Source organism: Rhinoraja longicauda, chromosome 21 (genome assembly GCF_053455715.1).
Source record: "Rhinoraja longicauda isolate Sanriku21f chromosome 21, sRhiLon1.1, whole genome shotgun sequence".
Classification (NCBI taxonomy): domain Eukaryota; kingdom Metazoa; phylum Chordata; class Chondrichthyes; order Rajiformes; family Arhynchobatidae; genus Rhinoraja; species Rhinoraja longicauda.
This window is the reverse complement of record NC_135973.1, coordinates 12434617-12506705: the sequence shown is the minus strand read 5'-3', so window position 1 is coordinate 12506705 and position 72089 is coordinate 12434617. Positions and strand designations below refer to the sequence as shown.

The 72089-nt window shown below is 44.8% G+C and overlaps 2 protein-coding genes across 9 annotated transcripts in view; one reads left to right on the top strand and one right to left on the bottom strand.

Moving 5' to 3' along the window:
* Window positions 1-31848: 31848 nt before the first annotated feature.
* kdm8 (lysine (K)-specific demethylase 8) lies at window positions 31849-63172 on the top strand. Of its 5 annotated transcripts, XM_078418477.1 has the most exons (10): window positions 31906-31978; window positions 33728-33803; window positions 35529-35640; window positions 49914-50673; window positions 54083-54255; window positions 54827-54959; window positions 57414-57464; window positions 60280-60429; window positions 61697-61789; window positions 62500-63172. In XM_078418477.1, the coding sequence occupies exons 4-10, from the start codon at window positions 50218-50220 to the stop codon at window positions 62662-62664; spliced, it is 1221 nt and encodes a 406-aa protein (XP_078274603.1). In that variant the 5' UTR covers window positions 31906-31978; window positions 33728-33803; window positions 35529-35640; window positions 49914-50217; the 3' UTR covers window positions 62665-63172. The 5 variants fall into 5 exon arrangements, with proteins under 5 accessions (XP_078274601.1, XP_078274603.1, XP_078274606.1 ...); XM_078418480.1 differs by lacking the exon at window positions 35529-35640; XM_078418476.1 differs by lacking the exon at window positions 33728-33803 and having other exon boundaries at window positions 31926-31978.
* A 4438-nt stretch (window positions 63173-67610) lies between these two features.
* The window catches only part of nsmce1 (NSE1 component of SMC5/6 complex), a 15297-nt gene continuing 10818 nt past the window's right edge, over window positions 67611-72089 (bottom strand). For all 4 annotated transcript variants that reach the window (XM_078418472.1, XM_078418473.1, XM_078418471.1 and 1 more), the window contains exons 5-8: window positions 70230-70376; window positions 69680-69796; window positions 68715-68835; window positions 67611-68055 (exon numbers count right to left, since the gene is read on the bottom strand). In XM_078418472.1, coding sequence (XP_078274598.1) covers window positions 67982-68055; window positions 68715-68835; window positions 69680-69796; window positions 70230-70376 — 459 coding nt within the window. In that variant the 3' untranslated portion in view covers window positions 67611-67981. The remainder of the gene's footprint in view (window positions 68056-68714; window positions 68836-69679; window positions 69797-70229; window positions 70377-72089) is intronic.

Genomic DNA, 72089 nt, shown 5'->3' with positions numbered 1-72089 from the left:
GGGTGTTCCTCTCCTCCTGAAGTCCACCGCTAACTCCTTAGTCTTGTCGGTGTTGAGCTGCAGGTGATTCAGCCCACACCGCTCAACAAAGTCGTTAACTCCCCTGTGTGGCCCCTGTGTCGCTCACTACCATGTCCGAGACATCGTTCTGCAGCCTGATGTAGAAGGAAGGAGGTAAAACATTGCAGATGCCCCATTTAGAATTTTGCAGTCTTCCCCGTTCAGAGATCATCCTATGAATCGGACAATTCTGCACATCAGGGTTCAGTTACGACGCGAGGTCAGAAAGACTGGGGGCCTGAGGAACTGCAGGTGCTGGAATCTTCAGCAAAACACAAAGTGCTGAAGGAACTCAATGGGTCAAGCAGCGTCTGTGGTGGGAATGGATGGGTTAGTCACAGCGTTGACAAAATTCAAAAAGAGTTTCAATCCAACGAACAGTTAGTGAACTGGCAAAAAAAGCTAAGGAGTTAAAATTAAGGACATTAAGTCTGAATGCACAAAGCATTTGTAGCAAAAAAGGGCACAAATATGGATAAATAGTTCTGGCCTCCCAGGTTACAGTCAAAACTATACATCAACCAGCGTTGAGGATCACATTTCCAAGGTGTTTGATGTGCAGAAAGAACAGACATTATGGAAATACAGTGGTGATGTGGTGAAGAGGGGTTGGATTGGAGGAGATAGATCTGATCTATTTCCAGGCTTCCAAGATGGCGTCCAACCCAGGCGACTTATTTGCATGCTAGCCACAAATGCAGATCCACAATCATATATTACAGTCGTCCCACACTCTTATCATGTACCTTATCATGGTTCCAGGTACCTTATCATGTACCAATACACCGTAAATATCATATCATCATCATATCATATCATATATATACAGCCGGAAATAGGCCTTTTCGGCCCTCCAAGTCCATGCCGCCCAGTGATCCCCGTACATTAACACTATCCTACACCCACTAGGGACAATTTTTACATTTTACCCAGCCAATTAACCTACATATAGACAATAGACAATAGACAATAGGTGCAGGAGTAGGCCATTCAGCCCTTCGAGCCAGCACCGCCATTCAATGCGATCATGGCTGATCACTATCAATCAGTACCCCGTTCCTGCCTTCTCCCCATACCCCCTCACTCCGCTATCCTTAAGAGCTCTATCCAGCTCTCTCTTGGCTCGGTTGTAACCATGTATTTATTGTCTTTGTGCTGAATGGAAAGCTTTTCACCGTACCTCGGTACACGTGACAAATAAACAAAACTGAAAAGCCACTGAGCTGAACTGATCAAAAAGGCTGAGTTAAGAGCAGCAGTGAGGAATGGTCCGGGGTTCAGATAAATAAGACGGTGGAGTATGGTGGAGATAGGGATTACACAACCGTACAAGGGGCACACAACACTGCCAGGAGTGATCTGCCAATCCCTGACATCAACAACACCGCTCGAGCGAGTGAGAGCGAGAGAGAGAGAGAACTAATCAAGAAATGAAAAGAACTTGTGAGGAAAAAAATAATACCATAATCCTGCGAGACTTTAATCTCCGTATGAACTTGGCAAGTCAAATTAGCAAAAGTAGTTTGGAGCATGAGTTCATAAAATGCGCTTGGGACAGCTTTCCGTGAGCAATATGTCAAGGTACCAACTAAGGAACAGATTATCTTAGAATTTACCTTGTATAATGAGGGAGAGGTAATTAGCATTCTCCAAATAAGGAGTCTTCCAGAGAATACAGATCACAGATGAAACATTTGTATTCATTTCAGTAAAGGCACACGGTTGCTTCTTAATATCCAAGGTGGAGGGTCAGGTTTGTTCTTTAGTCAGTTTAATTTTTGCAGAGTGAACGCATGGGACTATTAACATTGTCCCATTGAGATTTAACCAAGATGGCCTCTGTCAATGATCAAAGCACTGATACAAGCTCCCAAATCACATTGCCTCCTGCAGGCCTGGAGAACAACTCCAACTATAAACGTTCAATTTTACAACAAAAAATATATATATCAGTAAAGGCTCCCAACCCAAAACACAATCGGTCTGACGAAGGGTCCCGACCTGAAACACAATCGGTCTGACGAAGGGTCCCGACCTGAAACACAATCTGTCTGAAGAAGGGTCCCAAACCGAAATATTATCTATCAAGGTTCTCCAGAGATGCTGCCTGACCCGTTGAGTTTTCCTTTACTTTAGGCTTTAGAGATACAGCGCAAAATCAGGCCCTTCAGCCCATCGAGTCCGCGCCGACCAGCGATCACCCCATACACTAACACTACCCTACACACTAGGGACAATTTTTCAAATTTCACCGAAGCCAATTGACCTGCAAACTTGCACGTCTTTGGAATGTGGGAGGAAACCGGAGCACCCGGGGAAAGCCCACGTGGTCACAGGAAGAGCGTACCAACGCTGTGCAGACAGCACCCGTAGTCAGGATCGAACCTGGGTCTCTGGCGCTGTAAGGCAGCAACATTAGCGCTCCACCATTGTGCCGCCCCAGCACTCCAGCACTTTGCACCTTTTTCTATATATCAGTACATTTCCATGCATCTGCCCCGAAGGCAATTCAAAGTTTTTTAACAAAACCTTCCCCATGCGTAGATTTCCTCTCTGGTCAAGCACTTGAGGTGGTGCAGCATCTTGTGCTGTCTACTATCTGAGATACAAGGTACGACAGGTAAAATGTCCAGAAGATCTATCGCAAGTACCTTGCCCCTGTATTCCTTTATCTGCAGACATCTCTGGCACTGTCAACTGAAAGTACCTACAGTGTATCCTTAGTGTAAGAAAATAACTGCAGATGCTGGTACAAATCGAAGGTATTTATTCACAAAATGCTGGAGTAACTCAGCAGGTCAGGCAGCATCTCAGGAGAGAAGGAATGGGTGACGTTTCCGGGTCGAGACCCTTCTTCAGACTGATGTCAGGGGGGGGCGGGACAAAGGAAGGATATAGGTGGAGACAGGAAGACAGTGGGAGATCTGGGAAGGGGGAGGGGAAGAGAGGGACAGAGGAACTATCTAAAGTTAGAGAAGTCAATGTTCATACAGCTGGGCTGCAAGCTGCCCAGGCGAAATATGAGGTGCTGTTCCTCCAATTTCCGGTGGGCCTCACTGTGGCACTGGAGGAGGCCCATGACAGAAAGGTCAGACTGGGAGTGGGAGGGGGAGTTGAAGTGGTCAGTATCCTTGGTGTTTCCCGCCTTTGAAAATCACAGTAAATGCCCACGTTCTCAACGTCAAATCTCACCTTTGAACTGGCATAGTCTTTCCACTGACACCATTCTGTGGAAAAGGGCAATCAGGGTTTGGGGGGTCAACGAAGATGGAGAAGTAACATCCATAAATATGCTTATGAAAACACTGCACTCCAAACACGACGGCTAAACTTAATATAGACAATAGGTGCAGGAGTAGGCCATTCAGCCCTTCGAGCCAGCACCGCCATTCAATGCGATCATGGCTGATCATTCTCAATCAGTACCCCGTTCCTGCCTTCTCCTCATACCCCCTCACTCCGCTATCCTGAAGAGCTCTATCCAGCTCTCTCTTGAAAGCATCCAACGAACTGGCCTCCACTGCCTTCTGAGGCAGAGAATTCCACACCTTCACCACTCTCTGACTGAAATATCAGTACATTTTCCCTGCAGCTGGAGCTGTTCTGAAGGTGCATCTTATCAGCTTTTCAGAACCAGCATCCATTTGAAGGGATAACATGCCGAAGAACGGTGCATCACAAGATAAAATTAAATCCGCCACATCAGCAAACTCTAGCAATTCTGTGGAACGCAGGCAAAATTACAAACACGTTTTCTACTCTACTCCAAAGACGTACAGGTATGTAGGTTAATTGGCTGGGTAAATGTAAAAATTGTCCCTAGTGGGTGTAGGATAGTGTTAATGTGCGGGGATCGCTGGGCGGCACGGACTTGGAGGGCCGAAAAGGCCTGTTTCCGACTGTATATATATGATATGATATGATATGAAAGGGATCCTGTTCTCGGGATGTGACTCAGTTGGTAGATAACGTAGTTTGATTAGTACGGGTGTCAGAGGTTAGGGGGACAAGGCAGGAGAATGGGGTTGAGAGGTAAAGATAGAGCAGCCGTCATTGAGTGGCGGAGTAGACTCGATGGCCTAATTCTGCTCCTTTAACCTGTGAGCCTATACAAATCCTGATGGATCCATTGTGCGGTAATGGCCCCTGCCCATTCAGAGTACTTTACCTGTTCAGCTATTTTCTCTTTGGGTAGCTTGTCCATTCCTGCTTCCAATTTCAGATACATCGCATGTGGTACTGACCTTGTCTTCAATAAAGGTGGTGAACTGCTGCGATCGACATGAGTTTTGGTCGCGTGCCCTTCAAGAGGGCAGCACAGTGGCGCAGCGGTAGAGAAGCTGCCCTACACTGCCAGAGACCCAGGTACGTCCCTGACTATGGGTGCTGCCTGTACGGAGTTTGCACGTTCTCCGTGTGGGTTTTCTCCGGATACTCCAGTTTCCTCTCACATTCCAAACATGAGCAAGTTTGTAGGTTAATTGGCTTCTGTAAATTGTCCCTAGTATGTGTAAGATAGTGCTAGTTTAGGGGGGATCGCTGGTCGACGTGGACTCAGTGGGCCGAAGAGCCTGTTTCCACTGTGGCGGCGCCCGGGGGCTAGGCCACTCCCTTGGTCATTCCACTCGGCACTCAGTGGACGGGGGGGGGATTAGGTCACTTCCTGGGTCAGTTCCCTTGGGTCAGGTGGTCTGGGGCTATAAAGGGTTTTGGGTGTGTCGACTCACGAGTTTTAGTGCGGTGTATGTGTCCGTTGCGGAATAAAGTATTGCTACTACTTACCTGGTATTGCACTACACCACGCTGTTTCTCAAAACTAAATTAAACTAAACCGCCCGGCACACCTTTGAAAACCTCTACACATCTCCCTGGCATCTCCTAAAACATTCCAGCCTCACCCATCTTAACATGAGGAGTGCTCCTCCAAAGCAGGCCAATTTCTTTCAGATCTTCCCAACCCAACAGGTTTCTCATGCCGGTAATGTTTTAAGCTGCCTTTGGCCTGGCACTGGCATATTGTTTCTCCAGTTATTTTAATATATATGCTTCTATAGTTTGTGTAGGATTGAACTGGTTTACACCGAAGTTAGACACAAAAAGCTGGAGTGACTCAGCCGGTCAGGCAGCATCTCTGGAGAAAAAATAATGGGTGACGTTTCGGGTCGAGATCCTTCTTCAGACTGCGTGGGCCTACCTCGATAGTTTGCAGATTTGACTGTGACTGCATCGTGCTCTTCAACCAACCGACTGTTTCTCCAGTGTAACACTGTACCCAGTGCCAAGTGCTGTTCCTTCATGTTCACTACAACTCATGTCTTTTCAAGTCACAACCTCTTCACGATGAAACGTGATGAACCACGCCACCTCAGCGTTGCAGCCTTGACTTCTTCCCCTCGTGCTGCGGTGCTGTGGGACGGGCAGAAGGAAGGTTTGGCTCGCCTTCCATTGATTTCTTGCTCTAACGTTGTTTGGTCAACTGTCTCTTGCAAATGCGGCTTTTAAAAACACATGAATGACACTTGTCCTGCCTGGGCCAACAGTCAAAATGGACAGGTTTCCCTCCCACAGCTGAACTGTCTTCATTGACCTTTTCAAAGTGACGTTCGACTTGATTCCCATGTTTGCTGCTTGTTCCCCATGTACAGTGTGACATGGAATGGTCGGACTCGCTTGCATGCCCTGAATGTGTTTGCCTGCTGATAACACTGTTCGGACAATATTCTGTGAGCTACCGGAGGTCAGATTCACCTCTGAGAACATCCAACTCTTAAAGACGAAGGGTCTCGACCTGAAATGTCACCTATTTCCTTTCTCTAGAGATGCTGCCTGACCCACTGAGTCTAATTTACTTTACACAAGAACACAAGAAAATAGGAGCAGGAGTAGACCAACCGGCCCCTCGAGCCCGCTCCGTCATTCAATACGATCGTGGCTGATCCCACCCCAATCCCCTTCCCACTATCGCCCTTCTTCCCACCCAAAAGAACCGTGTGATCTCCTGGGAGTGGCGAAAAACCGGATTAAAACCCAGGCCAATTTGGGAAACAAATCCGGGAAATTCCTCTCCGACCCCAAGCTAGGCGATCGAAACTTGTCCAGGAGATTACTCAGGTCTTACTATACTAACAATAGCTCATGTCCACTTCCCTGCCCACTCCCCGTAACCCCTAATTCCCTTGTCTATTAAAAAACAATCTACTTCTGTTTTAAATTTATTTAACGTTCCTGCATCCACAGCTCCCTGAGGCAGCGAATTCCACAGACTAACCATCCTCTGAGTGAAGAAGTTTCTCCTCATCTCAGTTTAGTTTGGAGATACAGCGTGGAAACAAGCCCTTTGGCCCGCTGAGTCCGCACCGACCAGCGATCCCTGCACATCAACACTGCCCCGCACAGACTAGGAACAATTTTACATTTATACCAAGCTAATTAACCTACAAACGTCTACGACTTTGGAGTGTGGGAGGAAAGCGAAGGTCTCAGAGAAAACCCACGCAGGTCACGGGGAGAACGTACAAACTCCATACAGTCAGCACCCGTAGTCAGGATCGAACCTGGGTCTCTGGAGCTGTAAGGCAACAACTCTACCGCTACGCCACCTAATCCGGCTTTTATTGTCTATCCAACTCTTAAACTTGGTCAACATTAATTCCTCACACCAACCTCTGCCTTGGCATTTGAAAGAGTTTGTTACCATAATTACAATCTTGTAATAACTCCCTGAAATCAGCCACAAACTCAGCGCCTGTTTTTGTTGAGTTTCCTTAACTGTGAAACAAAAAATAATCCTTTGCACGTTCTTGGTGTAGCTTTGGGTTAAAATAATTCTACAAAAGAATCCATCACTTCCTTCTTCTTTTTTTACTGGGTTTCCACAAACTCAGCAGCTTTCTCATTAAAACCACACATCAGGGCTCCCACAACACTAATTAGGACAAATCTGTGTTTGTTTTCATCGTTGATATAATTTGCAGCAAAGAAATGCAATAGTATCTCACAACATTGCTCCCTTTTGCCTGGGATTTGGAGGCAAATTTTGCAATTGAGTCAATTGTCGTGGCCATTTTCCTTCAGTCATTCTCCTTTTATTAAATAAAATGGCTATTAGTCTTTCCTTCTCCACCCCCAGTTTTTCTCTCTTGTGAGGAACAGTTTTTCCTCAGTCATAGAGCTATACAGGCTCTTCAGACCACCTTGTCCATGGAGACAGTTGGCCTACTGGGCCACAGCCCTCCAGATCTTTACTATCCATGTATTTAAATTAGTTTAGTTTAGAGATAGAGCGCGGAAACAGCCCCTTCGGCGCCAGCCAGCGATCCCCGCACACTAACACACACACTACACACACTAGGGACAATTTACACATACATCAAGCCGATTAACCGACATACGTGTACATCTTTGGAGTGTGGGGGGAAACCGAAGATCCCGGAGAAAACCCACGCAGGTCACGGGGAGAACGTGCAAACTCCGTACAGACGGCACCCCGCAGTCGGGATCGGACCCGGGTCTCTGGCGCTGCAAGCCCTGTAAGGCAGCAACTCTAACGCTGCGCCACCGTGCCTATCTATCCAAATATCTATCCAATATCTATCCGATATCTATCCAAACCCTTTCAGTCATAATTGTATCTGCTGTTGCTTCCTCTGGCAGCTCATTTGAGATATGGGTGAGATACTCCCTCTGTGGAAATGTTGCCCTGACGTCCCTATTAAATCTCTTTCCTCTCCTTTAAGCCTCCATATTTACTAGCCACGTTAACTAGGCTGTCATCCAAGCCGACAAACAGCAGTGGATTCTGGACCCAGCACTCCGTGACATTCCACTGGTCACAGGCCTCCAATCAGAAAAATACCCCTCCACAACTGTTCTTAGTCCCCAGTGTGCAGAGAACGCTGGTCGGCCCGGACCCGGTGGCCGAAGGAACTGCTGCCCCACTGTATCTCTAAACTAAACTCAACTAAAATTTCCATCGCCCCACTGGATTCAGTGAGGTGCCACACATGGACTGTGGCTAGTACTCCACTGAATGTGGCTAGTACTCTACCGTAAGGAAGGCACTGCTGCTGTCGTTAATTAGGGTCAATCAGGAAGTGTATAAGATCATGAGAGGAACAGATGGAGTAAATGCACAGTCTTGTACCCAGAGAAAGGGAACTGAGAACCAGAGGACTTGGGTTTAAGGTGAGGGAGAAAAGATTTAATAGGAACCTGAGGGGCAACTTTTTTTACACAAAGGGCGGTTGGTGTATGGAACGAGCTGCCGGAGGAGGTAGTTGTGGCAGGTACTATCACAACGTTTAAGGAACATTGGACAGGTACATGGATAGGATAGGTTGAGAGGGATATGGGCCAAACGCAGGATGGGACTTGGGTAGAAGGGACATGTTGGTCGGTGTGGGCAAGTTGGCCTGTTTGCACGCTGTATGACTCTGTGATACTATGAACTCCATTCGGTTTTATTGTTTCAAACTTAAATAAAGGAATGCATGGAGTGGGGATTAACAGCGCAAAGAAAATTAAAAGGTTTGCCAGTGGATAAATAATAGCCAATATTTAAATTAATATTTCATAACTTTCAATGAACGCTCGGAGAAATAGAAGCTCCGTGGGAAAAGTAATCCATGGCTCACTAAAATAGACAAAGGTTTCTATTAATTTAAGAGGTTCATGTGTTGCTAAGAAATGCATTAGTTTGAGGAATGGACGGTTCTAGGAATGAGATGACCGAGGCATAAATTTGGCAACCAATTTAGCAAGAAGTGTTAAAAGAAAAAAGATTGCAGGAGTTTCCACAAGCCGGTGGAAAGGAGGATAGGGAAAATAAATGCAGTGTACCTGCGAGACAAAATGACCTCCATAACACAACAGACTTAATGAGGAGCTATGTGTTTAATGACAGTGAGCGACTTAATGCAATTAATATCACTAAAGAGTAAATACAGGAGCAATTTAGAAACGTGAACGCTGATAAATCCTTTGGGCCTGTGGTCCGCATTAGGCGTTTCGAAATAGGTGGCTTCGGAAATAGCGGTGATCTTTGCAAATGTCTGAGTTCTGGAACTGTTCCAGTAGACAATAGACAATAGACAATAGGTGCAGGAGGAGGCCATTCGGCCCTTCGAGCCAGCACCGCCATTCAATGTGATCATGGCTGATCATTCTCAATCAGTACCCCGTTCCTGCCTTCTCCCCATACCCCCTGACTCCGCTATCCTTAAGAGCTCTATCTAGCTCTCTCTTGAATGCATTCAGAGAATTGGCCTCCACTGCCTTCTGAGGCAGAGAATTCCACAGATTCACAACTCTCTGACTGGAAAGGTTTTTCCTCATCTCAGTTTTAAATGGCCTACCCCTTATTCTTAAACTGTGGCCCCTTGTTCTGGATTCCCCCAACATTGGGAACAAGTTTCCTGCCTCTAACGTGTCCAACCCCTTAATAATCTTATACGTTTCGATAAGATCCCCTCTCATCCTTCTAAATTCCAGTGTATACAAACCTAGTCGCTCCAGTCTTTCAACAAATGCATCTGCGACAACCTAGCAAACCTGGGGACAGCATGCGACAGCGCCCGCAATAAGCTACGATACCTGGCGACAAGCCAGCTGTCGCCGAGAAATAGGCTGGAAGGTACAAAATATTCCATCACCCCATCCAAGAAAAGAGAGAGATATTGTAGAACCAATTAGCCCTAATATCAGTGTTTGGGAAAATGTTAGAGCCCATTGTTAAAGATAATAATAATAATAATAATGCATTACATTTATATAGCGCTTTTCAAACACTCAAAGACGCTTTACAGGGATTTCTAGAACATAGAGAAGTGAATAAATAGATAAATAAGTAAACGTACAGAAAAAGGAGACAGAAGGTGAGGTGACCTTCAGTGGTTGAAGGCAGTGCTGAACAGGTGAGACTTCAGTGATGTTTTGAATGTGGTGAGTGAGGAGGAGTCTCTGACGGTTTGGGGTAGTGAGTTCCAGAGGGTGGGAGCAGCGATGGAGAAAGCCCTGTCCCCCCAGGATCTGAGTTTGGTCCGGATGGGGGGGGACAGGAGATTGGCAGCAGCAGAGCGGAGGGTGCAGGTGGGAGTGTGCCTGTGGAGGAGGTCAGTCAGGTAGGATGGGGCCAGGTTATGGAGGGCTTTGTAGGTCATGAGGAGGATTTTGTACTGGATTCTCTGGGGGATGGGGAGCCAGTGGAGTTTGTAAAGGACGGGGGTGATATGTAGTAGCAGGACACACAGAAGGTCAGGGTGAGGTTCAGCAGGGTAACGACTTAACAACGGAGAAATAGCATCCAAGTAATGTAATCATGAACAAACCAACCGAGCAGGGTCGACCCAGGGGAACCAGTGGATTTCAAATATCTGGATTTCCGAGGGACATTCAAAAGGTTACATCGCAAAAGGTTTTGGGGCAGAACAAAGGACTCAGGTTCAGGTGCCATCACTGAGATGAGGTTGCGTGAAGAACTCAAGATAAGAATAGATGTGTCTACCTTCGGTTTCATACCAACATCTGCAGTTCCTTTCTCCACATAAGAATAAATGTGTCTTTCAAGTCCGCGGGTGGAAGGCCATTGAGATCAACACCCGACACCTCAGCTTTTCCAAGATCACCGCTGTTTCTGAAGCCACTTTCACGGCAGTGGTTTGGAAAAAGGGGGGAGAGTGCGTGGGGTACATGCAGGAAGATGGGGAGATCCATGCATGAACATCCCAGTGCAATGGACAATGAACAAATCTGCCACCAGGACGGAGATGGGGGATTAAGAGACAGAGGAGGAATGCCCAGCAGCCAGAGGACAAGGGACGGGATTAGGGTATCTGGAGACGCCTTCACTGAGAATTGGTGGTAGGAGTCAGAGAGACCTGCGCAGAGAAGTGAGACCAGGGATCAGGGCAACGGTCATATTAGTGTCTGGGTGAGGAGGTGGCAGAGATAGAATCCACTTTCATGGACCTCAGGGATACACGAGTCAGAGGTGAATCTGTGGAAATCATTGCCACAAAGGCTGTGGGGGGGGCAAGTCAATTAACATTTTTAAGGTGGAGACTTGATTCTTGATTATCAAGTCTTGATTATCACGGGTGTTAGGGCCCATGGGGAGAAGGCAGGAGAATGGGGTTGAGAGGGAAAGATGGGTCAGCATGATTGAATGGCGGAGTAGACTTGATGGGCCGACTGGCCTCATTCTGTTCCTATAATTTATGAAAGGGTTCCCGGCCATGGAAGGTTGAGGCATCAAAGGGTCTTTGGAGGCTCAGGGGAATTGGGGCATCGGGAGCCGAGACCATTGGGGAATTGAGGAGGGTCACAAAATAGGAGCTGGGAACAAAATCAGAGGGTTGTAGGTCCATCAGTGCCAGGTGGGAGAGAGCAGGTAGGTGAATCAGAATAAGTAAGAGATTTGCTTTGCAAGAGTCACAATCCATATTGAGTGACCTAAATACCACCTAAGTTGCTTACTTGTGCAATGGTATCAATCCAAGCACAGGGAATGAGGAGTTAGCATCAGTCAGATCTCAAACAAGAAAGTACAGGGTCAAATTTCTAAGAGTAGCCCAAAGCAACTCAAATGCAATCATTTTTCTGAAGGGCAAACAGCAATTGTCCATGGCTTTGATGAGAGCAGATGCTGAAGTGCAATTGATCACCATTATCGGGGACTCTGCTCCTTGCAGTCAATGCAGAAGTGACTGCCGGTGTGGTGATTCCCATGATGAGGGGCGAGATCAATGAGGAAAGAGAGATAAGGGCTGACTCATTGATGTCTGGAAGAATGAGAGGGGATGTATTTCAAGACTCTACAAGATTCACAAGAGAGATGTCGTGAGCTGTTTCCTCAGCTTGGAGAGTCCAGAAGAAGGACTGGGAAGAGGAGAAATATGGGAATTGCCGAGCTGACGAGGGCTCGGAGCTGTGTGGGGTGTCGGGCCAGTGGACAAGGTGGTTCAAAAGCCATGTATTACAGACCAAGGAACAGAACATAGGAGTAGGGAAGGGACGCTTGAAGTGTAGAAAGCACCGATAAGACCACAGCTAAAATACTCACTGCGATGCTGCGCTGTTGTGTTCGCACAAGAGATGATGTTAACCAGCATGTTGCCAGCACTGGGAAGATTGCCTGGACTGGAGTTGTTTGCTTTGGGAAAGATGAGGATGTGGGGAGATTTAATTGAGATGTGATGCATTAATAGCGGCGTCAGCAGAGGGGATCGAAGAGAGTTGTTTGCCTGAGCAGAGAGGCCCATAATTAGGAAGAAAAGTTGAAGGCAATTGATAGATGGGTGCATGGCTGATTTTTCACCCAAAATGTAACGGGGACCTAAAATTCACTGTTGAGGTGGAAGAAGCAGAAACAATCAGTGTATTTAAAACTCCCTCAATAGTTGTTTGCCTAAAGGAGCAATAGGTTCATAAGCTCAAAAGTTGTAGGACCAGAATTAGGCCATTCAGCCCATCAAGTCTATGTCATTCAATCATGGCTCATCGAACATTCCCTCTCTACCCCATTCTCCGGCCTTCTCCCCTTAACCCCTGACACTAAGGTGGAATGTGAGAATGGGCTGGAATGGGCTGAAGACCTAGTATTACTGTTATTCATTTATTGCAGTGTTGATTATTATATATTTCTAGGTGCGTATTGCATTAATGGGCCTGTTAAAGCTGAAGCAAGTAAGAACATCATTGTTCTGTTACCGCTGCAGATGGCAATTAAACACTCTAGACTCTCCCGTTCTACTTTGCCACAAACCTCTAGGCATCTGCATGCTTCCTTGCCACTCCAGTGTTTGTCAGAAGATACATTGTCCTGCCCAACATCCCACGTAACCGTATCATTCACCAGATGAGGTTGGGCTGAGGTTGGCTGATCGGCGCGGGTGTCAGGGGTTATGGGGAGAAGGCATGAGAATGGGGTTAGGAGGGAGAGATAGATCAGCCACGATTGAATGGCGGTGCAGACTTGATGGGCCAAATGGCCTAATTCTGCTCCTATTACTTATGACCTTCTGACCTTATGATCTTATGAGCTGAATGGTGATGTTTATGCGCTGTTAATTCGCATTCTCACTTCCTCTTCTACTCCCTCTTCTTCCTCACAGTGTCCTCATTCATCCACTCCTCTGCATTCTCTCTCTTTATTTCCCTCCATCTCTCTCTCTCTCTCCCCTCCCCTTTTCGCTTGCCCTCCTTACTTCACCCTTCTCCTTACCTTGTTTTTCTCTTCATTCTTTCCGCCCCCCCCCCCCCCCTTTACTTTTTCTTGCTTTGCCGTGCTCTTGCTTTTCTCCCTCTCTACATCCCTCTTTATCTCAGTCACTCTCCCTGCCAATCCCTCCCTCCTTCTCGCCCACCCTTGGCTTTCCACTCTGTCACTGATGGCCACAGGTAGACATGCAATGATGAAGCATTCCTGGTTATGTGTGTCACTGCTGCCACCTTCTGGTTGCTTATCAGCTCTCCTCCATAAACGCACGCAGATTGGAGCGGACCAGGCCATTCGGCCCTTTGAAACGGCCCCACCTACCACCAAGATTACAGCTACTTTCTCATAGAATGCCCATAGAGGGCACAGCAATAGAGTTGCTGCCTTACAGCGCCAGAGACCCGGGTTCGATCCTGACTACGGGTGCTGTCTGTACGGAGTTTGTACGTTCTCCCCGTTACAAGCTTGGGTTTTATCCGGGTGCTCCGGTTTCCTCCCACACTCCAAAGGCGTACAGGTTTGTAGGCTAATTGGCTTGGCATATCTGTACATTGTCGCTCGTGTGTAGGATAGAGCTAGTGTACTGGGATCGCTGGTCGGCACGGACTCAGTGGGACGAAGGGCCTGTTTCTCGTCCTGTTCAGTCTTCAATCTTTTAGTGACAGTTCCGTAGTTTCTATGTTTTGGTATTTATGGTGTGTTCAGTTTTTCATTAAGTTCTGTGGATATCATAATGCTTTGCTCTGATGCCTGACAACCGCTGTGCTTGAATGAAAGTTTTAAAATTCTGCTACTGGACTCGGCAAATCACACTGAGTACTGATTGTGAATGATCAGCCATGATCACATTGAATGGCGGTGCTGGCTCGAAGGGCCGAATGGCCTCCTCCTGCACCTATTGTCCATTGTCTATTGGCAAATCACTGAGAATTCAGTGTGATCCTACACGAGCAATTCTTCACAGCAGTCTGACGTACAGTGCCAGGAGATCCTTTGGACCCTTTTACAGATGAGTGCCTCCATTTTCTCCAGTGGAGGAAGGAGGCGTTCTTGCAGGATGAGGTTCCTTGCTGCGTCTCATCGCGGTGTGCCGACCAGGCTGAGAGAGTGTAGGTGGACGAGCCACTCAGTGTGCGTGAACTGTTGGTCAAAAGCTGATGAAGGTAGTGGTGTAGATAGGATAGATGAGAGAAGAGTACGGGTGCTTCACCCTGTTTCAAACCAGTAAAAGCTGCATTAAATCTCCAGCTCCATTATCCACATGAACCTATAGATTTGTCATGCATAATCTTCCATGGTACTTCTCCTTGTCCAACATTGCCTTAGTCACTCCTCTGATTTATTTGCTTGCTTCTGTGCCTGGTGCTGGCGAAAGAGATACTCTCTTGTTTTATGTTCTCGTTTCAAACTGTCGGCCTCCCTTCAGTTTAAAGAGCGTTCAGAATTTAAAATCATCAATTTTCCCGAAATTCAGACGCAGAGCAACAAGCAGCATAAATCTGAGGTCCCAGAGGACGCACGCACTGCACCTGTTTGCTACAGAGAGGGTGACTGTCGCATCCTCTGGCTGCATCCATCCATCAACTATTCGGGCGGCGCAGTGACTCAGCGGTAGAGTTGCTGCCTTGCAGCGCCAGACACCAGGGTTCGATCCTAACTGCAGGTGCCGTCTGTATGGAGCTTGTACCTTCTTCTCCCCCGTGACCTGCGTGGGCTTTCTCCGAGTTCTCCGGTGTCCTCCCACATCCCAAAAACGTACAGGTTCGTAGGCTAATTGGCTTGGTAAAATGGTAAATTGTCCCTAGTGAGTGTGTGGGATAGTGTTGGTGTAGGGCGATGGCTGGTCGCCGCGGGCTCGGTGGGCTGAAGGGCCTGTTTCCACGCTGTATTTCGAAACTAAACCGAACTAAACCAAGTAATGAGAGGATAGAAGTCAGCCATGGCTTACAACGGAGCCATCAGAGTACATGCCCTGTCCTTCGCCACGGAGCGATCCCATCAACGGTGCTTTTCTTGGGTAGGGCCGAAGATGTCCTGGTTGGGTTGCTCCTGGGCCTGGCCAAGCTGGCCATTCTCGATTCACGGCGCCAGGTGGAAGAGGGCTCTGCCCGAGCCAGCTGCCTGCCTCTTTTCCAGGGTTACGTCCGCGCCCGGGTGGTACTGGTGAGGGACTGGGCGCTGTCCACGAGCGCACTGGGGGATTTCCGGGACCGCTGGGCACCGCGGGGGATTGGATGCATCCTGGATAGGGATTGTAATACAGTTGTTTAATAGTTTCATTCGGTATATTTGTTTGTATTGTATTCTGGTGGTGGGTTCTGTTTTGTTTTATTGCATTGTAAATATTGTTTTTAAATAATTGAATACATTTTTTGATTAAAAAAAAAACGGTGCTTTTCTTGTTAGTCGTCCATGGGTTGTAGGCTGGGCTGACATTGCATGTATTTGACCACCGGTTGTGTAGTCCTGGGTGCCGCAGCCAAGGAACCGGGAACCCGCCCAGAGGACCCGGAGGACCCGGAGGCTCGGCGGACCCGGAGGACCCGGCGGACCCGGAGGACCCGGAGGCTCGGCGGACCCGGAGGACCCGGCGGACCCGGAGGACCCGGCGGACCCGGAGGACCCGGCGGACCCGTAGGCTCGGCGGACCGCTGCCTGTCGAGGGAAGCCGCCGGGCCTGGACCCTGCCCGTCCCCCGAGGACCAGAGAACCGACGAGGAGGGAGCAACTGGAGACGAGGAGCGAGGGCCTGTAGGAGGCTGAACCATGGGTAATGCCTCCAGCGCCTTCAAGATCGCCTGCAGAAGCCCCCCCCCCCCCATCACGGGACACAAAGATGGCCGGGCGAGGAGAAGGACGTTGATTTGTGGACCGATCCAATAAAAGGAAGGCCTTGCAGGAGCCTGGGGCTTACCTGGATCGGCTCCAGTAGACCGAGTGCGTGGGTGGACCGGTCTTTGGAAATGGTGTCAAAACATGGCTTCTCCCCCCTCTGCAAACACTCTGAAGAAGCATTACAACCCAAAACATCACCTATCCAGAACCATGCTATCCATGGTTCCAGTTATACTCTTCCCTGTAGCTGATGGACCACATGTCCCCATAGTCTCCTGAGACTCCCCAGACCATTCCCCCATTGGATAACTGCAAGTCATAACCTTGTTACTAAGCTTTGGGTCTGCAATACAAACTATTGCTTTATAATACAAGACATGCCATAGCAGAGCCTGATAATTAGCAACCCACATTATGACTACTGCATTGCTCACTTGTAAGTAATTTGTATCTGCGTCAACTACACTAATGCACAGTAGACAAGCCTGTGGGCCGATTTACAACCTGCCTCGGACTCATGACTCCACCATATATTCACTGGGAAATTATATTTATATTTTCACCAACCTGCAAGAAACCTTTCTGTTCCTCCACATTTTCCAGCTTTACGGTCCGTTATTCCCAACTGTGAGTGAGTGCCAACTTGGTCCCATCTCAACATCTCCTCTTCTAACTAAAAATCAGAAAGGATGGATAGCAAAGGCAGAAGCCCTTCGAGATAAATCTACTCTAGCTCATCGAGTCCATCAGGTAGTTCCAATACCATGTGCGTCGCAAGACCAAGTCTATCTATAAGAAAATAACTGCAGGTGCTGGTACAAATCGAAGGTATTTATTCACAAAATGCTGGAGTAACTCAGCAGGTCAGGCAGCATCTCGGGGGAGAAGGAATGGGTGACGTTTCGGGTCGAGACCCTTCTTCAGACTGATGTCAGGGGGGCGGGACAAAGGAAGGATATGGGTGGAGACAGGAAGATAGAGGGAGATCTGGGAAGGAGGAGGGGAAGAGAGGGACAGAGGAACTATCTAAAGTTGGAGAAGTCGACGTTCATACCACTGGGCTGCAAGCTGCCCAGGCGAAATATGAGGTGCTGTTCCTCCAATTTCCGGTGGGCCTCACTATGGCACTGGAGGAGGCCCATGACAGAAAGGTCAGACTGGGAGTGTGGGCCAAGTCTACTGACACCATCGAAACTTTGCTAACCACTGGAAAAGACTCACAAACTAATACAGTTCCAGGTTGCTTTGAGAGATAAAGTCTGGGAGATTTCTTCCTGGGCCTTTAGGGAATTGAAGTTACTCCAGGAGATCAGTATAATGTTGCGTTTGCGTTTGTGTCTTCTCATGGGGGCAATTTCATTCCCCACTAGTTCACCCTGTGACCATTTCTCCCAAACTCCCATCAACTCCTCCCAGATTCCACCCCTGACCTGTACACAAGGGGCAAATTACAGTGATCAATTTACCTACCAATCTGCACGTCTTGGGGATGAGGGAGGAAACTGGGGTACCTGGAGGAGATCTACACGCTCACAGGGAGGATGTGCAAAGTCCACACAGAGGGTGCTGGAAATCAGGGGAGGTCTAGCTGTGCACCAAACTCAAGTTTTATCTATCCTTAGCTTATGAAAGATTGTGGTGAGAGGTCATTGAAATGAATTGACGGGCCAGAGTTAGACAGGCTCATCACCCATGCGGCCCACGCTCCATCGCACGATGATCGTCCATGGGCAACGAAACCTCCTTCAATCCATGGATGTGATAATCCGAGTTCTTTACCTTCAGTCTGAATAATCACACGCAATACTGGATGAGCACATCAGATTTATTCCACAGTGGGGTTCTTACCGTGAGGATCTCCAGACACAATACTAGCGTCTGAAAAGATCTCAACTCAGGAGAGGGGAAGAACAACTTTTCCACGATTGTTTACTTTTTTTTATACGGAAAGGAAAAAGGGGCGTAACAGATAAAATTAAGGACCAATTACAATTCTTTGCAGGGGAAAGTATCTTTTATACACGAGCAATCTCACAGCTGCACGACCTTACTCTACTGTTTAGGACACAGGCTCACACTATCAGGTGAAGGGAGTCGTTTAAGAACAAAGGATCCCTATACTTCTCTGTCTACTCCCTATCACTCCTAAAGGGACAAACACATTCCATTCCCAATGATAACATTTCTACCACAAGCATCCATCTTACTGCTTTCTACTGCATATAAGCATCCATTTTATATTAGCTAATAGGATAGATTCTCAGATGGTCGACGCAGAGACCTGCATCTCCCAGCTGTGTCCCTTTTTTGGAATTGGATGTCATGGAGTCATACAGTGATACCGTGTGGAAACAGGCCCTTCGGCCCAACTTGCCCACACCGGCCAACATGTCCCAGCTACACTAGTCCCACCTGCCCGCTCTTGGTCCATATAGCCCCCACACTTGTCCTGTCCATGTACCCGTCTAACTGTTTCTTGAACGTAGGGGAGAAACATTGTGCTGTTATCTTCAACCCACCTCAGCCCAAACACAAACACAGATGACAAATGGCACCTGGATTTCCATATGGACCACATGGGATGAAGTGGAAAGAAAAATTGTTTCGTTCAGTTTAGTTTATTGTCACAGTGAAAAGCTTTGGTTGCGTGCTAGCCAGTCAGCAGAGAGACAATACATGATTACAATCGATCCATTTACAGTGTATAGATACATGATAAGAGTTTAAAATATTAGACATAAAAATAAATATATATAATTATTAATTATATTAACTAAATCTATTAATTCCAAATTCCATCTATTTTTTGCCACTAACGCCTCCAGCTTGTTGGTTGGCACTTTTGGTAAATAATTATATGAATGCACATTGTTCAGAGAATTCGCTGTTCCCGCCTACCATGAGTGCCAGTACTGTCTCACCTGCTCAATGGATGTGGATGATAAGAGGTCTGGGAGACATTTTACTTAAGAGAAAGAATGGGTGACGATTCGGGTCAAGACCCTTCTTCAGGCTGAAGAAGGTCAGAAGAAGGGTCTCGAAACGAAACGTCACCCATTCCTTCTCTCCAGAGATGCTGCCTGTCCCGCCGAGTTACTCCAGCATTTTGTGCCCATCTTCAGTTTAAACCAGCATCTGCAGTTCCTTCCTGGGCATTTTACTTGTCTCACTTCAATCAGAATCCATAAATTAATGACCCATGTCCTGCATGTTGTCAGTCGGATGTCTGCTTGTGAAAGCGAGATATTCTTTGAACTGTCGTTCATCACAGGAGGTGCGATGGTCTTTGACTGTGACATTAAAGCAATCGTTTACCCTTTTCCACATAATCTCTCCCTAGGGAAAATGATTAGATCTGACCCAGAAGGGATTCTTTCAGATCCTTATGTTTTACTTCAGCAATAAAAGTGCCTGGTGTAATTACACGCTTTGTACAGCTCAGATACCCTCGGGCTTTGAGTAGGGTGTGTAGTGAGAGTGGTGATCACAGGGCCCTAATTTCCAACAAAACTATCTCTATGGTAATAATGAAGGTAAATTAAGGCTATTATGTTCTAGCCCTGGAGCTTCCGTCTCTCCCATTCCTCTCAGTTCTTTTAGTTTAGTTTAGTTTTAGTGTAGTTTAGAGACACAGCGCGGAAATAAGCCCTTCAGCCCGCCAAGTCCGCACCGACCAGCAAACCCACACACTAACACTATCCTACACACACTCGGGACAATTTTCATTTATACCGAGCCAATTAACCTACAAACCTATATGCCTCTGGGGTGTGGGAGGAAACCGAAGATCTCTGAGAAAACTCATGCGGTCACAGAGAAAATGTACAAACTCCATACAGACGGCACCCGTAGTCAGGATCGAATCTGGGTCTCTGGGGCTGTAAATGCTGTAAGGCAGCAACTCTACCACTGCGCCGCAGAGCTGCCCATATGACTTTTAGGAGCTCTTCTTTAGACTCTCACTCCTTGTATCCCTTGAGTTTAGTTTATTGTCATAAAAAATGAAACGCTTTTGTTGCGTGCTAATCAGTCAGCCTAAAGACAATACATGATTACAATGAGCCATCCACAGTACAGATAGATAATAAAGGGAGTAAAGTACATTTAGTGCAAGATAAAGTCCCCAATAAAGTCCGATCAAAGATAGTCCGAGAGTCTCCAATGCTCTCTAGTTGTTGATAGATGGTTAACTTGCATGATAACAGCTGGGAAGAAACAGTCCCTGAATATGGAGGTGTGCGTTTTTTTCACACTTCTATTCCTTTTGCCCAATGGGAGAGGGGAGAAGAGGGAGTGGCCAGGGTGCGACTCGTCCTTGATTATGTTGCTGGCCTTGCCGAGGCAGCGTGAGGTGTAAATGGAGTCAATGGCTATCTCCGTACACCAGCGCTATCCTACACATTAAGGACAATTTACAATTTACAGAAGCCAATTCACCACCAAACCTGCACGTCTTTGGAGTGTGGGAGAAAACCGGCGCACCAGGAGAAAAACCACGCGGTCACAGGGAGAACGTACAAACTCCATACAGACTGCACCCGTAGTCGGGATCGAACCCAGGTCTCTGCCGCAAGGCAGCATCTCCACTGCTCCGCCACTGTACCTTCTGGTTCCAGATACAGATTGCACCCATTAGCCCTAATGTGCCCCACATTTTATCCTGGTTATTCTTATGACCTTACTTAAAATACTTAAAGAATTACCGTGGATTTACATGGATGCTCTCTATCACTGATTTCTTCTGACCCTCCATTTTTTTCACTGCCTCCCAACAGTTTTTATGCTCATGACTTGCCCACACCGGCCAACATGTCCCAGCTACACTAGTCCCACCTGCCTGCGTTTGGTCCATATCCTTCCAAACCTGACCTACCCATGTACCTGTCTAACTGTTTCCTAAATGTTTGGATAGTCCCTGCCTCAACTACCTCGTTCCATACCCCCACCACCCTTTGTGTGAAAAAGCTGCCCCTCAGATTCCTATCGAATCTTTTCCCATTCACCTCAAACCTGTTTCCTCTGGTCCTCGATTCATCTACTCTGGGCAAGAGACTCTGTGCATCTACCAGATCTATTCCGCTCAGGATTTTATATACCTCTAAAAGATCACCCCTCATCCTCCTCCGCTCCAAGGAAGGAGTCCCAGCCTACTCAACCTCCCCCTACCTGGAGGTAGACACAAAATGCTGGAGTAACTCAGCGGGTCAGGCAGCATCTCAGGAGAGAAGGAATGGGTGACGTTTCGGGTCGCGACCCTTCTTCAGACTTCAGTCTGGATACACCTCTGAAATTCTACCCCCTTTGAGTGTTTAACTCCAAGGCAATCCCGGTTAAAATTTAGGAAACCGTAATTCCCCAGTACGACAAGCCTATTTTTATTGCGTCTCTCTGATATTTACCAGTTATTTTAAGGGAGGCCTTCTATAAACCATCAGTAAACCAATGGCATTCATTTTTACAAATGACAAACGGCGATGGGCCCAGCTCCAAATCCTGAGGCACACCACTAGTCTCAGGTCTCCAGTCTCACAAACAACCATCCATCATCACCCTCTGCTTCCTTCCATGAAGCCAACTTTCTGTCCAATCTGCTATCTCTTTGGATCCCATGCGATCTAATCTTCCAGAGCAGCCTACCATGCGGAACCTTGTCAAATGCCTTGTGTACAAAATCATGAGAGGAATAGATCAGGTAGACGCACGGAGTCTTTTGCTCAGAGTTGGGGAATCGAGAACCAGAAGATGGGTCTCGACCCGAAACATCGTCCATTCTTTCTCTCCAGAGATGCTACCTGTCCTGCTGAGTTACTCCAGCATTTAATGTCTATCTTCGACTTAAACCAGCATCTGCAGTTCTTTCCTAGACAGGGGGAAATATTTAATAGGAACCTGTGAGGGGTAATGTTTTTACACAAAGAGTGGTGGGTGTATAGAAGCAGCTGCCGGAGGACGTAGTTGAGACAGGGACTATCGCAACGTTTAAGAAACATTTGGACAGGTACACGGATAGGATAGGTTTAAAGGGATATGAGCCAAACGCAGCCACGTGGGACACGTGTAGATGGGGTATGTTGGTCGGTGTGGGCAAGTTGGGTCAAGCTGTACACTGTATGACTATGAATCCATGACTCTTCGATAACTGCTCCTCGGGATGAATAAATTACCAACATTGACTGAATGGATTATTTAAGTGAAGTAGACAATGATAGATTTTGTCATATTCACCTCAAGGTTAAATGTAACTTAAGTTCCTTGCTAGTATTGAAGAGTCTGAGTCTGAAGAAGGGTCTGAAGAAGGGTCTCGACCCAAAACGTCACCCATTCCTGAAGAAGACTAGTCTGAAAAAGGGTCTCGACCTGAAAAGCGGCACGGTGGCGCAGCGGTAGAGTTGCTGCCTTACAGCAAATGCAGTGCCGGAGACCTGGGTTCGATCCCGATTACGGGTGCCGTCTGTATGGAGTTTGTACGTTCTCCCCGTGACCTGCGTGGGTTTTCTCCGAGATCTTCGGTTTCCTCCCACACTCCAAAGACGTACAGGTTTGTAAGTTAATTGGCTTGGTAAATGTAAAAATTGTCCCTAGTGGGTATAGGATAGTGTTAATGTGCGGGGATCGCTGGGCGGTGCGGACCAGGTCGGCCGAAAGGGCCTGTTTCCGCGCTGTATCTCTAAACTAAACTAAATTAAACGTCACCCATTCCTTCTCTCCAAAGATGCTGCCTGACCCGCTGAGTTACTCCAGCATTTTGTGATACCTTCGATTTGTACCAACATCTGCAGTTATTTTCCTACACTACATTCTTTGCTAGTACTGTAGAAAGTAATCAAACATCTGTCGATCAAGCTCCCTTCGTTTGGTTCACCACAGGCAAACTGGAAGGAATCCCAGCAGTGCAAGGTTCACCCCATTATAAGTGAAGTCATGTGGCAGGCAAAGCCTGGGTAGACACAAAATGCTGGAGTAACTCAGCAGGACAGGCAGCATCTCTGGTGAGAAGGAATGGATGACTTTTCGGGTTGAGAGTTTAGTTTAGTTTAATTTAGTTTCGAGATACAGCACGGAAACAGGCCCTTCGGCCCACTGGGCCCTTGCTGACCAGTGATCCCCGCGACACACACCAGGGACAATTTTTACATTTACCGAGCCAGTGAACCTACAAACCTGTACGTCTTTGGAGTGTGGGAGGACACCGAAGATCTCGGAGGAAACCGACGCTGCAAGTGTTGTAAGACAGCAACTCTACCGCTGCGCCACCGTGCCACCCTTCTTCAGACCCGACCTGAAAACGTCACCCATTCCTTCTCTCCAGAGATGCTGCCTGTCCTGCCGAGTTACTCCAGCATTTTGTGTCTATCTTCAGTGTAAACCAACATCTGCAGTTCCTTTCTGGGCAAAGCATGGATGTTGCCATGGCATTAGTCTTGGCTCATGCATTCCCCCACTCTGCTTCAGCAAGTCGTGGGTTCAAGACCCACTCCTTGATCACACAAACCAACAGGGTGAGACTGAAGTGCAATACCAAGAGAGTGCTACATCGTCAAAGACCAGAGTCTGTGCCAGCAATCGAGGATGCAGTGGGAATCCAAATAAAAACATCAGATGCTGGAAATCTAAAATAACAGCAGAAAATTCTGGAAATGCTCAGTAGGTCAGGCTGCATCCGTGGGTAGAGAAACAGAGTCAATATTTCAGATCAAAGATCCTTTGTCAGGGTTGGGAAGTGGGCAAAAAAGCTGCAGGAAAAGTGGGGTGGGGGGTGTCTTTAATAGGGTGAAACTGGGAATCAGCTGTAAATGGGATTAACTGGTAAGTGAATGAATAAGAACAGGCTGCAGGTGAGAAGATGGATAGAAGGTCGTAGACAGAAGAATGTAGTGTTGTGCGCTGTTTAGCAGAAAGACGTGCCTTGGCAGATTAGACTGAGCATGTCCTCCACTCCCAGTGAGAATGAAAAACAAGCTGAGCCAATGTCACACATGGACGACTGATACAGACAGAAATAAAGCTACCTGAAGGTGGAGAAGTCAATATTGAATGCAGGTGGCTGCAAAGTGCCCGGACGGAAGATGAGATGCTCTTCCTCAGGCTTGCGTTGGACCTCAATGTAATGATGCAGGAGGCCACAGACTGGCATTTCAGGGTGGCAATAGGGTGGACAATTAACATGGCAGACAACAGGAAACTCAGTGTCACTCTTGTATACTGAAAGGTCCAGAGAGGATTGAGTCCATCATATTGAGGGGCCCTGTACTGGAGGGAATTGCAGTGTTATACAGGGTATGAAGAAGACACTCATGCCATTGGGCGTACATGTCCTTCCCAAGCTGAGTCTGAGAGACACCAGGAAGTTTGGAGCTCATAGACACAGTTGTAGCTCTATCACTGTAGCGATTGGTAAATGCAAAATTCTATGGCTACAGTACAAGGAATAGGTAACGTTTCAGGTCGAGACCCTTCTTCAGATGACCCAAAACATCACCTCTTCCTTTTCTCCAGGGATGCTGCCTGACCCGCTGAGTTACTCCAGCATTTTGTGTCTACCTTCTGTGCAGTTCCTTCCTATACATTTTGGCTACAGCACAATACCTGAGAAGGTGAGCAAAGGTATAACGTGGTGGAAAAACAGGACGAATGGCTGCCTCCATGTTATAGAGCGACGCAACCAAGGCATGGGTGGCAAAGCACTGATACCATTTTAGATGGAGTTAGTTGACGGCCCATCTGAAGAAAGGTGTAAAGCCTGAGTTAAAGAGCAAGCACTGCATTAGCATGAGGCTTCCATGGGAGGAGATGAGCCTGAGATGGGGCAATGTGTGAGACAATAGTGGCATTAAATGATTGCAAAAATGCTGAGTGGCGTTGAGTTAGAATCTGGTGAAATAACACAGTGATATTTCCAGAAGTGGACCGTAGTTTAAGTTAATAATATTAGTAAAGATTGGAACTTTCAGTATATTAAAAAAAATTAAGCTCAGTTTTTGAAACCCAGAGTTGGCTATTTTTGTTCCAGCCCATGAAAGTTTTTTTTTTTGCTAATTTCAATACAGGAGGCTATTCAGCCCAATGAGTCCATGCTAACTCCTACCACAACTATTTCATCAGACCTTTTTGACATTCCCTATTTCCTAGGAGCCGGGTTACTTTATTCTTTACTTTAGACTTTGGACTTTAGAGATGCTGAGCAGAAACGGGCTCTTCCGCCCACGCCTTCTCTGGCGCTGTACGGCAGCAACACTACCGCTGCGCCACCGTGCCGCCCTGTATAAGATAGTCAATTCACTGGATGTTAGAATAACAAGAACCCACAGCTAAGGAGGAAGGTGAGAAGTTCAGCAGAGTGGGCTGTAGCACTGCTGCTGTGGGTTAGATGTAGGAAAAGAGCTTGGTGTCCAGGAGATCTCCATTATTCATGGCTGAATCATGATCAGATTCCACCGGGTTCCTTCAGGGAGGATTGCGTTGCAATGCAGAGGCAGTTCAAGAATTCTAACGATCTCATGACTGACATTACACTAAACCTCGACCTATTTACGTCCAAAGTCTGCCAATTAAGGCAGAAACCCCCTTCTGGCTGGAATGAAGGAATTGGAAATAATCCAGAAAGGCAAAGTCAAAGAGAACGACTTTCAACTCCAAAAGGGTCGGTGCAGAACCAAAAATGTCCAGTGCCCAAGACGTGAGAAAAGTAGGAGGAATGGGAGATTTAATAATGACTTACATTTGAAAATGTTAATAATGGGTTTAGGGTTCTTGGGAATATATATAGGAAATAAGTATAATTGCAACTATTGCAGATGTCAACAGATGCATGGTCTGAGATAAGTTTGGGGTTACAATTAATGTTTTAAAATGGATGCAGCAAAGCCTATTAAGGTTATGGGTGGTCAAGATATCAACTATAGCATAATTATGTGAGTAGATATATCTGAAACTTTTGGAGAGGTGAACCGTTGATATTATCAGTACGAGGACCAAAAAATGCAGAGATGCTAACTTAAATTTATAGTATAGAGTTCATAATTCAGTGGGATAGAAAATTAATAGATATTTAGTTAGTATATATATAACTGCTTTAGTGAATCATCAATTAATTATTATATGGTACATGCACTTGTATAAATTCACTTGTATGTTTATACACTGAATAATTTAATACACGTAGGCAATTGTTATTGAAATGGTCTTTTAATTTCATTTAAAAGGAACGTAATGTAATATATATTGATTTGCTGATGTAGTTTTAAGAATTGCATGTACTGCGTGCAATGACTTTTGCTACAGTTCTGTACCAGCCACAGTTTTCCAGTGAAATGGGTAAGGTTAAAGGAAGGACTGGGAAAGAACCAGGTGAGTTAAAATGAGGCATAAGAACCGGGGCCCGAGGTGTGTAAGGGAGCACGGGAGCAGGGACGCTGGAAGGCAGTGGGAGCAACAAGACCCTTCAAGAGGTGGGAGGTCATTACCCGTGATGGATTGGGCAACGTCTACCACTTTCTGCGGCCTCCTATGTCATTAAAATGGTTGAATGTCCGATCACCAGGCTGTAGACTAGTCTGAAGAAGGTTCTCGACCCGAAACGGCACCCATTCCTTCTCTTCAGAGATGCTGCCTGTCGCCGCTGAGTTACTCCAGCATTTTGTGTCTATCTTGTGATGTAACCAGTATGCTTTCCACCATATACCTGTAGATGTTCGATAGAGTATTCAGCGACATGTCGAATATCCTCCATCTTCTGAGGAAGTGGAGGTGCTGGTGAGCTTTCTTTATGATTATATCAATGTGCTGGGCCCAGGCAACGATCATCAGAAGGTAAGCACAACCTGCTGGAGTTACTCAGTCTGAAGAAGGGTCTCGACCCGAAACGTCACCCATTCCCTTCTTTCCAGAGATGCTGCCTGTTGCGCTGAGTTACTCCAGCAGTTTGTGTCTAACTTCGATTATAACCAGCATCTGTAGTTTTTTTCCTATCACCAGAGATGTGTTCAGCCAGGAGCCTGAAGCTGTTGTCTCTCAGAAAGCAGATAGCGGATCATTGTAGCTTGTCCACCTCAAAGGCTAAATCAATTGTCCTGTAATTTAAGATGAAGATAGGCACAAAAAGCTGGAGTAACTCAGCGGGACAGGCAGCATCTCTGGAGAGAACGAATGGATGACGTTTCGAGACCCTTCTTCAGGTCCTGTAATTTACTCGGTTTAGCCCTCCCTCCCTTTTCAAAGAACTGCACAATTGTACAACAAACTGGCAACTTTCAGCTCTTACACCTCAACGACACTGATTTTCACCAAGTTGTTTAAGTTAATGCAAGAATCCTGGGTTTCTAATTCCAGCTCTGGCAACTATGGCAGGAAACCTTCCAGTTATATGTCACCATAAAATACAATGCTTCACAATCACTAGTCTGCTTTTGAAATGCAGCCACTGCTAATTTCTGTTCACGCTGGGAGAGTGCAGGAGAACCATCTGAAGTTTTTGGCAGATTTAAACAGCTCCAACTTTTCTTCTCAGAGGTTTACCTGAGGCAAGGTTGGCACCTGGACAAGTCGCTAGGACCAAAATACAGAAGTGATTAGCACTAGTCTAATAGAGTTGACGGGTTTTCTAGAGAGGTACCATGGACGCTGTCCCTTGACATCTTCCTTCGTTTATTACTGGTGAGAAAAGAAAATAAGTGTTTGAAATTGAGAGACAATTTTAGATTTTGAGATCACAATAGCTGAGGAACATTGGTGCAGCGGTAGAATTGCTGCCTTATAACGCCAGAGACACAGGTTCGATCCTGGCTATGGGTGCAGTTGTATGGAGTTTTTAGGTTCCCCCTGCGACCGTGTAGGTTTTCTCCCAGTGTTCCGGTTTCCTCCCACATTCCAAAGACGTGCAGGTTTGTAGGTTAATTGGCCTCTGTAGATGGTCCCGAGGGTATTGGAGAGAACTAGTGTCCAGGTGATTGCTGGTCAGCCTGGAGTCGGTGGGCCGAAGGGCCTGTTTCCACGCTGTATATCTAACCTAACATAACCTCATAGCAGTTCAAGGGATCCATAGACCCTGAGAATATTTGTGTGTACATAAAAATAATGTATGCTTGGTTTAGTTTTATATCAACAATTTGAATTTATTTCACATAAATATTACGAAGACAACTTATGGAACCTTGTCAAAATGGATTTCAAACTGGAAGGTGGATATTAAGAGAGAATGGCTGAAAAGGTATGTTTTAAGAAGGCTTTAAAAGGAGTGGAGAGGTCAGATAAAAGGCAGCACTGTGGCTCAGCTGGTAGAGCCACTGTCTCACAGTGCCAGTGACCCTGGTTCAATCCTGACCTCAGGTACTGTCTGTGTCGAGTTTGCACGTTCTTCCTGTGACCGCGTGGGTTTCCTCCAGATGCTTCTGGTTTCCGCCCACATTCCAAGGACGTGTGGATTTGTAGGTTAATTGGCCTCTGTAAATTACCCCTATTGTGTAGGAAGTAAATGAAAATGTGGGATAACATCGAACTAGTATGAGTGGGTGATTGGTGATCGGCGAGGATTCGGTGAGTTGAAGGGCCCGTTTCCGAGCTGTATCTTTAATTCCAATTAAAAATAAATAAAACAGCAAGTTGCTGGAGGACAAAGATGTACAGAACTGAAAGGAATGGGTTGTTTGGTGGTGGTGAGGCGTGGGGTGCAGATTGGATACTATAGTTATAACAAATTGTAGAAAGAGGCTGGGTTTAGTCAAGGATAACAGCTTTAAACTCAATGTTGAAGATTTAATGTTGGCCATTGAGTACAGAGGTGATAGGAGCAGAACTATGTGTACAATTTCAGAGTGTTAGCAGTGTTGAATATGATGAAGTCTATTGAGGAAGTAGCATTGATCAAGGATAATTGCAACAATCAAGGCTGAAGACACCATTAGCACGAATGAGAGTTTCAGAAGAACATGTTAGATAAGTAAATTTAATTGGTCTTTATGAAGGTATTAAATATCGTAGCAAGATTATGATGCAAGGAGATTGCATCAAAAATAGTGCTTGTAGTGAGGGATTGAGTCAATAATTTTGGCTTTGCGAATATTTAGCTGGAGGAATCGGGATTTTACCAACCCTGCATCAGATAGCTGCAGGCTGGTGTCATAGTGATTAGACTAGTTATTGGTGAGTAGGTGTAGGGGCAAATGGAAAGGCCAGGCAGAGTTGGTGTTTGAAGTAATGGTCAATTTATTAAAACTTGTGTGCACCGGGAGACCAGTCAAAGCTGATCTCCTGAGCGCAACTTTGGTGCAGCTTTTACATTCTCAGCTGACAAGATTACACAGAAACTTGATTAACAGTAAAACTAGCTCTGGATTACAGAATGGAGGTTACAGAAAGACATAATTAGGAAACAAACTAGGTCTTGATTACAGAATAAAATGATTATCCAGAAGTCTAACAGTTGACAGTAGATCCAATTTTCTGTTACATTGGTGGGTGCACACTATAACATAATCGACAAAGTTCCTGAAACTTGGGTGTTGTCACTGCTGCGTTCCATGTCTCTACTTTTAGGCTTTGTCTGCGTTTCGCTGTCGCCACATTAGCACAATCCACATCCCTAGTTACTAGTTATCAGCCCTCACTATTCTTTCCCCTGCAACAGTAGGAAAGAGGACACTTGACAGTGCAATGAGCATGACCTGTGTGGTTGAGTCCATTAAACCCCAACTTCTCGCTACACGGGGAACTACCTCAAATCCACAATGACGACACTCTTTGTGTGCTCTATAGTCGGAAGACCATTCATTGTCAGTTGGGATCTGTTTGTTTTTCTTACAACATGTGTAGGTTGACAATTCCAAAAGGCAAATGTTGAAAATTTTAATTTTAAATTAGAAGGACTGAACAAGTAGGTTTGATCATCTATTGAGAGGGGAAGCTCGAACTTTGGGATCACTAACCACATACCACTTGCAAAGGTCTTCCCGAAGGGCTAACTGATGCTTTTTGCTTCCGTTGTTACCACTTGCAATGTGCTGCATCTTTCCGACAGTGTATTTGATGCCGCTTTTGAGTAGGCTGTAGAACCCAAGGTATAACCAGTAAATGGAGACACAAGAAACTGCAGATGCTGGAATCTTGAATAAAACACATAGTGCTCGAGGATATCAATGGGTCAGGCATCATCTGTGGAGGGAATGGACAAGTGATGTTTTGGACCAAAGAATTGGGGCCCGATATGTTGCCTCTGTATTCCCTCCCTTGATGCTGCCTGACCTGCTGATTTCCTCCAGCACTTTGTGGTATAACTAAAAAATGTTGGAAATACTATGTATCTTGGATTAGTTTAGTTTAGAGATACAGCATGGAAATGGGCCTTTCGCCCAACGGGTCCACGCCAACAATCGATCATCTGTCCACGCTAGTTCTATTTTATTATACTTTCTCATCCACTCCCTACACACTGGGGCATTTTTTACAGAGGACAATTAACCTACAAACCCACACATCTTTGGTATGTGGGGGGAAACCGGAGCATGCTGTATGTGACAATAAAGCAACATTGAATCCTTGAATCATTGACGGAAAAGCTGTGTAACATCACAGTTGCCCAGGAATTGAAAGCCAATGAATGGCAAATGGCAGAAATTCTGAGTAGAAAAGGCAGTACCTATGGAGAGAAACACGGCTAACATCCCACGATGAAAGGTGATCAGCTCAAAATGCCAGTTCTGTCCCCCTTCCTGCCCTTCTCATCTCAAGGATCAGTAGCATACCCTCCTCTGATAACTGAACTTCCCAGTTCTGACACAAGCTTGAAAAACTTTCACCAGCAATGGCTGAACTCATTGTGTCAGAAGGGACTGTAGATGCTGGTTTACACCAAAGATAGACACAAAATGCAACCCCCACCTACTTTGCAGCATCAGCCGTCTGGCTCTTTCTTCCTTTCCACCCAACCCAGCTCTCTGACTCCCCCTCCCTCTTCTGCCTTCAACCAACACACCGGGTCCCCCTCTGTGAATGGCCATTCTCTTGCCTTGCCTCCAAAGAGCAGCACCTCAGATTGCGGGGAGCCACTGATGGCTCATTTGCTTTCGTCATGAAGAACATTGGCGCAGACAAATGATGAGATAGTGTTTCTCAAACATTCCAGGGACGACAATGGGAGCTTACTCCATTCCAACAAAGTGGATGAATAATTAAAGAGGCAATTGGCACCAAACTCTGGGATTCTTTGTAGCTTCATCCTATTCTAGATATTCCCTTTATTCTCACCACATTCTCCCTTTTAATGTGACCCTCCAGTTCTGACAGGTCATCAACATGAAACATTAACTCAGATTCTCGAGCAAAATATAATCTGCTGGAGGAACGCAACGGTTCAGACAGCATCTGTGGAGGGTAATAAACAGGCTATGTTTCAGGTTTGCAACTCAGTTTTTCTCTCCACAGATGCTGCCTGACCTGCTGAATGCTACCAACAGACTTCAGATTTTATTTCAGATTTGTCATATCTGCTGTTTTATTTCCGCTTTTCTAACTTTGCGGAACCCACCTTGACAATGAATAGCAATTAAATGGGAATGAATAAAAACTGCAGATGTAACAAATCTGAAGCAGAATCACAAAAATCATACTCAGCAACTCATTCCCTGGGCACCATCTGTTGACATTTTGCCCAGGACCAAAAGTGTTGCGCAACGCGCTTGCGCATATTCCGACCCGGCGGTCGCGTCATGAGTTCCATGACGTACAAGATGCTGCGACAGCAGAACCTGTGCACACAGACGATGTGCGTCATTAGAAGTTGTGCGCTCCGCTGGTGGCGCGGATGAGGGGGAAAGGCACAAAATGGCGTTTATGATGCCAGGAGGTAGGAGGCGATGGGCAGGAAGGCAGGGCCCAGAGGTCAGAATTGCATCAAACGGAATTGTCATTGTTATCTGTGTGCATTTTTGAATGTTTATTATTATATATGTTTAAAAAATCGTGGAGTTATTTTTTTCTCGTTTTCTTGCCCCCAGTTGGAGTTAGTTACCAATTCATGCTAAAACACATTCACAGAATGTTCATAACTTTGCCTCCTGGCTCCTCTTAACGATTCCCTGTCTCTTGTGAGGCAACTGACATGTTCACAAGGTTCTACACCACGATTGATCAACTAACCTGTCCATCATCATACGGTTCTGCCTTCAGATTCCCATGGTTGGTCAACTGACCTATTCATTCGCGTAGGAAGGAACTACAGATGCTGGTTTGCACCGAAGATAGACACAAAATGTTGTAGTAACTCAGTGGGACAGGCAACGTCTCTGGAGAGAAGGGATGGGTGACGAATCAGGTCGAGAACCTTCTTCAGACCCAACAGGTTTCTGCCTTATGCTCAGGATTGGTCAACTGACATGTCCATCCTGGCAGGGTTCTGCCTTCAGATGACAATAATAATAATATATTCCTTTATTCGTCCCACACTGGGGAAATTTACAGTGTTACAGCAGCAAAGTGGATAGCAAGAGATCATTCATTATAAATAACAGATACATAAATTGTCATCAGTTTTATGTATGTTCTTAGTTGTTATTGTTGTCTCATCTGCTGGAAGCAGTGTTGGTTGTGCAGTCCCACAGCAGCGGGAAGGAAGGACCTATATCTCTCCTTCATGCACTTGGGGTGAAGGAGTCTGTCACTGAAGGAGCTACTCAGTGCAGTGACAGTGTCCTCAAGTCAAGTTTATTTGTCACATGCACATACACGATGTGCAGTGAAATGAAAGTGGCAATGCCTGCGGATTGTGCACAAAAAAAGAATTACAGTTACAGCATATAAATAAAGTTAATACAGAGAAGACAAAATTTAGTCCCTGGAGTTATAAAAGTTAACAGTCCTGATCGCCCGTGGGAAGAAACTCCCGTCTCATCCTCTCCATTTTCACAGCGTGACAGCGGAGGCGCTTGCCTGACCGTAGCATCTGGAACAGTCCGTTGCTGGGGTGGCAGGGGTCCCACATAATCTTGCTTGCTCTCGATCTACACCTCCTGATGTATAGGTGACCTGAAACGTCACCCATTCCTTCTCTTCTGAGATGCTGCCTGACCCGCTGAGTTACTTGGTGCTTGGTCCTCCAAAATATTCCAAATGGAATTAAGCAAGAAGGGCTTCTTGGAGAAGAGCTGCCTTAAATTTAGTTGCGTCTGGTGAAGACTATTCCATGCTTTAATTGTGCGAGGGAAGAATGAATTGCTATACACATATGTCTTGATAGCTGGTATCTCAAGTTGAATCGAATGCCCTCGTCTATTCCTGATAGGTTTGGTGTAGATGTGGTAATCTATGTCGAGCTGACCATTTAACATTTTGTAAAAACAGACCAACATTTTGTGTCTACCTTCGATTTAAACCAGCATCTGCAGTTTTTTTCCTAACCCTCTCATTCCTGGAATCATTCTTGTAAACCTCCTCTGGACCCTTTCCAGAGCCAGCACATCCTTCCTCAGATATGGGGCCCAAATCTGCTCACAGTACTCCAATTTTTTTGTCTATCTTCGGTATGAACTAGCATCTGCTGTTCCTTCCCACACTATCCATTGTGTGTTCAAATTCTCTTGATTGGTCAACTGGCGTTACCTTCACTGTAGGGTTCTTCCTCTCCTTCCCCAGATTTTCATGATTGGTCAGTCGACGTGTCCATCTTCATGGGGTTCTGCCTCCAGATACTTCACATGTTCCTGACCAGGTGTAGTATCCCTGTTTGGTTCAGTAATCCCCTTCACTTGCACCATTTTGTCCATGGGGTAGATTAATATGAGGATTTTTTCGTTGTTATAAAAATCTGAAAGTATGGTCATACCTTCAAAATACTCTGTCGGCCATTTAGGTGTGAGTTAAGGGGAAACCTCGGGACTCTGAATATGGTAAATTCTCCACTCTAGTGGGCTATGGAGGTTCAGTTATTGATTGCGTTCAAAACTAAGATGGACAACTTTCTGATGTTAGAGGACTTAATAGCATAAGGTAGAAGGTCAACCACAATCCTTTTGATTGTTAGAGTTGGTTTCTAGACACCTAGGGTCCCTTCTGACACATTCTACATGTCCATTGTGGTGCCCTGGACCCAAACTCCATCAGGAGCAAGGAACCAGAAGTAGAGGTAGGCCATGTGACTCTTTGACTTTGGACTTTGCAATGTAAATATTTATTTGCAGCAGCGTCACAAGCACATCGAGTCAGACAAGTTATGCAAGAATTACACAAATTCTACAAGATAATAAAAAGAAAAAGACTGCAATCAAAAACAAGACACGTGCAAAACCCAATTTAAAATAAACAAGTCCATGGCTGTGCAAGAGGTGGCTCCCAGTATTCCATTACCAAGATAGCAGTAGGATTGTGCAGGTCAGTTCAAGAACGTGATAGTTGTAGGAGAGTGGCTGTTCCTGAACCTGGTGGTGTGGGACGTCAGGCTTCTACCCGAAGATAACAGTGAGAAGAAGGCATGGCCAGATCATTGATGACGTGATCCTTAAATTGCATGGATTTCAAAATAAATTTTTCTCAAAATTAAAATTGATAATGACTGATTTTACAGAACCCATTCATAACTCTCTGAGCAAAGTAATTCCTCCTGATCCCTCATCCTTAAATCATATCCATTTGATTGGCACCCCATCAGCAACCCTAAACATTAACTTCCGTCCACAATTGGTATCTTGACTGCGATAGGTTATATACAGTCTACAAAGTGCACTGCAGTTATTGTCTATAGTACTCTGGCATTTCCAAAACCTTGACCTTTACCACCAAGTAGGCGAGCAGCAGGCAAGTGGAAACACCACCACCATTAATAGGTTCCATCCAAAGTTACACATCACCCTGATATGGAAATACATTGCTGATCCTTCATTGTTGCTGGGCTCAATCCTGGAACTCCCTACTCAACAGCAATGTGAGAGTACTTGAAGGACGGCAGCAGTTCAAGAGGGGAGTTACTCATGATCGTTTTGGGCATTGGGAGTGAGCTATAAAAGTTAAAAGCACTCTGAGTTCTTTCGTGAACCAGCATCTGCAGTTCCTGGTGCCCATAAAAGTTAACGCTTCAGTTCGATGACTTTTCAGCAGAGCAAGAAAAAGTTCGTAAATTTTTAACTTGCAGAGAAAGAGCAGGGCTGGAGAGAGCAAAGTGAATGTTTGTGATAGGATGGAAATAGAGAAACTAAATGGCAATATTGCCAGCTGAGAGGGGATAGTGAGGCTTGTTAATTGCAGTTGATCTGACTGGAGGAGATGGAAGTAGAGAGAGAAAAAGCCATGCTGGAATTGTGAAATACGGAATATTGTAGTACTGGATGTCAGAAATAAAAGGGAATGCTGGAAATGCCCAGCAGGACAGGCAGTTCCTGTGGAGGGAGAAAATCTGAGTTAGAGAGCTGGCTAATTGGATCCAAAACTGACTTTTTGACAGAACGCAGAGGGTGATGACGGAAGGACGCTTTTCTGATTGGAAGCCTGTGACGAACAGTGTACCCCAGGGATCAGTGCCAGGACCTTTGATGTTTGTGACGTGAATGTAGGAGGTACGATAAATAAATTTGCTGATCTCTTGAAAATTGGCAGTGTTGTAGATAATGAGGAAGGTTGTCTAGGCTGCAGCAGGATACAGATCAGAGGAAAAGTGGGTGGAACATTGGTTAATGGATTTTTATTCCTACCAGTGCAAGGTAATATTCTTTGGGGACTCGAGGTAGGATATATACAGTTTGCACTGAAGTTTAGTTTATTACTGTCACACGTACCGAGGTACAGTGAAAAGCTTTTAGTTGCATGCTATCCACTCAGCAAAAAGACTACACATGAGTACAAGCAAGCGTTCCACAGTGTACAGATACGGGGATAAAGGGTATGTCGTTTAATGCAATATAAAGTCTGGTAAAGATAGTTCGAAGGTCTCCAATGGGGTAGATGGGAGCATAGTTAGTGTGAGAAATGCTGCAAATGAAGTAAAGATTAAAAGAGTGGAGCGATTGCAATGAATGATAGCAGATCCCCCTTCTGGGGCCAGCATGCAAAGAGTCACCTGGCTTCAGTACCATGTTTAATCATAATACAAGATACTGAAACAGCATTGCAGTAGGTTGACAAACGGAGGGGTCCAAGTCCGTGGTTCCCCTGAAAGTGGCAACACGGGTTGACAGGGTGGTGCAAATGGCACATGGCATGCTTGCCTTCATAGGATGGGCCATGGAATATAAGAGCCTACAATGGAGGATTTTAGTTATGGAGAAAGATTAGATAAGCAGGATTTGTTTTCCCTTGAGCCAAGGAGGCTGAAGGTAGACCTGCTAGAAGTTTATAAGATTATGAATGACATGGATAGGGTAGATAATCAAGGTCTTTCCAAGGTTCAAGAACAGCTTCTTCCTGTCAACCATCAGGCTCTTGAACCACAGGGCACAACCGTAACTACATATGACAATTAAACACTCTTGATTCTTTTTTCCATTAGTGGGATATTAGAAATTAGTGGGGGTTGGGTTTAAGGTGTGCAGAAGGAGTTTTAAAGAGGTCTGAGGGGAAAGTTTAACGCAGAAAGTAGTTGATGTTTGGAATGTGCTGCCAGAAGATTAGTGGAATGGGATATATTTGTAACATTGAGACAAGCGCTTAAATAGGCAAGACATACAGGGTCCAAATGTGGGCAATTGGGAGTATTGTAGATGGGCAAAAAGGTCAGCATGAAAATGATGGGCTGAAGAGCCCTTCTCTATGCCAAAAGACTCTATGACTAATGTTACAGTTTCGACACAAACGGGAAAGGCTAGTGATCTGAAATCCCAAGGGTTACAACCTGCCTAGATGGATGATGAAATACTATTCCTTGAGCTTACTTCACACCTCATTGGATCAGTGTAGGATGCCAAGGAGAGGGAGGTCAGAGCGGTAGTGGGTTGGAGAATTACAGCGATAGGCAATTGAAAGCTCAGGTCACCCTTAAAAGTGCAAGTAAATTGCTGCTTTGTCACATATGAGTGAGTGTTTGAGCACTCAAAATTGCAAAAGAAGATGTTGCATGTTCTGCAGCATAGGAAAAAGTCACAGTAGTGTGTACAAGAGCTTAATTTATCCAAATAGAGGTATAACATAATAGCAGCAATAATATAAGGAACAAAGACCAGGGAGGGCGGCACGGTGGCGCAGCGGTAGAGTTGCTGCCTTACAGCGAATGCAGCGCCGGAGACTCGGGTTCGATCCTGACTACGGTCGCCGTCTGTACGGAGTTTGTACGTTCTCTCCGTGACCTACGTGCGTTTTCTCCGAGATCTTCAGTTTCCTCCCACACTCCAAAGAAGTACAGGTATGTAGGTTAATTGACTGGGTAAATGTAAAAATTGTCCCTAGTGTGTGTAGGATAGTGTTAATGTGCGGGGATCGCTGGGCGGTGCGGACTCGGTGGGCCGAAGGGCCTGTTTCCGCGCTGTATCTCTAAATCAAAAAAAAATCTAAATATGTTTCCATGCTCATAAGAACTATTAATCAGTAAATCTTTGGCCCAACACGAAAGGCTTTATTGCTGGCCCAGATCGAGTGGAGAAAGTATCATTGAAGAAACATCTTGGAAACAGCAGTCATTTTATCATATGGTTTAGAATATCTCTGGGAGATGATATAAGTCGCTCCAAGATAAAAGTAGTCAGTTGGAGAGCAACCAGTTTCCATGTGAAGACAACAGAACTAGCCTAGATAAATACAATACAATACAATATATCTTTATTGTCATTGTACCCAGGGGTACAACGAGATTGGGAATGCGCCTCCCATACGATGCAATAATTTAAGTAATTAACAGCAACCCAACGAAACGAAACAGTTGTAACAGTTTTTAGACAGGGTAAAGTGCAAGTTGATCTATGCGTTGTGGCCATCCGGCTCAGCAGGACCGGTTCATAGCAGCTATGGCCCTGGGGATGAAGCTGTTCCTGAGTCTGGAGGTGCGGGCGTAGAAGGCCTTGTATCATCTGCCCGATGGAAGGAGTTCGAACAGACTGTTGCATGGGTGTGAAGAGTCTTTGTGGATGCTGGTGGCTTTTCTGAGGCATCGTGTGTTGTAGATGCCCTCCAAGTCTGGTAGCTGTGTTCCGATGGCCCTCTGAGCTCTATGGACTACCCGCTGTAGAGCTTTCCTTTCTGCCTCCGTGCAGCTGAGGTACCACACAGGGATGCCATGCGTTAGGATGCTCTCTATGGTGCAGCGGTAGAAGGTCGTCAGCAGCTGTTGGGGTAGACCAGACTTTTTCAGTGTTCTTAAGTAGAACAGTCTTTGTTGTGCCTTCTTGACCAGCGCAGCAGTGTTATTGGACCATGTTAGGTCCTCCTAAATGTGAGTGCCCAGAAACTTGAAGCTGGACACTCTCTCCACACTGTCCCCGTTGATAGAGATCGGGGCATATTCCCCGTTATGTGACCTACGGAAGTTGATGATCGGCTCCTTGGTCTTGGTGGTATTTAGGGACAGGTTGTTATCCGAGCACCAGTCCGCCAGGTTCTGCACCTCCGCTCTATAGTTTGTTTCATCCCCGTTGGTGATAAGCCCGATCACCGTTGTGTCGTCTGCAAACTTGACAATGGTGTTGGTGTCGAATGCAGGAACACAGTCGTGTGTGAAGAGGGAGTAGAGCATGGGGCTCAGAACACAGCCCTGTGGTGTGCCGGTACTCAGGGTGATGGTGGAGGACAGGTGCGGGCCCATTCTCACTGCCTGCGGTCGTTCCAGCAGGAAGTCCAGGATCCAGTCACATAATGACGAGCTGAGGCCTAGCTGGTGGAATTTGGTGATGAGCTTGGTGGGGATGACCGTGTTGAAGGCGGAGCTATAGTCTATGAATAGCATCCTCACGTACGTGCCCTGTCTCTCTAGGTGAGTCAGGACAGTGTGAAGAGCCAGAGAGATGGCGTCCTCTGTGGATCTATTTGCCCTGTATGCAAATTGATGTGGGTCCAGTGAGTCAGGGATGCTGGATTTGATGTGTGAGAGGACCAGCCTCTCAAAGCACTTCATGACTATCGGCTAGGGCAACCGGGCGGTAGTCGTTCAGGTTGGAGATCTTTGTTTTTTTCGGCACCGGAACTATGATAGCCGACTTCAGGCACTTGGGGACCGTAGCAAATCGGTCATTGCTTAGCAGACAGAACTGTTACTGAACTCTGAATGCTCATTAATGGAGACGTTTGAACTGTAAGCCAGATACGTTGCCATGAGGAAGGAGAACAGGGAAATTAAAGCTGCAACTTTCTAAATGACCAAATTTCCATACATTTGCTTCTCCAAAATAGGGGTGGTAATTGCACATCGATGACTAATCTCAGTGGTAGGGAAAATCCTAGAAACAATAAACAGGCCAGAATTAGCTGTTACTTGAATACCAGTGAATAGAGAATGCCAGCATGGAGTTGTTAAAGGCAAATGGTGGCTAATTAACGCTGCAGATGTTTTGATGAAACAAAAGAGAGGGTTGATGTGATTAGTCTTGCTGTTGGTAGACCTGCTGCCTTACAGCTCCAGCAATCCAGGTTCAATCTAGACCTTCAGTGTTGACAGTGGAGTTTGCATGTTCTCCCTGTGCCAACATGGGGATAGCTCACGTTATAGGAGAATTAGGCCATTCAGCCCATTGAGTTTACTTGGCCATTCAATCAAGGCTGATCTCTGCCACCTTATCCCATTTTCCTGCCTTCTCCCCATAACCCTTGACACCGGTTCTAATCAAGAATTTGTCTAACACTGCTTTAAAAATATCCATTGACTTGGCCTCCATAGCCCTCTGTGGCAATGAGTTCCACAAATGAACTACCCTCTGACTAAAGACGTTCCTCCTCACCTCCTTTAATTCTGAGGCTATGACCTCTAGTCCTAGATTCTACCACCAGTGGAAACAGGTTCCTTCTCCACTGAGCCTCTCATCTCTCATCTCTCCTGTCTCTGAACGCTGGCCAGAGTTATTGAGCCTCACCTCTGACAACCTAAGGCAAAGGAGATGAATGCACAACCGTCCATTTTGTGATACTCTGCACATTTGCTTTATAGCATTGTTGAACTGATATAATGGCAAGGCAATGTTGAATCAAAAAAGAATAAACTACGATAATATATCATCATTAAATTTATGATCTTTACTCCACGTAGTAGTTCTTTTTTTAGAAATACAGCGTGGAAACAGGTCCTTCGGCCCACCGAATCTGCGCCGATATTTAAAAGGAGTTGGATATTTATTTGAAATAAAGCAGCGAAACATTTCTTTTAAATAAAGCTTATATAGGTGACGGTGCTGTAACCATTCTGTGATCCTATGAAGTGGCAATGAACTGCAGATGCTGGTTTACAAAAAAAGTCAAAATGCTGGAGTGACCTCTCTCCTCTTGCCTCCCTCCATCCATACCCCTTCCATCCCTCCCAGCTTAATGCAAACTTCAGTAGCACTATATTAGCAAATTAATTAGTTTTTCAAAAGAAATGTTCCCCATCTCATCTAACCCTACTTACATTTACCGCTACAGACCTTTCTGTCATCATTTACGCTATTTAAACCTTGCATGATTTTGATGATAGTATAGTAATTTTTCCAGTCTCCACATAACTGAAGTCCCTGACCACACGGGTAATGTGGCTAATCTTTTCTGCATCTTCCCTTGGCAGTCTTGTAGGGCTGGGACCGAACCACAATTTTGAAATATATTTTCTTTCCTAACTTAGGAACTCTAAACGTTTATACACAAAGTTAAGAAAACTCGAATTTAAACGTAAACGTGGCAAAATGTTCAGTTATAAGAAAAGAAAACCTTGCAATGTTTTCAGGTCATCCTAATTAGCTTCACAGCCGACAAAGTGATTTTTAAGTGTAGGCAGTGATGCGGAACGCGAGGCGGCCAATTGTTTTCTATTGTACAACCATGCAGATCCAAAGCCAATTAAAATTAGAGATTTTACATGGACTACAACAGCGATTTGGACATAAAGAAATGGTATCCGCACAGATGTTATTTGGGGGGGGAAAGTGCTTATTTTCAGCAATTGTGTAAAGAAATGAGTACACCATGGAAAGAAGGGGACCATTCAGCCTCACCTCGGGCTGAAAGGATCTCCCCATTGCGAACGTGTAACCTGGTTAACTTTGCCTCATCAGCTACACATCAAAATATTGCTTCAATAAATTGATGGCTAAGATTTCATTGTCCTTTGAGACAGGCAGTTTTTTTCAAGTCTTTGAAAAATTGTCTTCAGCACCCTTCTAACCCTTCAGCCCATTAATACCCATTAATACCTTTTAATGGGAAATAGACCCTTCATTTCCAGCCTGTCTTGACAAGTGACAAGAGAAAGTGTGGCATAATACTGCCAAATTGGGCAGTAGGTCTTGAAGGGAATCCTGCTGTTGACTGTGTTTAATTATCTCTGCTGTCATTATCCATCTAGTTGGTGGAGCTTGTAGGTGTGGGAGGTGCCCGTTAAAGTGGCCTCTGAGTTTAGTTTAGAGATACAGCGTGAAAACAGGCCCTTCTGCCCACCGTCTATGCCGACCAACAATCACCCCATACACTAGTTCTTTCCTACAAACTAGGCACAATTTACTGAAGCCAATTACCCTACAAGCCCGCACATGTTTGGAGATGTTGCAGACCATTTTGTAGATGCTCTATCCATTGTGTATTGGAGCTAGAACGTTCACTGTTGTGGCTTGGAGACCAATCATGCAGGATGCTGTTGTCTTTTAAGTTCTGTAGTGTCATTGGAGCTGTGCTCATCCATGTATGTAGAGGGCATTCCATTGCATTCCTCATTTTTGCCTTGCAGCTAGCAGAAACACTTCACAAGATGGTTATTCACCTAGTGGTTTATTCAGCCTATGACTCATAGCCACATGTGTGGCTGCAACTAATAAATTCATAATCAATGGTGATCTCTTTTCCAATGCCCCCAACCTTACAGCACATTCCTGGTTAAGGACTTGGATCTCCCAATAGTAGGAAATGCCGTGGATATATGTTGAACCTTGTTATGTCTTCCTACACCTTGAACCTTGTTATGTCATTTTCCCACAATTGAATGATGTTTGCCAACTAATATCCTTTGCCTGAATAATGCCCAGCATCTTGCTGCAAGCAGGCGAGGGTTCCTTCATTATTTGAGGAACAGAATCATTTAGAAACCTGACATCCTTGTTGCCTTCCCTATTTCTGCTTCACATTGTGTCCAGCCACTTTAATTGAAACAGATGCTGTCATACTTCAGAAGAATATGCATAGGAACAGGCCCTTCAGCTATCAATGCCTATCAATGTGTTTAGTTTAATTTACAATGAAAAGTTTTTTTTTGTTGCATGCTATCCGGACAGTAAAAAGACTATCATTGATTACAATCAAGCCGTCCATAGTGTACAGATACAGAATTTAACCTACAAACCTGTACTTCTTTGGAGTGTGGAAGGAAACCAAAGCTCCCAGAGAAAACCCACATGGACACGGGGAGATCGTACAAGTTCCGTACAGACAGAGCACGTAGTCAGGATCAAACCAGGGTCTCTGGCGCTGTAAGGCAGCAACCCTACCTCTGTGCCACTGACCTTAAGCTTCGGCCATACATTTGCACAGCAAGATCCCTTTGAACATCAATGCCCCTAAGACTCCTGATATTTACTGTATGCTTTCTTCCAGCATTTAGCTTCTCTACATGAAACACATCACATCTGTCCAGATTAAACTCCACCTGCCATTTCTCTGCCCATATTTCCAAATGATCCATATCCTGCTGTATCTTTTAACAACTTTCTTCGCGCTCCACAACAAAGCCAATTAAGGTCCCAGCACTGATCGAAGTTTAGGTTCCTTCACATCTCTGATGATCTGTCCTGTGTTTAGCACATTGATACAATTACAAAGAAAGTTTACCAACTCCTCTACTTCCTCAGAAGTTTGAGGAGATTCAGCATGTCGCCGAATACGCGATCAAACTTCTGCGTGTGTACAGTGGTCAGAATAACACTCTTTCAGCACTACCCTCCGTGTTCTATGGCCAAGACAATTTTGAACTGAACCTACCAAGTCACCATGGATTCTCATGCCTCAAGCTTTTGATTCATTCAAGCATTGAGAGACCTTGCCAAATGCGTGTACAACATCCACTGCCCTGTTCTTATCAATCAACTTCGTCACCTCTTCAAAAACCTCAATCAAGTTTGTAAAGTGTGACTTCCTTGCAAAATGCCATGCTGACTACCCTTCATAAATCCATCCTTTCATCACCCATAGAGTTTTGATTTTGCTAGTTTATCTGTCCAATTGAAGGAAGTGTGTCTGGACTGCACTGAGCTATCTCTACTTCAAATGCAGCCCTTGTTCAGATACAGTCTTTTAATCTTGTTCATTCATGTCAATTCAGTTCACAACCCAATAAAGCTGTACACCTGGCGATTATTTTTTAATCGAGAGTACTCTTGTCTTTACCCTTGATAATCTAAACCTTGTACCAGAAGTATGGTTCCATAATTTGTTACCCAATAACTAACTTTATTCTCTAGAATAAGAACCAGCTATGGCACCTAGATTTGACCCTGGCATCAATTGAGTTGGTGCTGATTTTATAACAATGTCATCAACATCTTCCATCACTGTTAATGATTGAGAGTAGGCTAATAAATGGTCATTAGCTTGATTGAATTTGTCCTTTTTATGTACAGGACATATCTGTAATTTGCACAATGTCAGTGTTGTTGTTTATTGGGAAAGTTTGACTACAAGTGCAGTTTGTTCCGGAGTGCCCACTTTCAGCCACACAACATGGACGTTGTCATGTGACACGGCCTTTGCCATATAGAGTGCTCTTGCCCCACCCCCACGTGGAATGTTTGAATTAGCAGAAGACTGGCTAATGGTGTGGACCTCAGTAACAGGGTGATTAAGAGAGTGTCTGGAGATTTCATGTAGAGTTCCACAAAGTTTTGCAGAAGAGGTTTGCAAAATGTGGATAGATGTGACTGGATATAAATTTTTGCCTTGGGTTGAATGTACAGCCCCCATCCCACATCACCTCGCTCCATCATCCTTCCTTTTTCCTGGGTTCTTTTCAAAGTTCTTGTATCGATGTCTGTGGCAGCAATCTTCTTATCACTGGATAAAGGAATATTCTCCTAACCATCTTGATCAGATCTTCTAATGACCTCTTATCTATGGACTCGATGGCATGAACTTGTTCGCCAAAGGCCCTGTTTCTGTAATGTATGACTGTGATCTGGTTTTATCACCCTAAAGAGTGTAAACATATTCTCTAGAAGCCAAACTAAAGGATTGTCTAATCTTAGAGTCTAACAGATCATTCTTTGGCCTTTTTCTCTCCTCAAGATAAAGAAGCCACTGCCTGTTCATGTATTCTTTCTAAGTTTGGCTAATGGTTTACAGGCAGGGGACAAGGCACTATAGGGATTAAAGAGAGTTTACTAGATGACACGATTTGACCTGAGATGCTTCATCACAGCCTCATTTTACTACCAGAACTAGCCCTCCATCACTGTCTGTGGTTCTGATGGTGAATAGCTATCTCAAGAGGCAAGGGAGTCAAGAATGTTTTATTGGCACATGTCCCATATGTCTCAGATCTGCCCTTATGAGAAGAAGTGAAAAGAATGACAAAAACAGGCAGATAGTGAGAAGCTGGTGTGGAGTTGATTGTTACTGTCCGGATCGTTGAACTCTCATCTAATTGAGTCACACAGCATGGAAGCAGGAGGAAGGTCTCAGACCTGAAACGTCACCCATTTCTTTTCTCCAGAGAAGCTGCCTGACCTGCTGAGTTACTCCAGCATTTTGTCTATCTTCAGTATTAACCAACATCTGCAGTTCCTTACTACACATGGCCCTATGGCCCAACGTGCCCATGTTGACCAAGATGACGCATCTAATCTAGTCCTATTTGCCCATGTCCCTCTGAACCTTTCCTATCCATGTACCTGTTCAAGTGCATTTAAATACTTTTATAGTACCTGCCTCCACAACTCCTCAGGCAGCCTGTTCCATATACCCACCACATTCTGTGTGGAAAAAAGTTTCCCCTCAGGTTGCTATTAAATCCTGCCCCTCTCACCTTAAACCTATATCCTCTGGTTCTTGATTCCTCAACTCTGGGTAAAAGATTGTGTGCATTCACCCTATCTATTCCCCTCATAATTTTATGCACCTCTATAAGATCACCTTTTCATCCTCCTGCGCTCCAAGAAATAAAGTTCTAACCTGCCCAACCTCTCCATATGACTCATGCCCTCAGGTCCTGGCAACACCCTCGTAAATCTTTGCCCTTTTTCTGGCTTAATGATGAAGGGTTGTCAGAAGCCCTCGAAAAACTTCAAATTGCACTATGTTCTATTTCGTTAACCAACACAATTCATTTATTACAATTTTAGAAAGTGCAAATGGACAGCACTTTTTAATTTTATCACTTCAAGGCAATGTCCAGAAACTCCTTTACACATGAGCTAATTGGATTTGCCTTGCCTAATTGTGACAGCTGGTTAATATTCACTGAACAGCCAGAAACAGCCACCCTGGGATGAATTAGCTACAAATGAAATACAAACAAACAGATGCTGTCACTTAAAAAGTCAATTCATCTCTGGAAAAACGAGTACTTAAATCTGATATTCAGATTCCTTCAACATGCACGCCTGCTGCAGCTTTTAATAAGATTAAGAAAAATAATGACGGTGCATTTTCAAAATGTGCACAGATTCATTTAAAGTAGAATTTCAAAATGATTGCATAGAAAGACGGGGAATAGATCCTTCATGTTTTATATCCTACACTTTATTAATTTCAAAATACTGTTTCTATGAAGAGGATCTTAATGCAATTGAGGTCTCTGCTGTATTGAGTTTTGGCCGTGTAAGCTTTGAATTCAGAGTGGAGGAGATGGGAGTGCCAGCCGCCTTTAATATCACTTTAGTTTTAGTTTTAGAGATTCAGCATGGAAACAGGCCATTTAACCCATCGAATCCATGCCGACCAGCAATCTCTATAGACTAACACTATCCTACACATTAGGGACGATTTATAATCTTTACAGAAGCCAAATAACCTACAAACCTGTACGTCTTTCGAGTGTGGGAGGAAACCAGAGCACCCAAGAGAAAACCCACGCGGTCACGGGGAGAACTTACAACTCCGTACAGACGGCACCCGTATTCGGGATCGAATCTGGGTCTCTTGCACTGAACTATAAGGTAGCTCTGCCGCTGTGCTGCCCTTGTTGAGATTTTAAGAATCTCATGGCAATAGCTGAACCAGAACGGGGGAGAGAAAAAGGAGCATTTTCTATGACCCAGATGATATGTTTAGCTGGGGAGAGGAAACTAGTAACTTGCTTCCATTGTCGAGTTGACTTGGTTACTGACATTTCCAAAAGTCCTGGTGTAAGATTGATGATCATCAGAAACAGACCAGAATGTGTGCAAGCAATGTGCATTGTCTGAAATACCACCAAGACCAATCATTAATCTAAGGCCTTGTGTGAAGGACAGTAAGGAGGCTGTTGGACTGATTCATTGTTTACAGAAGGAAGCCAGTCATTCTTATCCAGTCTGATAAGTCCCACACAAATGTCATTGCTGCAAAGGCCAGCGTTAAGGTCTGAGTCACTGATCTGGTTCAAGGAGCGAATAAATTGAATTCAATTTATAATCCAGTTTGAATGTCTCAATCCAATTTTTGACTCTTGCATTAAATGAGTTGGTGTTCCTTTAAATAAATTATTTGGAACTAATGCTTGATGGTGGAATCAATGGTGATTTCCCAGTGCTTCCTGACATCCTTCTGTTGAGAATCCAATCAAAATTGTATCTCTGAGTAATGCCATTTCTAATTGCAATTACAGAACCTCATCGCAAGGAGACAGCAGAAAATTATGGCATGTTATTGTTAGTCTGTTTTCATTCTGGTGCAATGCTGAACTGATTTTGTAAAGCTGAAATTAGATATACAATTTAAAGAATATTTGATCGGAGCCACACAGACTAGAAGGTTCTGTACTCAGTCCCTGTTTTAATCTAAGTTACCTGTATTCAGTTGGATGGCATCACACTAGGCCTCATTGCCTCTGAATGCAAAAGTGGACAGGAAGGCATCCCACACACTGATACTTATCACTGTTGAAATAAGAAAATAAAGTACAGGTCCAACACCGATTTTCCGGCACCCTTGGTTTCAGAGCCTTGCTGAATTATCCATTTTGCCAGACCAACTGTGGTCACTGCCTGGGGGGGGCAGTGATACCGGCCCGCAAGGTCGGCCATGGAGGTTGGCTATGGGAACAATATGTCTGAAGAAGGGTCTCGGCCCGAAACGGAACCCATTCCTTCTCTCCAGAGATGTTGCCTGTCCCGCTGAGTTACTCCAGCTTTTTGTGTCTATCTTTGGCTATGGGAACAGATCTGCCAACTCCGGTCGGGCTGGTGTTCAAGAGCCAAAGCCGCAGCCGGCAGATTCGACCCGCCGATCGGCTGCGGTAGTTACTGCCTGACCTGCTGAGTTACTGCAGCATGTTGTGTCTATCTTCGGTATAAACCAGCATCTGCACTTCCTTCCTACGCACAAGTTCCACTACTGCATGTATGTGAACAAAAATAGGGTTCCACCTGTTCGAGGCCATTTGGACGTTACCCAATGGTGGTAGGGACCTGCAGCACTCTGACTGTCTTATCTCTCAGCAACTTCCGTGAGGGTCAGTATGATCTGAGGGAACAGTAGCGTTCTTCATGGAGTAGCCACTGCAATTCACCAGGCAGTGAAATTTTTTTTTTCATTACCGGAAAGGCTCGTTACAACTCTGACTGTGGGGAATGGATACAACAGGGATTCAGAAAGTAAGGAAAAGTCCCATATTCTAACCGACACATAACATTACCCAGTTACGTTGTAATATTTCTTTAAACACTGAACGTTTAATTTTAAGCAAGTGCTGTTTGATTAAACGATTGCAATCTTGCGCATGTTGCAAGTTGCAGAATAGATGAAGTACTCAAATCAAGAGAAGGTCAAACTTATTAGAATACACCAGGAACATACGGAGAAGAACATCTGCTTATGCTGCATTGCAATTGGAAGTGTCATGCAAGGTAGGCAAACAAATGTAGACATTAACAGTCCACTCACGAAAAGGAATAGATACAACAAATTCGCAGCTCACTTGACAAAGCAGTTTTGTATTATTTATTTGGTGACTTTTTCTAATTAGGGTCTGGTTGCATGCTAGTCCTTCAGAAGCACTCTGTCAGCCTGAAACGCACTCTGGTTCAGTTTAACCTGAGCCTGGTACTAACTGGTTCCCTTATTCAGCTATTCCAACCCCATGACTTAACCCCCATCCTCCTAAAGCATCTCCATGGGCAGCAGAGAGCTTCCATTTCCCACATCTTTCCCTGGTGTAGATGTAAGTCTCTTTTAACTGCCAGTGGCGTTCCATGGATTCAGATTCACTTGGAATCGAATCGAGACAGACAGTAACTTTAACACAGCCATTGTCAATTCAGAAGGCAACCTGCCAACGCCAATGTTGCTATCTGCATGAGGCACTGTGCAGAAAAAGGACCCTTGTTCCCTAGACACACATTATTATCTGTGTAACCATTCCATTAACTTTTCAGAAGCCAGTTTTATGATGTAGTTAGGTAACACGTTACTTAATGGTGAAGATTTGCTGAATTGCTTCATAATACTAATTGGTGTAAAGGGAACTGTTCCAACTGTTATGGGTGTGTTAGTATTTTCAAGGTTTATAGGCAATGAAAGAGTTAGGAGCACAATCCCACACACTGTATTATGAATGAGGAGGGCCCCTCCACCCATCACTCTTGTCTTGACATGAATTTCAGATTATATTAACTGCACTTTCTTTAATGCAGAGCAAGAGGGAGGGAGGGGAATGGCTCTATTGTGGGACCTTAACATCATACTTTCATATCCACCTTCTTATTTCCAAGTCCATCAGAAAAGGCATTAAAAAGCTCTCTCGGTAGTCTGTACTATAATGCTACCAGCAAAATAGAATCTCTGTATTACACATGAATATGTGTAATACTATCAAAATATTGTCAATCAGCATGTTGCAGAGCATTACACATGAACATGTAATGCTGATTACACATGAACATGTGATGCTCTGCAACATGCTACATGTCAATATTTTGATAGTACCTGCTGACTGTAACACTATGTATTTCAATGCTACCAGTAAAATATAATCTCTACTACACATGAACATGCACTCTGCATCATGCTCAATGATAAGACTTTGATCATACCTGCTCACTGTAACACTGCATGATGGACCCTCATTGTAACATTATATATTGTCTTTGTGACAACCCTCCCTCATTTCAGCACAGTTATGGATCTTCACTTGGCTGCTCTCTGATTTAGCGCTTGAGGAGATGTCTCACCTGCCTTTGTTCTGCACAAACAGACTGGTTACCATAGTACAAGAGTGAAATGTTGGGTGATATCAGACTAGCATATTGCTGAGATGAAATGGTTTTAGTGCAATGTCTCAGCGGTCTGATTTTATTTTGTACTTTAGAAAGTACTTTCTTTGCCTCTTTCCTCTTTTAAGATGCTGCTTAGAGCTAATCTGTTTGACAACTTTGTGGCCTTGTGCATTTTAAATGGGTCATTGTCACTTTTCTTTTGGTTTATTAATGCTGTGAAATGCGTTGGGAGTTTTTTATGCATTGGAGGTGCTATGTAAATGGAGATTGTTGCTATTGTTTTTTCCATATTATTAGAAAAATGATCACAAAGTTTGTTCTGCTTTGTTTAGAATCATCCATAAAGAAGAGTCTGAAGAAGGATATCGATTCAAAACGTCACCTATTCCTTTTCTCCAGAGATGCTGCCTGATCTGCTGAGTTACTCCAGCACTTTGTGCCCATCCTCAAGCAATGTCAAGATTTGGACAAGTCACCAGACACAGTTCGTGTTGCTGCCATAACGCATTACTCAATCTCAGTCTACCTCTTTTCCAGCACCAGTTTGGAAACGGCTGATTTTTTTTTGCAGGTTTGATCATCTCCCTCAGTTGGGCATTTTCTCATCGAACTGACTTTGGAGAAAGTCATCAGGAGATGTCTGCCATCTGGGCTGAAGTTATGGCAGTTTTGCCACCCAAATTAGAGGACATAAACTTGACGTTCAACAAAATAGTGAGCGGGAGTCTTGTCTTCTTACTAAAGCAGGCAGCAATGTTACTGTATGAAGGCCAGGACATTGCCGAATGCCTGCAGATGAGTCAGACTGTCATAGACTACTCCTGGGAGAAGCTCAACGTTGGAACTTGGAAGGATGTGGACAAGGAGTGGAGGAGAGTCTTTTCATATGGCTGTCTCTTTAAGGCTGTGTGCCTGTGCAAGGAGGGATCAGCATTTAGAGAAGCAATAGAAACTTGTGACAAAGGGTTGTTGATGGGAATGGCCATAATGGACAATATCCTCATCAGACTGGTTAAAGTCCTTCAGAATCACAATAAACCTAGGAAGAGATCTCTAGAAGATGTTGGATCCCATCAGAATTCCTGCCAAAAGGTAGTACTTTTACACTTTATGCACTTGCTCCAGGTGCTTTACTGTTACTTTTAAAATCTGGGCTATTAAAAAAACAATTCCAATTTTTATCCATTTAAAATACAGAGGGTTAGGTCCTGAAATGAGTGGTAGTTGGAATAAAAATGGACAAGAGTGCTGCACATGTGATCAGTTTGGAGTGTTTTCAAACCAGTTCCATGTGCCAGAAGTTGAAAGCACAACTGCCCATAATTCAAGGCTAATTGGCTCTAAAGCGATAAGAAGGATGAAGGGATGGCTGCTGTGGGAAATGGAACTTTGAAACTGCCAACTTGCTGCTTCAGTCATTAGCAATTTCTGCATCGAAGATTAAATGATGTTTCCTTGTCGTTTCGCTCTGGATCCCAGGGTGATCCGAAGTGTCGTGTAGTTGGGAGGCAAGCAAAGATCCTGACCTGTCGATCCCTGCTGATTTGGGAATAGACATAAAGAGTTAAGTGGTATCATTTTGGGAAAAACCCCAGCTCCTATTGACTGTGACACATTATGTGATGGAATTTGGAAAAATCAAAATGAGAACGGGTGATCTGTGTACAAAATCGTGAGAGGAATAGATCGGATAGACGCACAATCTCTTGCCCAGAGTAGGGGAATCGAGAACCAGAGGACATACGTTTAAGGTGAGGGGGGAAAGATTTAATACTGAGGGGTAACTTTTTCACACAAAGGGTGGTGGGTGTATTGTAACAAGCTGCCGGAGGAGGTAGTTGAGGCAGGTACTATCGCAATTTTTTTTTTAAAATGTGGACATGTACATGGATAGGAGAGGTTTAGAGGGGTATGTGTCAAATGCAGACAGGTAGGACTAGTGTGGATGGGACATGTTGGCCGGTGTGAGCAAGTTGGGCCGAAGGGCCATACTGTATGACCCTAATCACTTGGGCTTTCTGCAAGAGCTAGTCAAGGCACAGAGTTAATCCCACAGCCCACAATTGCCTCCACTGCTTAAAACAATTGTTTGCTCCAACTGATCAGTTGCTCTTTGGGTGAAGCACAACCTCTCCTCCCTTCACTGTCAGAAAACTTGCTCCCATTTCAGTTCTGTAGCTTCTGTGCTGGTTGATGAAACCAATGTGAGATCCACAAGCTCTCAAAACATAGGTGGGGCAGATGGTGCCTTAGGAATCACAACATGAATCACTTCAAAGGAGGGTGTTTTACCCATTATGTCTGTGACAGTCAGAAAAAAAATAACCCACCCAGCCTCTAGATACCCACTTTGCGTGCAGCCCTACAAGAACCAACTCCATGGCACACATGCAAGTACTTTATGAATATGATCGGGGTTTCCGCCACGACAGTGACTTCCAAACTCTTACCATCCTCTGAATGACGTATAATTTTACATTCCAACGATCCCTAGTTTTTAACCTCTTTGCTAAAGGAAACAAGTTCTCCCCATTTGTTTTTATCTTGGTTCCTTTTAGTTTTATATGTCCCAATTAAGTCTCTCCTCGGCCTCATTGGATCCGTAGTCCATTTGGACAACCTGCACCATCCTCGTCAGTCCTCTTGGAGACCTCTTTAAAAATCTCTGTCAAATGTATGAGATGTGATTTTTCACAATCAAAGCCATGCTGATTATCCCCAATTAGTCCTTGCATATCCACATGCTAGTGGACCCTGTTCATCATTTAGATTGGCTTTGTTATTTAGCTCTAAAGCATTAATTTATAATTTAGAAACTAAGGGACTAAGTGCCATGCCCAAAGAAATTGCACATTTGAACAATCTTCAAGCCCAAAAGCATCGACTCTTTGCTTCTTGCCAATGAGTTCATTTTATATCCAATTTGCCACTCTTCCTTCGATCCCAAGGACTTTTACTTTTGACCCGCCTACCATGCAGAACCTTGTCAAAAACCTTGCTGAAATCCATGCAGATTACATCAGACTGCCCACTTCAATCCTCCTTGTTACCATCTCAAAATATCTCATGCAAGTACACAACTAACCCTTAGCGAATGCATGCTAACTGTCGACGATTAATCTATGCCCTTCTAAATTAAGGTTTAGACGGTCCCTTAGAATTGATTCCAATAGTTCTGACTGCTGCCAAATCTGACTGACTTGCAATTTAAAAAAAAGATACAAAGTGTTGGAGTAACTCAATAGGTTAGGCAGCATCTCTGGAGAACATGGATAGGTGACGTGTCAGGTCAGGACCCTTTATTCAATCTGCCCCAAAACGACGCCTATCCATGTTCTCCAGAGATGCTGCCTGACCTACTGAGTTACTCCCGCACTGTGTCTTTTATTTTGTATACCGGCATCTGCAGTTCCTTGTGTCTCTGGCCAGTAATTACTTGATTTATCTCTTTGTCAAACAAGGATACAAAGTTAACAGTTCTTCAATCCTCTGCTTGGGAGGACTTGGAAAAAATCAACTCAGTGCCTCTGCAATTTCCTCCCTTTTAACAACTTGGAATATAGTTCCTTTGGGCCTGATATTTTATCCATTTTCAAGTAATGATAATTTTTGAATACTTTCACTAAGTTTAATGTCATTTATTACTTCACACTGACTACAACATCGGCAGCATTTCTCCTTGTCGCGAAGACAGCAGTATAGTGCTAATAAAGAAACTTAGCCACATCCTCCAACTCCAGTCCCTTACTATGCATTCTTTCCTTGGTTTACCTCATTATTAAACATCTTTGCATTTTCTTTCAAACCCACCTTTTTCACTTTTAATTTCACTCCTACACTAGGCACAGTAGCATGACTGGTAGAGTTGCTGCCTCACAGCGCTAGAGACCCAGATTCAAACTTGATCTCCAGTGCTGTCAGTGTGGAGTTTGCACACTCTCCCTGCGACCATGTTTGTTTCCCCCAGGTGCACCAGTTTCCTCCCATTTTCCAAAGATGAACAGCTAAGTGGCCACTGCAAATCGCCCAGCAATCCCAATATTGTTATCAATGCTGCCGGCAAGGGAGGTGTCGTAGTCTGGCAAGGCTGGCCTCCACCGTGCTGAGGGCAAGCACCAGCTCTCAGAAACCTCCTCATATCTATGCCTTGACCATGCCCCCATAGACGAACACCAGACCACCATCTCCCAGACAGTTCCTGATCTCTTCACCTCTGGTAATCTCCCCATCAGAGCCTCCAAACTGTAGTTCCACAACCCCGTACTGCCCCTCTCTATCTCCTTCCCAAAATCCACAAGGCTTCCAACGCTGGCTGGGTTTTCTTTTCCATTTGTTGCAATTTCTGTGAAATTCAGAGAAATTAGTTCTAATCTCGGTCACTTGCTGGATTAAATAAAGACTAATTTGGCAGTAATAAACCCTGGGATTGAGATCAAGTGATAGCAGCTTGCAAAGCTGCTTCAAAGTACTTTGAAACATTTAACTGACTTTGTAATTCCAGAGACTGCAGGTTGCTCTCCCTTTGATAAAGGAGATCCAAACTGGAATGGAAGTTCCAAGGGTCCATTGCCCTTCACTGGAACGTTTCCGGGCTCAGTATCTCATTCCGCATAAGCCTGTCATACTACAGGGCATTGTTGATCATTGGCCTGCTGTGAAGGACTCCAAATGGAGGTGGGTACAGAACGCCTGTCATTGGCAACAGCATTCTCACTGCCCAAATCGTTAGATAAACTGTCAGCATACTCCATCCCTCATGTGAATTCCAATGGGTAAATTGTGATTTTTTTGCAAGAACACAGTATTAATTCTCTATCGGTATTAAGCTGTAAAAGACATTTTTCAGGAAGCTTTGTGCTCTGCGCCTTTGTAAGCCTGTCTGGGTGGGAGTTTGATTAATGAATAATAATTACCTTATCTGCAGTAACCTTGCACTGTAATGATGCCATGCATCACAGTGAAAGCAGCCCAGTCATTTTTCTTCTGCTAACCGTATGCAAGTCCTTGCAACCCAAGTAAAACAACAGTGCAATGAGCCATTCTCCCCTGCCCTTGGACTGGATTGCATGCTTACTGAGTTCACAGACAGTTCTACACCCTGCCTACCATTTTAACTGCCCCAGAGGCGTTGAACTCTGTTTAATGATCAGCATCCCTAGCATTGAAGCTGAGATAATAACGACTTTACACTATGTTTAAGATAAGTGTGCCTGATTTTCATAGATGAGCTGTGCATTCTTTACAGTGTGGAATACATCCGAGAGATTGCAGGCTGCCGCACTGTCCCCGTGGAACTGGGCTCTCGCTACACAGATGAGGAATGGTCCCAGACTCTGATGACTGTGGGCGAGTTCATTGACAAGTACATACTGCATCAGGTTGGTTCCTGACATCACCATTTATTCCAGTCCACTGAGTTCTGAGCGCAATTTATTTTCAAACCCAGTAAATAGTTACATGCTGCCAAAGTACCAATTACTTATACTGAACCTGGAAACTATGGTGTAGCTGTAGAGTTTCTTGTGTAGAGCTTCATGTACAGAAATCAGCTGTCCGGAGAAAGAGTTCAGAAGTTGTAGGCTCCCCTACTCCACAGTCAAACTGACAAAGTAAGAGTGGCACAGTGGCTCAGAGGTAGAGTTGCTGCCTTACAGCGCCAGAGACCCGAGTTTGATCCTGACTACGGGTGCTGTCTGTACGGAGTTTGTATGTTCTCCATGTGACCGCGTGGGTTTTCTTCGGGTGCACCCATTTCCACCCGCACTGCAAAAACGTACAGGTTTGTAGGTTAATTGGCTTTTTAAAAATTGTAAATTGTCCCTAGTGTGTAGGATAGTGCTAGTGTGCAGGGTGATCACTGGTCGGCGTGGTGGGCCAACAGGCCTGTTTCCACGCTGTATCTCTAAAGACATAACTGTCCAAGTAGATCACGTGGCACTATTTTTTCAGTGCCAGGCAACCAGTAACTGATCATTTCCAGGCAACGAGTTATTTCCCAAAGCAACTGTGTGTCAGTTGCCAAATTGGTCTGGTTAGTTTGTGTTGTGATTCATGTCAATGCACCGGATGTTTACCAACCTTGGTTACATCCCTATGATTTCAGTCACTGTGCAATGCAAATCCCAGCCTGTAACATATAGAAACATAGAAAATAGGTGCTGGAGGAGGCCATTCGGCCCTTCGAGCTAGCACTGCCATTCATTGTGATCATGGCTGATCATCCACAATCAATAACCTGTGCCTGCCTTCTCTCCATATACCTTGATTCCACTAGCCCCTAGAGCTCTATCTAACTCTCTCTTAAATCCATCCAGTGATTTGGCCTTCACTGCCCTCTGTGGCAGAGAATTCCACAAACTCACAACTCTCTTGGTGAAAAAGTTCCTTCTCACCTCAGTTTTAAATGGCCTCCTCTTTATTCTAAGACTTTGGCCCCTGGTTCTGGACTCACCCAACATTGGGAACATTTTTCCTGCAACCAGTCCTTTTATAATTTTATATGTCTCTATAAGATCCCCTCTCATCCTTCTAAACTCCAGTGAATGCAAGCCTAGTCTTTTCAATCTTTCCTGATATGATAGTCCCGCCATCCCAGGGATCAATCTCATGAACCTACGCTGCACTGCCTCAATTACAAGGATGTCCTTCCTCAAATTAGGAGACTAAAACTGTAGATTCAAAACAATACTCCAGATGTGGTCTTACCAGGGCCCTATACTGTACTGAGATAAGTTGGAGTCAAATCTCTAGCCTGCAACCATTATGGAACAGTCTTAATAGAACAAACACAGTTTTTATTTTACTCGCTATTTATGGTGACATTTTGCTGACGTGGGGACATCTCAAAGGGCAGTCAGTGGAAGTGAGTGTCATGGTAGCAGTCAACTTCATGCCCACTGACTCGCTCCCTACTTTGCTCCCTGCTGCAGCATCAAAGATGTCACCGAGGCTCTGGAATCGTGGAGAGGTGACTTTATTTTTGTCAGCGAGGAAAACTACCATATCAGGCTCCGAGATTGGCCAGCATGCCCACAGCCCTGGGCCAAGGCCACGCATAAACTCTATGAATAACTTGGATCTGTTCATCAATAGAAAGGGTTTCCATTCCCAAAACATTTTGCCTCCGTAGAAACCTCAAAGGTTTCTATTCCCTAATTATCCAAACATCATGGATCAAGAGACAAATTTTATATGATGAGTGGTGTGTTTCCTGGCAGCTCCCATAACTGCTTTATCCTGAGGGTGTCTACACCAGCCCAACATTTTCATTGGCCAACAGTGCCCTGAGGGATGATTCATATACTCTGTTCTACTCCCATTGCTTCTGCCATCTGTTTGAACTCCAACCACTCCCTATTGGAACAGAGATGCACCACATGTATATGAGACTAGCAATAGAGATTCCATATGACCCTGGCACCTTGGAAGCAGCACTCCATCCTGTCGTCGTGTTTAGGGCGGCACGGTGGCGCAGCGGTAGAGTTGCTGCCTTACAGCGCTTGCTGTGCCGGAGACCCGGGTTCCATCCCGACTACGGGTGCTGTCCATACGGAGTTTATGCGTTCTCCCCGTTACCTGCGTGGGCTTTTTCTCCGAGATTTTCGGTTTCCTCACACACTCCAACGACGTACAGGTTTCTAGGTTAATTGGCTTGGTGTATGTGTAAATTGTTTCTAGTGCGTGTAGGATAGCGTTAATGTGCAGGGATCACTGGTCGGCGCGGACTCGGTGGACCGAAGAGCCTGTTTCCATGCTGTATCTCTAAACTAAACTAAACTGAATTAAATCTCCTTCTGTTGCATTAAACATTGACTTTCTGATGCTTCCTGCAGGAGGAGGGGAACCCCATTGGCTATCTAGCTCAGCATCAGCTGTTTGAGCAGGTGAGGATCTATCTCTGTCCCCTCCACAGGAGTGGGCTGGGAGACCGACTCGATAGCCACATGTCACGTGTGGCCCATTTACCTTTGGACCTGCACCTTTGCCTTTTTGTACATTGCTGCCATGCTGGGAGTTGCTTTCTCAAACACAGGGGCTTGGATACAGAGGTCTGTCTTGTGGTCGAACCTTCACGTGAGCTAAACTGTAGAATTGTACCAGAAAACTAATCACTCAACGCAATTGAGGTGGTGCAGGCCACCATGTCGAAGCTTGCCTCTTAGCCGTACTTGGAGAGCAGGTCTACCCTGGTGCCAGCCCATGGAATCCAGCACTTCAAATATACTGCAAGTGGATGCTCTTTAAAAGGGGCAGCATTTGCAATTTTTCTTCAAAAACATCAATAGATGTCAATTTTCTCCTCATGCTCACAGGCTCAATGAATCGACAAATTCTTTCTCTAATTAATTTAGGTAACTGCCAAGTGAGCGGAATAATTTAAATCAATTCAGGTTTATATGATTTGATTGAGATTTACTTTTTATATGTTGGCTGGCAAAAGCTTTTAATGTTTAATAGCTCTGGTCAATCGTCTAGCACACACCATTAATTTAACGGAATCGTGTAAATTTAAATTGATTAGAAGTGGAAAAAATACATTAAAATAGTTTTTATTTGTCAAACGTCAAAGTGATTGAAGTATTCTGCCAAACCTCTCATCCTCTAAGGACAGCCCCTACACCATAACGTCAACTGCCTCCTCCCCGGCCCACAATATATAGCCTGTCAAGCAGTACCCGTTTAATGCAGTTTGTCCAATGTGGAAGAATTTCCAAGCTAAAGGCAGTTCCCTGACCACCATTGGCTTCAGGTTAACATGCCCATTGTGTAAATAAGCAGAGGTTAAAGGTGCTGATATCTTTGACCACTTTTAGCCATCAGAACAAACTTAATTTGCCTCCAGTAGGTAGGCATCGGGACTGATAAATCATTTCTACTTTTCTAGCCAGATAGTCAACAACTGTCTAAATGTGCTGAGGGTTTGTGTTCCGCCATCCTTTAGTTAGTGAGTTCCAAGCTCCTACCACCCTCTGGATGAAACTTTTTCCCATCCTGCTATCTCTCCCAGTGGTTTCTGCCCCCCATCAGCCAAGGGAAATCAGTACTTCCTATCAGCTCTCTTCATGCCCTTCATTGTTTTACATACCTTCTAAGTTTTTATCTGTTCCCGAGCTTATCCAATCTTTCCACATGACTGTAATTTTCCAGTCATAGAAACATTTTCGTAAATCTCCTTCCTGCAATACAATTATATCCTTCCTGTAATGTGGTGACCATAATGACTGTGCATTACTCAAGTGTGGTCTACCTCGCATTGTTATACACTAACATAATCACTTACATAATCCCTCACTCTAAGTAGCCCGCCCTTTCTCTCCAAATGCATCATCTCAATTAACTTCAATTATCCAACTGGCCAGACTGCCTGTACGTTCCTGCAGTCTGAAATGTTCCTCCTCACTGCCAATAACAGGTACCTTTCTGTCATTTATCTCATATCCCATCCATTTGTCTACAATCATCATCAATATATATTCCAAATACCAAACCCACTGGGTAACAGGCAATCGTCACAATACCTGTCACACATTACCTTTTGGATTCTAAGTTGTCTGTGGCAGCAAACAGATTGCCATCCTCCCTTGGGCTTTCATACTTCCGAGCCATCCTCAATGTGGGATATCAGAGGCCTTGCCAAAATCTATGCAGAGTACATCAAATACACTACCTTCACCAACCTTCCTTGTTACTATTGAAAAATTCAGTTGTAATCAAAGGTGACCTTTCCTTAACAACTCCATGTTGAGTGCCTTGCTAAATGAGGGTTTATGTGGTCCCTGAGAATGCATGTTGATTACTTACTCAACAAAGCTAAAATAACTGGCCTGTAAATGCTTTGCTTATTCCATCCTCGCTTTTTGAACGACAATGCACTAGCAGTGTGGCTGTCCTTAGCAGCTCTCCAAAAGCCCAGGAGGTTTGAAAAATTGTCCAAGGGCGGCACTGTGGCGCAGCGGTAGTGTTGCTGCCTTACAGCACCAGAGACCCAGGTTCGATCCTGATTACGGGTGCTCTTTGTATGGTTTGTACGTGACCTACGTGGGTTTTCACCGGGAGCTCCGGTTTTCTTTCACGCTCCAAAGACGTACACGTTTGTGGGTTAATTGGCTTGATAAATAGTGCACTAGTGCGTGTAGTACAGTATTAGTGTGTGGGGTTTGCTGGTCGGCGTGGGCTCGGTGGGCCGAAGGAACGGTTTCTCTAAACACTTCCCTTTTAGCAGCATATTTGGAAGTGGATAAATCCAGCAGGCCCAGATGAACTATCTGTATGAAAAATATATATTGAAATAAATCTCATCTGGGCCTATTGAATTCATCTATTTTCAAATATGCCACCCTCTCAATAATTTACTATCTTTATCAATATTTTACACTTATTGGCTCATTACAACATTGGCATCATCCCATTCTTGTGAGAATACTGTTGCTAGATTACCACAGCCTAGTAAAATTGGCCTGTTGCCAAAATTTAAACTGTTCTCCTGTTATATCATTAACTTTGGCTGTAAACAAGTTTAACTGAATAATGTTCACTGCCATGAAGAAGCTACTTTAATATTCTATGCCGCGATACACGTTCCACCTGCACAGCCTCCTTCCCTGAGACAAAATGCGGAATTACCCATCTTGGATGATTCGTCTTTGGTTTATTTCCTGTGAGGAATTGATCCAGTTGCATTCTTTCTCTGCTGCACAGATCCCAGAGTTGAGGCAGGATATCCACATACCAGATTACTGCTGTCTCGGTGACAGGGATGAAGATGAGATCACCATAAACGCCTGGTTTGGGCCAATGGGAACAGTCTCCCCTCTGCACCAGGATCCGCAGCACAATTTTCTGACACAGGTTAGTACAGGAGCAAACTGCAAATACTCAATCAGCAGCTTCACGGGAAAGGCAAATGGTGCAGACCCAGGGCAGGGTCAAAGAATGGAGACAAAACTTAAGGGAAGACCATTGTGTAGGAAGAATCTGGGGATAGGACAATATATGGGGAGCATCTGAAAACATGTTCTGCATGCATTGCTCAGTAACGCGGGCAAAATCCCGTAATTTCACAGAATATCTCAACCAGGATGGCTTTTCCACTCCTTTGCTGCATCTAATTTGTGAAGTATTGGCATGCTCAGCATTAAAATATTTGCACACTCTAGGAAAAGGGATATGTGATGGTGATGTAGAGACTAGAGAGTCGTGACTGGATCTTGGTGAATGCGAGGTATCGTATGAATAAGAGAAATGTAGATAATAGGTTTTGAAGCGGATGATTCCGTTGGGATTGGTCATGTTCCAGGTTTCTACAGCAGAAAACATTGTGGAATGACTAAATTGTGTCTTGGTGCAATTCCTCTTTGCCTGATGCCTGACAAAACCAGTGATGTTCCAGGGAAATCTGTTCTGCTAGGCAAAGTTTCATAAGGTAAATACATCCAGATAGATCACAGCATATACTTTAGCCAGGATTTGAGATGTCAATAGACAATAGGTGCAGGAGTAGGCCATTCGGCCCTTCGAGCCAGCACCGCCATTCAGTGTGATCATGGCTGATCATTCACAATCAGTAACACGGGCAAAATCCCATAATTTCTACTGCATGTCTACTGCATTATTGATGAACGATTTGTTAGAAGACATTGAACTCATGCATGACCAGTGCTCCTACCACTTACAAACTCCCAGAGAACCAGATGTGTAGGAAGCACCTGCAGATGCTGGTTTAAACCAAAGATAGACACAAAATGCTGGAGTAACTCAGCAGGACATCAGTCTGAAGAAGGGTCTCGACCCGAAACGTTACCCATTCCTTCTCTCCAGAGATGCTGTCTATCCCGCTGAGTTACCCCAGCATTTTGTGTCTGTCCCAGAGGATTAGAAACTAGTCTTCAAGAGGTGGTGCGTGATATCCTCAGAATTACATTCTCATTGTGTTTTAAAGATAGGGATTGCATGCGACAGAGGTTGTGTAATGTAGTTAGTTGCGTGCCGCGTGTTGGCAAACATGTCAAGAATTACCGGTTTGGTAAGGTGGAAATTGGAGACAGTAATAAGACTGTTAATTGTTCTTTTTGTTCTTTATCTGTACAAGGAATTTTAATTTTTCTTTCTCTGGTAGGTGGTGGGACAGAAATACATCCGCCTGTATTCACCAGAAGAAACTCCAAAGCTGTATCCCCACCCAACACATCTTCTACACAACACCAGCCAGGTAAGGATGGTGGTGGGGAGAGAACCAACGCAGAGATCAGATTTCAGAAGCAATACGTTTGGTGTTTTATTAAATGAGTGGAAGTAGGAGCAGGTATTTGAAAAATGGGGAATGAATCAAATATTGAGAAAAGAATGGGGATAGTGCGGTAGGAGTGATTGGGACTATTGAGAGGACAGATATATATATATATATATATATATATATATATATATATATAGACACAGTGTAAACCATTGCTCTAAACTCTCTGGGCATTAATTTCCCCTCTATTCTATTTGATATATAGTATTAAAAAAAAAAGATTAAATGATTTCCCTTTCACTGATTTGAGCTGCCTACCAAATCCTATTACTTTCTAGAATGAAATGGGAAGAGATCTCTTCACTGATGTGATACTTTGACATTCTCTGGCTTAGAGGGTAGTGGAATCTCAATTGCCAAGGGTATTCAAGATGGAACTCAATAGGTTTTTGGATATTGAGTGAATCAAGGGATTTAGGGTTAGTGCAGGAAAGTGCCAGTGAACTAAAATATTGACAATAGCCTTATTAAACTTGGATTGGCCATGAGGAGCCAACTGGCCTATTTCTGCTTTTATTTCTTATCTATCACGTTCTAACATAATCCCTTAATGTACATTGTCCTAATGCAAGGATCAAGCAAATTGATCCCAGTTCCAGGTGATCAGTTTTTCTGTCATTTTTTAGGTGGATGTGGAAAAACCAGACTTGGCTAATTATCCAGAGTTTGAATTGGCTAATTTCCAGGAATGCATCCTGAACCCAGGAGAAGTCCTTTTCATCCCAGTGAAATACTGGCATTTTGTACGGTCTTTGGATATCAGCTTCTCCGTCAGTTTCTGGTGGTCCTGATTGTTGCTCGTAGAATGTAAAACATCGAGCTGAGTGAGAATGCGTGTGAATTCTAAAGCCGTAGGTGGATGCATCAGCAATTGACCTGACATGGGAAGAGATGCAGAGACTGAGCAAGAGATTGAAAAGGACAATGCTGTATAGGATCTGCAGAAAGTTGCATAGCCAGTGAGTAAAAGGTGGCTCCGTGCAGAGTTTTGACTATTACTGTGCCAGTAATCAGAATTTCTCTGTGCAGTATAAAGCTTCCACGTTATACTGCAATTCATTATCAGGACCAACTCATCACAATGCAGCTGACCTCATCAGCTATGGGTGGAGATTTCTACACGAATAACTCTTTATGTTCAGTCCCACCTCCAGGCAGCTGCTGGTCCAGATTGAATAAGGAAGGTTACGAAGACGGGCAAACCCAAAGACTTTGAGACACTTTAGAAATTTAAATTGTAAGATTTAAGGCAAAGTGTATTTTCGTCAGGTCACTCAAAAATAAAGTTGAAGCGTTTTCATTTGAGGCATTCGAAAATATTGATTTTGTTGTGCAAGTAAAGCCGTGGATTTTTCTCCGATAACTTGTCAGGCTAGTTCACGAGGCAGCAAACCCTTTTTCATTGACGGGTGATGGAAAATAATATTCCTACTGAGCAGGGAGTAGTTGTCCGAATCCAGAAGATGTCCTGAGGCACCTACGTGGTGGATTTGGGGCAGGATGCCACTTAGTTTAGAGATACAGCGTGGAAACTGGCCTTTTGGCCCACCGAGTCCACACCGACCAGCAATCCCCGCACATTAACATTATCCAACATACACAAGGGACAATTTACGTACACCAAGCCAATTAACCTACATATCTGTACGTTTTTGGAGTGTGGGAGAAAACCGAAGTTCTCAGAGAAAACACACGAACTCCGTACAGACAGCACCCGCAATCGGGATTGAACCCGGGTCTCCGGCGTTGTAAGGCAGCAACTCTACCACTGCATCACCGTGGCCGCCCATATAAAGCTTTCTGCGCTAGGTTTCCCATTGAAGGCACGATATATGATCTTTCACACTGGAATTATAATGGCTGCAGTCTCAGGAATTGAGAATTGGGGCAGATAACATCTCGATTCCTTGGCTGATGAATCACATTGTGTCCCAGCTCCCATGGGTGAATAAGGTCCCTTCACTTGGTGCTCAAGCAACCGTTTCCCCCCCTCTTGCTCACAGCAAGACACTGGTGATAATTGCTTTTCCTCACAGAACAACAGAGGCAGGTGCGATATAACGTTGACATGTGAAACGGTTGGAATATGATGAGACTTTCAAGACCTTCAGTGTGCAAAACCTTGGTTCACATTCTGACGAGTTGACTTATGTTTGGGAGAGAGAAAACATGAACATAGAAATGAGGTTGGTGCTGAATTTGTTTTACGGTACAACTCTTAAAACCTGTACCACCATAATGCGGATGTTTAAATGAAATATGGAGTGAAAATGGAAATGGAGCTGTAGTGGAATACCGTCACGGTCGCACAACCTGCTAACACTCGTTTTCATCCTCCCACATGGCAATTCACTTGAAGCTGTGGGTGAAAATACTCTCAAACCCCTCTCTTGTCAAATCAGTTTTCCTTTGTATGCATACAGCATGGGATCCAAGGCAAGCTGGCTAATTATATTAAAAATTGCCTTGGTGACAGAAGACAGGGATGATGATGGAAGAATATTTCTCTGATTGGAAGTCGGTGGCCAGTGATGTACCCACAGGGATCAGTGCTGGGACTTTGTGTTTCATGTATATTCAGAGATACAGCGCGGAAACAGGCCCTTCGGCCCACCGAGTTCGCGCCGCCCAGCGATCCCCGCACATTAACACTATCCTACACACGCTAGGGACAATTTTTACATTTACCCAGTCAATTAACCTACATACCTGTACGTCTTTGGAGTGTGGGAGGAAACCGAATATCTCGGAGAAAACCCACGCAGGTCACGGGGAGAACGTACAAACTCCGTACAGTACAGCACCCGTAATCAGGATCGAACCTGAGTCTCCAGCGCTGCATTCGCTGTAAGGCAGCAACTCTACCGCTGCGCCACCGTTAACAACTTGGAAGTGAACATTGGAGGAATGATTTATGTTCATGCCGACAATTATGTCCCTTCTAAGGTGGTCCCATTTGACCCCCATCCCTCTAAACATTTCTTATCCATATACTTGTCCACTGTATAAACCCACTGACTCGCACAGCTATCTGGACTACACTTCTTCCCACCCGGTCCCCTGGAAAAAGTCTATCCCCTACTCCCAATTCCTCCGTCTACGCCGCATCTGCGCCCGGGATGAGGTGTTTCACACTAGGGCTTCCGAGATGTCCTCGTTCTTCAGGAAACGGGGCTTCCCCTCCTCCATTATAGATGAGGCTCTCACTAGGGTCTCTTCTACATCCCGCAGCTCCACTCTTGCTCCCCCTCCCCCCACTCGCAACAAGGACAGAATCCCCCTCGTTCTCACCTTCCACCCCACCAGCCAGCGGATCCAACATATCATCCACCAACATTCCCGTCACCTACAACGGGACCCCACCACTGGCCATATCTTCCCATCCCCTCCCCTCTCTGCGTTCCGCAGAGACCGTTCCCTCCGTAATTCCCTGGTCCACTCGTCCCTTCCTACCCAAACCACCCCAACCCCGGGCACTTTCCCCTGCAACCGCACGAGATGCAACACCTGTCCCTTTACCTCCCCCCTCAACTCCATCCAAGGACTTTCCAGGTGAGACAAAGGTTCACCTGCACCTCCTCCAACCTCATCTATTGCATCCGCTGCTTTAGATGTCAACTCATTTACATCGGCGAAACCAAGCGCAGGCTCGGCGATCGCTTCGCTGAACACCTGCGCTCGGTCCGCATTAACAAAACTGATCTCCGGGTGGCCGAGCACTTCAACTCCCCCTCCCATTCCCAGTCTGACCTTTCTGTCATGGGCCTCCTCCAGTGCCATAGTGAGGCCCACCGGAAATTGGAGGAACAGCACCTCATATTTCGCCTGGGCAGTTTGCAGCCCAGTGGTATGAACGTCGACTTCTCCAACTTTAGATAGTCCCTCTGTCCCTCCCTTCCCCTCCCCTTCCCCTTCCCAGGTCTCCCTCTATCTTCCTGTCTCCACCTATATCCTTCCTTTGTCCCGCCCCCCTGACATCAGTCTGAAGAAGGGTCTCGACCCGAAACGTCACCCATTCCTTCTCTCCCGAGATGCTGCCTGACCTGCTGAGTTACTCCAGCATTTTGTGAATAAATCGATTTGTACCAGCATCTGCAGTTATTTTCTTATACTACTTGTCCAAATGTCTTTTACAAGGGGTAACTTATAACCAAGGGTTATCTTATATTTTACATAATAGTTAATATCTGGAATGTGGTGTAATAGGATACAATTACTACATTGGAGGTGCAATGATGACACTTTTGAAGACACAGAATGGTATGGTTATTATGTAAGCAAATGGAACTAGAGTGGATGACCAAAATGGTTGGCATGAATGAAGTGGGCCGAAGGGCCTGTTTCTATGCTGTATGACTGTAGAACACCGTTAATGGGCCTTGGTATTTGTATGAGAATTTGCTGCTCTGGTTATCTATAGGCTCTCTGTGCATTACATTGTGGTATTGCTGTCTTGAGGAGCTCTGCACATTTTCTGGCATAATTTGTCTGTAGTAATTGGACTGCACTCAATCAGAAACACGTATGAACTGGTAAAGTACCAATAAGGAGACCAAGAGAGTGTTAAAACAGCCACTAGTATAAATTACTCGATCAATAGATACGGGTTCATTATTACCATTATGTCCTGTGCCCTACTCACTGATCTATGAGTAAGAATAAAATCAATTGCAATCTGAGCAAATAAACATTAAAGAGTGCAAATGTCTAGTTCTAGAAACCAGAAGTCAAAGCTTAAGCATTAATAGGAGCTTTAAATAGAGGATAAAGATATATCATTTATAACCAAAACTTTGAACACAATGCTGCACTTGTTGAAGTCATCTCAAAGCAATTTCCCTGGGTGAGGAGTTGGTGAGAGTGAGAACACAGTTGACTCAGCTTAGAGTGTTTGTGTAAGCTCACGGTAAGAGCAACTCAGAACAAAAGTGAGAGTTAAATTACACTGTACAAAATCAGGTTTTGAATCCAATGTAGGCAAAGGAAATCCTATCCCCACCAACTGAGGGACTTTGTATCAGGTTTACATCAAGCTGCTCTGCACGGAAGTCGGTACATTATTATGCATGCAAATAGCTAAATGGACTAGTTAGAGTGGGAGTTTTCTCTAAAACAATCTGGGCTACATTAGCCAAAAAGGACAGTTTATAATTTAAGGAACGCCATCCATTTACACGTTGGCCTTCAGGTTTGTAGGTGCCATTGTAGGTGAATATTTTCAAATTCAGAAAATATTAGGATAATGACAGAATTATACTGACTAGTGAAGTGGGCAGAGATTTTAATTTAATGCAAAGAAATGTGATGTGATTCAACCTGATGGCAAAAACGAGGATGGGCGGAGAGAATGCATAGCTTTGAATATAGTGTGTGATAAGAGTGCAAAAGTAAGGAAGTCACATTCAACTATTCAAAAACATCACTTAGGCCTCAGCTGGAGCATCAGGCTTCAGGAAGGATGCCAAGGCAGAGGTGAGGCTTACTACAATACTGTTAATACGGTTTGTTTCTTCTGCTCTTCTCAGGACTTCTTTTGTTGAAAGGATCTTTTTCTCTGTTAAAAGTTGCTAACTGATGGTTATTGAATCAGAGACAACAGATTAAACAAACCACATTGTGAACTTACTTGCAGTAGGACAGTCACTCGATGAGTAGTCTTTGTGATATACGGCTTTAGTATCACCACACCTCACAGGGACGGACAGAATTTTAACAAGGGGATAAATGTTAACGTCATTTTATTAGAAAACAGCTTATCTTAATCACATTTGAGTCTGTTGATCGTGGGAACAAGATTTAACATTAATTCCCAGCACTGGTCCTCTGCGGATGGGTTCAGATCGAGAATACAACGGTGTCCGAATCCCCATCTGAAGGGGCATCGAAGCATATTGCACACTGGCAAGAGCAGAGTGCTGCCTAGTGGAGGCACCATATCCTGCACTGTAACACACAGCAGTGCAGTTAAACTACAAGGTTCAGTGTGTCGGCACCACGAGTCCAACTGACTGGAAGCAAACACTATTTAATGCAGGAACGTGCCTCAGCTCAGAACAACAAATCCTTCTCCTCCCTCGGTTCACCGGCTGCCACATTTTGCTCGATGCCTCATTCCCGATGACGGTGCCTTGTCTTGGGCATGGAGGAGGGTGGGGGCATTGATGGCTCAGTCCTGTAGACAGCTGGGCGAAAGGTGAACTCGTGTTAGGTCAGCAGTAATGAGCATCTTGTTACTCCACAAAATATAGAAAATCACACTACAACACATTTAAAACAATCCACGGGGGCAAGGGCAGCACACAGCACCATCCAGTGTATGTGAACTGCTGAACTGAGTTCCAGCTCTTCACAGATAAACTACGGTCTGGGATACCACTAGTGTACAAATTCAGCGAACAATCTATGACTGTCGACTTGAATTGTAATTTCAGAAGCAGATTGCTGTGAATAAAGTAAATTTATTTTTCAGTGCTGCCCTGAAATAGACAACAATCTAATAAATTTATCATGGTCTCCCAGTAACAGCTTGCGTACAAAACAGAAACAAGGGACTAGGTGACTGCCTCATATCCATTGCCTAAATAATCTGCAGGACCTGTAGGATTTACTCTGCTGAGTTCCAAGGATGATGCGATATTGCCCTGTTTAATAGCTATTTTCTACAAATGTCCTCCCACCTTTTATGGACCTTAAATATAATTCAAGGGCCTGACCTTGAGGTGAGGCAGAATCAAACCATCTGCACTCCAGCTGTTCGTGGAGGATTAGATGTGGGCTGTGACCAGGCAAATTAATGATGATGCACTTTATATAATAATTTCGTTGATTAAACAGTTGTTACCTGGGATCTCATGAGGCCAAAACTCTCTGCAGTGCGGACAGCAAGGGTCATCCCGACCTTGGAAATACTTTGCAGCGCAGGGGAGATGGATCCTGGCTGCACACAACTCGCACGTTTGACCCTGGAATCAAACACATGAGATTGCTGAGAGTAACAAGAATCTACCAATACACCAATAGTGGCAGGGCTGGACAGCTAATTGCAGAACAAGTCCTCGACCCCATCTCTCCAAAGTTCACTCTGTTGCCACTGGCAGGCGTGGCGGTAGCGTGATTATATTTCAGCTTTCTTCTTCGCCTATCCCACCTAATCCCCAACCAAGGATCCCAAGGGGTTAAGGACGGAACTCCATATCAGTACCCGCAATAATCTACCCCTAAGCTTTAGACTTTAGAGATAGGAAACTGAGGAGTGACCTTTTCACACAAAGGGTGGTGGGTGCATGGAACAAGCTGCCAGACGAGGTAGTTGAGGCAGGGACTATCCCAACGTTTAAGAAACAAACAGGTGCCTGAATAAGACAGGTTTGGAGGGATATGTCCCAAACGCAGGCAGGTGGGATTAGTGTAGCTGGGACATGTTGGCCAGAAGGGTCTGTTACCATGCAGTATCACTCTATGATACAGTGCGGAAACAGGTCCTTGGGCCCACCAAGTCCACGCCGACCAGTGATCACCCTATACACTAACATTATCCTACACACTTTGGACAATTTTACAATTTACCGAAGCCAATTAACCTACAAATCTGGAATGTCGAGGGGACCCGGAGCACCCAGAGAAAACCCAAGTGGTCACAGGGAGAACGTAAAACTGTACAGACAGCACCCTTAGTCAGGATCGAACCTGGGTCTCTGGCGCTGTAAGGCAGCAACTCTACCGCTGCGCCACCCAAGCTGCCAGAAAGGCAGATTCAATAGTTGCAGATCCCGCATTCCAGCTTGTATACAGAAGGCACTACAATACCTGGATTGCGATGATGTGGCAGATGTTGCACTCTTTCACCAGGTCCTGGTACATGTTGCGAATGTATTGTTCCAGCTCCATAATGCAACGAGTGCTGAGAATGTACTCGCCATCCTTCTAATGAAGACGAAACAAACAGCAATAGAGTCACAAGGAGCCAAAGCTGAGTGCTTTCATAAGTCATAGGAGCAGAATTAGACCATTCGGCCCATCAAGTCACTGCCATTCAATCATGGCTGATCTATCTCTCCCTCTCAACTCCTGCCTTCTCCCCATAACCCCTGACACCCATTCTAATCAAGAACATATCAATCTCCACCTTTAAAATATCCGTTGTCGTGGCCTCCAGACTTCCGTGGCAATGAATTCCACAGATTCAACACCCTCTGACTAAAGAAATTCCTCCTCATCTTCCTATAATACGTCCTTTTATTCTGAGGCGATGGCCTCTGGTCCTAGACATTCCCACTAGTGGAAACATTCTCTTCACAACCACTCTATCCAGGCCTTACTTGCACGGTCAGATGTGCACGACTCAGCTGCCACTTGCCTCACAGAGCCACTTGTCCTGCACAAATCTCTGTAGAACCAGCTCCACTTCCTTCTTCTTCATTTTCTTGGGCTGCAGTTGATCAGCCAGGTTCAGAATGTCCGTAGAAGAAACAATGCCACTCTCTGACTCGAGAACCAGGTCCAACTGAAAAAGAAGGACTTAACTGTTAGCTGTTGCTTGAATGGTGCTTGAAAGGTTGAAGTGGCACCCAGAGAAATTCAAAGTGATTTACTTTGGTGGTGAAGCAGACAGAGAGATGTCGTATCCCAAATGGCTCTGGGAGGACACTCTGCCAGCCAGAGATTCTGGGAAAGCACAGCGAAGGAAAGTTACCTGGTCAGTATCATTGCAAGAAAGGAGTCAGCTCTGTGAGCTGATCCTGAGCAGAGGTCAAGCAGATCAGGAGGCTCTGGCAAGTGATGTTTTGTGAATGGGGCAGTCCGATCAACTACAAAAGCTCAAACAGGCACTTTTTAAATTAAAGAACCAATTGCGGCAGCAGGGATTTGAAGGAGTTAAAGAGACACATAGTTGTATGGATAAGGTCTGTGTTTAGAGTATGATTTGCTGTAGCAAACTCAGCAATGACTGGAAGAAATGCATAGTAAAAAGGCACCATATGAGATAACCAGCACCAATGGCTCGGAGACTAACACTAAAGAAGGTGACCCTGAGTCAGGGACTCAGAGATGAACTCCCCTGGTCTAACTGCAGCCAGGTTGATCTGGAACGGGTAATATCGAAATACAGGCGGTGAGGTTAGCGACTTGTGCAACAGAAAGGAGGAATTTTAAAATTAAAGAGTTAAATAAACGCATGAATTATAGGTGATTAATAAAGTATAGTATAGTTATTTGTCAAAGTTAAGAGTCTTTTTGTCTTTTATTTCTATCTGTACATATACTTTTCAAAAAAATTAAAAATAAAAAAAAAGTCTGGTGTATTTTGTAGTGTGCCGTACTTAATTGGCAACAGTAGGCGTAGAATGTTCTACATGGTGAGGTGTACTAGGCGGTGTAGACACGTCCAATTCCGCTCACCACACATGTTAACATGCACATACCACAAGCAATTAGGAAAGGAAATGGTATATTGATTTTTATGCCAAATGGGAATGAAAATAGTATATTAATTTTTATTCCAAGGCTTTGATGTAACCAGAGCTGGAACACAGTTTTTGTTTTCACTACCCGAAGAGGTACCTGCTTAAAAGCAGAGCGTTTAAATGGAGACACTAGGGACTTCAGATGCTGGTTTACCGTTTAAAAAAAAGACACAAAATGCTGGTGGCGAAATGTTGCCTATCCACCTTCTCCACAGACACTGCCTGACCTGCTGTGTTACTCCAGCATGTTGTGTCCTTTTTAAAGCAGAGCAATACTGATTCACCAGATTGATTCTTGGGCACCAGGAGGTTGGAGCGAGTGAGCAGATTGGCCCTACCATTTCTGAAGTTTTAGAAAATAGGAGGTGATCTCTTTGAAATATTTGAGGGGGGTGCTGGACAGGATATACAAAATGGTTCCCCAAGCTAATATAGGGGATAGTCTCAGATTTCGGACTGGCCATTTCAGACTGATAAAAGGCAGAATATCTTTAATTTGAGATTATAATTCTTTGAAAAGTTCTGTGGCTGCCCAGTCAATTTGTTTCTTCAAGACTATGAAAGACTGGGATAGGTCAGGGATCGGGCAGGAAAAATGGTGGTGAAATAGTTGCTCAGTCATGATCCTATTGAAAAGTGAGGCTGGCTTTAGGCCTCGTTTGGCTTCTGTCTCTCCTGCTCTTAGATCTTCATCGGCTGTAAGGTGGGAAGGTTTGAATCCTGGCCCAAGCATCATTAAGGTTAGCATTCAG

Coding starts and splice junctions, on each gene's coding strand:
- kdm8 (XM_078418475.1), top strand. CDS start 50,218: ATGTCTGCCATCTGGGCTGAAGTTATGGCAGTTTTGCCACCCAAATTA. Junction 54,960..57,413: donor ACAAGTACATACTGCATCAG/GTTGGTTCCTGA, acceptor TGCTTCCTGCAG/GAGGAGGGGAACCCCATTGG. Junction 61,790..62,499: donor TTCTACACAACACCAGCCAG/GTAAGGATGGTG, acceptor GTCATTTTTTAG/GTGGATGTGGAAAAACCAGA.